Source organism: Protopterus annectens, chromosome 3.part1, assembly GCF_019279795.1.
Source record: "Protopterus annectens isolate FY-2018-M chromosome 3.part1, PAN1.0, whole genome shotgun sequence".
Taxonomy (NCBI): Eukaryota; Metazoa; Chordata; order Ceratodontiformes; family Protopteridae; genus Protopterus; species Protopterus annectens.
The window spans coordinates 823,865,210-823,937,298 of NC_056732.1; positions in this window are offsets into that span (position 1 = coordinate 823,865,210).

Here is a 72,089-nt window from a genome sequence, read left to right on the forward strand (position 1 = left end):
CCACTGCTAGAATAGACCATAACAAGGGAAGCTTAACCTTTTAACACTTTGAGGTACAGGTGTGTTGAATAATATAAGAGATTTAGAAATAATGAAATTATCTGTAAAAGAGCCTGCAAAAATTCATTAATTGATTTCCAGTATTCTTTCAATTTTATACAGTCATAAAACATATGAGCCCAGTCAGCATTAATTTCTACATTACATCTCTTACATAGATTATCTTTATTATTTATTTTATTCATCATCAAAGGTGTATAAAAAGATCTATGTAAAAATTTCCATGTATAAAGTCTCCAGACAATGGAAGACGTAGTTCTATAAGCAGATTCCAATATATATTGTTTATCTTGTTGATTTGGTGGGTCCCCATTAATAGAAGTGAAATAATTCCAGTATGAATCTACACTGTAAAAAGTTTCTTGTCTGATAACTTTATGTATGTATGAAAGTTTACCTTTATCAGAAACTTTATGTTGATAATTTAATATCAAGTAATCAATCAGTGTTGGAATAGATTCTTTAACAGTTATAGACATTAAATCTATTTTATTAATGAGATGTTGTCTAAAGGTCTGAACCTCTAACCAGCAAGTTTCTCTTAGATCAAATTCTTGTTTTAAGAAATCTAAATTTTTTAATTTATTATCAGATATCAACTGATACCAGTACTTTAGATCATTATCTATAGCTAAATGAGTTCCTTCAGAAGTAGATGACAAAAGCATACCCTGAGTATACATTATAGGAAATACAATAAAATTCCATTCCCTATACTTAGGGTGCATGAATATAAAGTTACGATAACTAATAATAATATTTAATGGGTAACAAACCATATGTCTAAGTGTAATAGGTGAAGTACAAAATTCCTTTAGTAACCATAACATGGAGTTATTTTCAATCATATTTTTATGTGTTAAGGAGATTTTCATGAAGTGTATACTAATTAGCTCCCAATAATCTTTCCATTTTGTGACATATGACTGATCTATTAATAAAGTAATAACTTTTACAATAGAAGAGATAGTATATAAATTAAAGTCTGGAAAAGAAATACCCCCTTGAGACCAGCTATTAGTATGTTTCTTTAATGCAATCCTAGGTCTATTAGGTGCCCATAAGAAATTTAACATTAGTGCGTTCAGTTTCTTGATAATTATTTTTGTAGGTGGAAGTATTATTGATTGTATTAAGTATAAAATCTTGGGGAATATTATCATTTTAATAATTGTAAGTCTCTCCTCCATAGTAAAAACATATTATTCCAGGTATTAAAAGATTTTGTATATTAAGAAAACAGGTATTATAATTATTATATATAATAGATTTAATATCTTTAGATAGTATTATACCTAAATAAGTTATCTGACCTGAATTGGGTACATATTTAGTAAAATCACTAATGAGAATATTTTTCGTGTATATATAGGTAGTATTTTAGTTTTTCTTCATTGAATATTAAACCAGAAATACTTTTAAAATTCATCATGTTATCAAATAGAGACTGTATAGAAGAATTAGATCCTGCTGATGTAATTAGAACATCATCTGCAAAAGTTGAATTTTGGATGTTGTATTTTCATCTATTTCAAAACCCTCTATGTCAGTACTGTTTCTGATCAAATTAGCCCAAGGCTCCATTACTAAAGTGAATAATAGTGGAGAAAGTGGACATCCTTGTTTTGTACCTTTAAGAATGGGCATTTTTTGTGAAACATATGTTCCTACCTTAATATAAGCCAACGTTCCTTTGTATAAATGTTCAATTAGATTTACAAATGCATCCGAGAAGTTTGTGCACTTCATTAAGGTAAACAGATAGTCCCAACTTACTGAATCAAATGCTGAACTTATATCAAGACTAATAAGTGTTAAATCTTTCTTTTTCTTATTTGCAAAATCTATTAATGTTAAAGTTCTTCTTATATTATCAAAAGTATTTCTATTTACAATGAAGCCTGTCTGATCTATATCTATAATGCGGAATGATTGTCTTCAATCTATCAGCAAAGATATTCATAAACATTTTATAATCAACATTAAGTAATGAGATGGGCGATATGAAGAACATCTAGTTGGATCTTTATTAGGTTTTAAAATTGGTGAAATAAATGTATATTGCCAAGATGGGGGGGGGTTATTAACTCAGTTTGGGCCAAAATAAAACCTTATATATTAATGAATATGTATTTTTAGAAAGGATTTTATATATCTCTGGTATAATACCATCATTACCCGGTGCTTTGTTTGATTTAAGCTTATTTATTTGTGTAATAACTTCTGTATATGAAATACTCTTGTCCAATAGTTTAATCTGTTGTTTATTAAGCTTTTTATTCATATTTGTGGTTATAAACTCCTTTATTTTATCTTTAGGTTCCATGTTAATATTATTATGGTTAATTTTGCGAAAGTGATTTCTAAATTCATCTAGTATTTCTGGTATACTAGAAACATTCTTTTTCATTAGAGAAAAGATTTCTTTGATATGGTTTTGTTTATTCAACCTTTCTGTTTTATTTTTAAGTCTATGTAAGTATTTGGGGCTTATTGAATAAGACAAAAACTTGTATTTCTCTAAAGTTATTTTAACTTTATGAGTTAAAATTTCTTTGTATTTCTCATTTAGTTTGTTTATTTCTTCAATAACTTTCTTGTCCATAATATTTTCTTTATTATTAAATGATTGGTATTATTGACTGTAAGTATCCAAGCCTGATGCAGAATGGGTAACTTAAGAGAATAAACTAGGGACAGTCTGTAAACTCAGGGACAGGTAAGTATTAGGGCGGAATGTCAGGGTGTGTGTGTGTGTGTGTGTGTGTGTGTGTGTGTGTGTGTGTGTGTGTGTGTGTGTGTGTGTGTGTGTATTTGTGTACTGTCAAGCAATGATGTACAGGTCTTAAAGTGCATTTTGTGTTTTCCATTCACAGGTGGCGAGGTGGGTCAGGATCCCTCCTGCAGGCAATCTGATGTTGGTGTCCATACAGACATTTAAAATGATGATAGGTGTGTTGAGGCACAGGCGGAGTTGTCAGATGCCGAAGCTGTGCCACCGTTTGACATCCCGCTGTTATCCACCCCATCCCTGCAGACAGTCACAGTGCCTATACATACCCCATCACCAGTGGCCAATGCAGAGGGACAGTTTGTGGTTGGTGGCATGGAACAGGACAGTGTGGTATCTATGGCATGTGTGTCTGGACACAGCAGCCATAGATGGATGTCCAGCAGGCTACCACAAAGGCAGATGTACAGGGTTGCTTGTTAGAGGGCTGCTGGTCATCGTGCCCCTGACAGAAGTGCCACATCTGGTACCACCAGATGCATGTTTCAGGCTGTCATGGAGGCACAGGCACGTATGGAATGGTACACCAGATAGGCTCTGAGGCTGCAGAGGGCTACTCATTCAGCTGTTACTGACATAAACCATGATCTTGCAGGTGCTCTCCATTATTATACAGAGGTCATGGATAGATGTTTGGGTGAGATGGTGGGACTCCTCAACCATGGATTGTACATGATCGAGCATGTAGTGCGAATGGTGCAACGGCCATGTGGACGTAGGCTAGCAACACCAACAGCTGTAGGTCAACATGGACGTGAAAGGACACCAAGCCACTCCCATAGTGGAAGTACCAGCCCCAACACTGCAGGGGGGCACTCTCCACACTACACCACAGCAGGCCACGTGCACATGGCCCTGGCCAGTACCTGGAGGGACCTGGTTCCAGTGGACATATGTCATCACCAGGGGAAAAGTACCATATCGTGGCTTGTAGCAGGATATGACCATGGAATTCCCTGGTAGGCACAGTTCTTGTGTCCATGGCTGGAGGTGGTGAACTGCACATCCTGCCATGTATGATCTGCAGCTATCCAACAAACAGCTGTATATGGTTGCCACATGGCAGAACTGGGTGCATGCATACTCACATGCAATGCAAACACAGCTATGGCAAACCCCATACCTATACACACCACATCACCATGGCCATATCAAAAATGAAAACCCCTGACTCACACACATGGTGTCAAACGTATGGCTCAGCTTAGGTCTCTGGCAAACAAACCAACAACACACCCTGTGCATATGATACCTGTGCCACATCCCTGTCATCCATAACATTGATGCAGGAACAGGCTAATATGGTTCTGATGCACACGGTGACTGTACTAAGGTGTACCAATGTACTGCTGTGTAACATGTTGTCAGCGGTAAAGTTTAATGCTTACATGTCAGGAAGTGTAGCTGTCCAGCCATGATGCATTATAGCTGTTATTAACACTGAGTGATTGTGGTCTCCATAATGTAATCTGTTTGTGTTGTAGGTGTCCATGTGTCAGCAGGAGGATAGTCTGCTGTCGTATCCTACAAGGGTATGACACTGTGGTGACACCTTGGCTGTGCCATATCCTGGGTACAGGTAAGCACATGTCACAGGTCTGTATAACAGTTACTGCATGTGCCACATGGCTGATATATCTGGGGCTGGTGTATACAGGTGAGTGCATGGTGGCTCCTGTTAGCATCCCTTCTGCAGTGGACAATGGTAAGTGTACTGGGTGATACACACCACATGTTTGTGTATAACACACACACAAAGGCTTTGGTGTTGATGCAATACACAGAGAATACTGTACACACAGATGTATGAACCTGTGCAAGGAACACATTGTAGCCTACGTAATTCCACCAAGCCAGAATAGGCACAACAAAACATTGGGGAATAAGCAGTCCACTAGTTTAATGTCATTGATGATGGTACTGGCAGGGTATATGTCCCCTTCCTCAATGTAGTGCAATCCTCAGCTCAGTAAACATATGTGTGCTGGTGTGGGTGGCACATCTCTACCCTTTGGAGGGTGAAAGTTGCTGTAGAATTGCAGATAGTGTGATGGACAACTACCTAACCTGTTAACATGAACTGTACAGTATTACAGCCAGCTAAGCTGGGGGATACACTCAACAGTAACTGCAATGATGGTGGCTGTGTCCACAACAGCCACAACCAGCTATATATACCAACCCCAGTATCGCTACACATCTATACAGTGGGGAAGAGGGCATTTACACATCTAACACTAGTTGTGATGAAATGTATGTCCACAGGATGATACTTGTGAAATGTTAACATATGCCAGGCAGTTCTCGGACAGATGACCTCCTGGGTTATATATATTCTGCAAACTGAAGTAGATTCCTTCACATACACACACACAATCTTACTTGGCAACACTGGGACTAGACCCCTACCTATGTATGTAATGCTACTGATGTGTGTGGCTTTCATTGCACACACCACACAGATTTTAGGATGAGGTGTGTTCCAGGTTATATGTTACATGAAGAACACCCCCAGGCATGTACAGTATGGTAATGCTGGATGTACTGGTTGTTTATGGACAATACATAGTGTGACATACTGTCATATACACATTGACAAACACATAACAGTCAGACACACATCTGAGAGAACTTGGTCTATCAGTGCTAACCACCTTGTCAGTGTGTCCATTGTGTTACAGTTAAGTTGCACACAGCACATGCATAACTGGGCTGGATAGTGTTATCAGTTACCTCTATGGTTGATGGTGACAGTAGTGCCCATGCAGTGGAACATGGGACATCTACTGGGGGGACCATGGTGTAAAGACAGTATACCCAGCACCCACACCCCACTGTGGATATTGTATGCACTGACACCCATGATAACGCTGTGACATACTCACAATCACACATTGACCAGGACTGCAATGCAACCCCTTGCCCACCCCAAGAGTCCTACTATATGGATATGCATCTAATGCACATCCACAGGCATAGTAGGGTGATGCATTGTCATGCCTCAACTATAGTCAGCAACATCACTATCCCTAATACTGTGTGGCAATGCATATTGTAATAGGAGAATGTGACCTCAGAATTCTGTACACTACTATATACACACATGCACACATACACACACTTGCCAGAACTCAGTGGGTATCCCATGCCTATTAATCCATTTGTACAACAGTGTTGTGCTGTTACTCCAAGACCTAGGTAGTCCTTAGGGAGAAGAGTGTAACAAGGTACATGTAATGTATGGTACAGCAGCAGCCACATCTAACTATAGCAATGGGGGGTGCAGTGGGTGTGAAGGGCCTCAGGGTATTCCCAACTACAGGTCTACAAACATACAGACACTGATATTCCCAGTAATGTACACATACACATTTGTCAGTACTGGGGTGCATCGGTGCAGGTGTTCACAGTTGTGTACCAGGCTACTGTCCATGGAGAGATGGGAGGTGTAGGGGATGTGTGTACAGTGGTATCATGCCATCTGCCATGTGCCAGCAGGCCATCTATCTACAGATACCACTGGGGTGATCCTCAGGGTGAGAGTGACATGCATCAGCCAATCATCTGGGTGCCTCTTGCAGAGGGCCAGTGAGGTGCTCCAGTTGACATGTATGCAACATGTATTACATAACATGGTCAGTGTCTGTCTTGGAGACCTGTACCCAAGCATGTTCTGTTGACTGTGGTAGTGTAGTTGAGGTATCTATGGCATGTGATGCATACAGGGTGTATATTCCTATCTGTGGCATTCATAACACAGTTGGGCAGACATGTCAGTGTAGTCAAGCATAGATTGCCTGTAAGTATCCAGGATGGATACCTGGCATCTGCACATCTGTACAGAGGACAGACAGTCATCACCTAGCCAACTAGCTGCTCATTAGGATGAATACGTTGACAGATAGACGTCTAGATAGGTAAGTCATTGCTACATGACAGCAGCCCTCACTGACGTGTGCTATACAACAGTAGTCTACAGTTATTTTCCACATGTCAGATCATTATCCAGTAGGAAATATTTAATGAGACACAGCTCACACACCAGGAACATGACATTGAGGACTCAGAGTCTATCTTTGCATGCAGGGGTGTTTGCTTCCAGTACTACAATTTGCAATCTACTCTTACTTGGGAAAGCACTGTCAACAGTAGTAACATAATGATATAGTACATGCCAGTGAGACTGCATATAACCTGGGATACTACCCATGTATGTAATACATTCCAAATGGAAAGGAGTGTTGTACAAGCCATATATACTCAAGTGTCCCAACCAGTAGACTCACACCGCTTGCTAATGTAATGACAGCACATAGACACATGTTATATACCTGGCATTAAATACACTTATTAAAGAAGTCATTACCCTGCTATGTTATCAGACCAGAATGTGAGCACTGGTTATTAGGGCTGAGCCATGCTTAGCAGGTTTCAGCATTCCTGCAATATTACAGCTAAGCACATTTGTGCACTGGTAAGTGAAGCCTACATGGTGTAAGCACCTGTACGTTTAACCATATGTTAACAGCGCTTAGCTTCATGCAAACCCATGCAAATGTGCTTAAAGCTGCTCAAAATTGCCTTAACCACTCTGTATCCAACAGCCCTTTTTCTGCCCAGCAACAAAATAAACAGCCCTTACAGGTCTTGAACCCAGGACCCTGTACACTATAGTCACAGCCATTAGCCACTAAGCTATGAAAGCTGTGAAGACAGCTGTTGTTTTTCCAATATATCTGTCAGTACACATACTGAATAGTATTGAACAATTGCTGTGACTTCTAAAATTGTGTAGTACGTGCTAGTGATATTACTGTTGAATCACATATGTTGTTATATCTAAACATACACATATAGATAAATATGGTGTGATACCTCTGGGAAGGTATACACAACAGTAATGTTTACACATAACAAGGATATGTATATGTGTATACACACACACACACACACACACACACACACACATATATATATATATATATATATATATACATATATATATATATATATATATATATATATATATATATATATATATATATATATATATATGGATCTCCTACTATTCACCAAAAGCACATTTCACTGAAAATCAAATTAGTGTGCACTTTTCACTGAAAGCACAATTCACAGAACACACAATTCACTGAAACACATTTCACCAAAAGTGAAATATGGCCTTTTCCCCACTGTAGTGTGACCCTGGAGTTAGTATATATAGTAAGGGGGGTGTGGGGGGCATTTTATGTATATATTATTGTCAGACAACAGTAATATATTGCAATTACATATATCCATGTATTATAATTGAAAATATTTAAAATATGGGGGCCTATGCCCCCCACAACCCCCAATGTGGAGGACAGTGCCCCACACAACCCCCTTACTATATATACTAAATCCAGGGTTGCACTACAGTGGGGAAAAGGCCATATATAACTTTCGGTGAAATGTGTTTCGGTGAATTGCATTTTTGGTGAATTGTGCTTTCGGTGAAAAGTGCACGGTGAAATGTGTTTCAGTGAAATGTGCTTTCGGTGAATAATAGGAAATCCATATATACATATTTAAATATATATGTACATGTACATACACATATATGTTCATATATATGTATTTATATACATCTGTATATTGCATTTTATATATATATATATATATATATATATATATATATATATATATATATATATATATATATATATATATGTAGCCATACATAGATCTCTCTGTATGTAAATATATATATATATATATATATATATATCATATATGTATATATATTTATGTCTTTCTCTCTCTCTCTCTCACACTATATTTATTTGTAGATATCTATAACTATATGTGCAGATATATATATATATATTTACATACACATATATGTTTAACATATGTCCAGAACATGGAGTGGAGTCATACCTCAGCACCAATAGTCTCAATCTCTTAGTGCAAGGGGATGTCATGTAAGTATTGCATATATAAATGTAGACTGTTGCTACTGTAACAGGGGTTGTCTTAGCAGAAATGTTGTGTGTGGGAGGTCACATCTGCTATTGACATGTATGCCATCACTTACTGACAGACATCCTAAGGTCATCATAGTGCAGTACCACATATATCACAGTAATGGTCCTGTGGAATGCAGCAGAGATATGACCAATAAATGTGGACAGTCTGACACACTCTGGTCAGTCCAGAGGTATACACAGAACCCCCTAGTCCAAGACATGTGGACCAAGCCTGACAATGTGGATGTTAACAGCTATGTAAATGGGTGTATCACGTAAATATTGGAATACATATGCCCACACAGTTTATGCATTCACACACTCCTGTCTGTCCTGACACATAATAACTAGTGGTGCAGAGGTCACATGCCCACATACTACCCACTAGTTAGTGACATACATCTGTACAGCATCCCACTGCTTTGTCAGAAATACACAACAGTTATGGTGGCCAGGCAGCAGTACATCTGACAAAAATCTTGACTTAACATCACACTGGGTAAGTACACTGAGCTGCTAGGCATGTCACTAAACACTGTGAAAACTACAGGCAGACTGCCACAACACTGGCCTACATTTCTTATGGGGGAACACGCATGTACCTACAAATATAGCAGGCTCTACAGGCATGTCACAGCACAGAGTAATAGTCACCTGTGTGAAAGTGCATACCCACAACCAATGTGAACACAGCCACAGCCACATATGGTAAGCGTGCGTAATATTACAGTATATGGACTGTCTGATCAACACCATCCTCATATGTGCCACTCACACACTAACCCTACATATACTGGGCCAATACACAGTGCAGTCCAATGCCTGACTGTGGTATGGGACATGTGTGTGTTGGCCCTACAAACATGTAAGCCGATAGGGTACCATACCCTGGAGCAGCATGTAACATGAGATAGAATGGGACCAAGAACAATGATATCTACCACAGTCTGTACACAGGTCAAGGTACATATTTGCAATACACACACTGACAATCACCATAAGTACACAGACCTCACTACTGTACACTCTGCGACAGAATGTCCAGGTTTTGTCCTCAAATATAACCCCTACTATACATAACATGTCTAGCAGCCTGATATCTCACTGGCTAGGTTCATGGGTTGGTACTAAGCTATTGACCTTAGGGTCTATACAAGCCTAGCCATAACAATTCCCTGGCTATTTCTTCCCACAGTATTTATTCCCTGGACCCATGTCTAGCAGGGTGACTGACATGATCCCCGGGGTGAATTTCCTATCTCCCATCCAATCATCAAGGTTCCTTTTGAAGAGGGCCAAAGAGGCACTCTGCTTGACATGTATGGGCAGTTTATTCCAGAGTCTGGGGAGTCTCTGGGTCAGGAACCCATCCCTCCAGCATGTTTTGTTCATTGTGATTACAAGGTTTGGATCCCTGGAGCGTGTGGCTCTGAGGGATTGGGATTTCTTTAAGTCTAGCATGTCCAATAGCTCTTGGTTTGACATGGCATTGTATGTTAAGCAGAGATAGCCTCTGAGTAGACAATATGTGACAGAGTATAGCTGGATGATTTGCAGATGGTCAGCATAGGGCATCTGCTTTAGGCCTGTGATTCTTTTAGTGAGGTATTTCTGCAGCCTTTCTAGCTGTTGTAGAAGTCTTGAGAGGTACATACCAAACAGGGCATTGTATTCTATACTGGGTCTACAGAGATATGACTACAGTGGGATAATGGCCTCCTTTTCTCTGGATGAAAAGCCCTTAGTGATGAGGTGTGCCACATAGGCAGATTTCCTGACTGTTGTGGCAATGTGGTTATCAAAGGTGAGGCCACTGTCCACCTGTGTCCCTAAGTCTCTTATCACACTTTCGGTGTTTAGTGTACTGCCACCTATGTGGTACTTCATGTGTACAAGTTACTTCCCAAAGGGGATAACTATACAGTTCTTGGCATTGAGCTTGAGCCCATGGCTTTGGCACCAAGCATCTCTTTCTGTAAGGCCCTTTTGTAGAATATCCACATCATTTGGGGATTCAGTATTGGTTCCCAGTTTGCAGTCATCTTTGACCTTTGTTAGAAAGAGTCCCTTAGTGTTGGCCTGTACTTCAGAGCAGTAGACGCCAAACAAGAACGGTCCCAGGACTGAACCCTGAGGTACTCCAAACATCACTTGTCTGGGGCTGGATTTGGAGTCACCTACTTTTACAGAGTGGGTTCTGTCAGTACAGCAGTTAGCAACCCATCAAGTGACCTAGAGATTCATGGCCAGCTTAGTACATTTATCTATAATTCCAGACTGGGGGATGGTGTTGAAGGCCTTGGCGAGGTCCGGATAGGCTGTGTGAATGGCCTTACCCTTGTCCACAGCTCTGGAGACTGATTCAAAGATGTCAATCAGGTTCAGGAGACATGATCGGCCCTTCACATACCCAACTTGGGTGGGGTCCAGTATTTGCAGATTGCCAATGTCTTTGTTTATAAGTTCCATGATAATACATTCCATGGCCTTGCAGATCAGGCTCGTCAGACTGCTGGGGTGGTACTTCCCAGGATCCAAGTTAGATCCCTCCTTGTGGACTGGGATACCTGTAGCTGTGCACCACTCTGTGGGCATGAAGCCTGAGGTGTGGTGTTGATTAAAAATGGCACATAGGTGAGGTGCCAGTTCATTTTGTAGTTCGTGTAGTACACAGCCCGGTATGTTGTCTAGTCCCATGGATGCTGTTTTCTTAGCTCTGGAGAGTGTGGTTTTTACCTGTGTGGCCATCATTACTGGAATCTGGCAATCTTTTGGTATTGAGATGGGCCCTTTATGGGGTGGGAGGGGGGTGCAGTTGGCACTGAATCAATCTGCCAGGATATTGGCAATATCCATGCGATCAGTATATTTAATGCCATTTTGTTATAGCTCAGAGCAGATCTGAGCATTGCCATTTAGATTCCTGACATAGCTATGGAACAGCTTGTGGTTGTCTTTGGAATCTTTGGCTATATTATGTTCGTAACTAGCTTTGGAGGATTTTATGAGGGATTGCAGCTTCTTACTGAGGCTGGTAAGGGAGTTTTTGCATCCTGGAATTTCCTCTTTCCTGCAACAGTTTCTTCCTTTTGTTGTAAAGTTTGTTTATGGAAGGGAACCACCACATTGGCTTCCTTTTCTTGGAGGGGAGCATCTTGGTTCTGTTTGGGATGGCACAATTCATGCACGAGTAGATGCACTCATACAGTGCCTTAGTGTAGAATTCAGCAGTCGACCTTTCAGTTTCTGTCTGCATGGGTGTCATGACATTACATGTGTAGCATGAACGTGGCTTTGGAGATGTTTTTTTATGGAGGTTTCCTTACTGGGGTGTGGGGAGGGATGGGGATGTGGATGTTAAGAGTGATTAGCTTGTGGGCAGACCTGACCACCGATTGGGTGACCATAGGTGTGGAGCATCGATTTCCCATGTTGGTAATGACCAGGTCTAGGATATTGGCATCCCTGGTGGGACTATGGGTTACTTGATCCAGGGCATTGGGAATTATGACTTCCAAGAACTGTTGGGCACAGGTGTTGGTACATGAGTAGTTTTCCCAGTTAATGGCAGGGTAGTTGAAATCACCTAGTATTAGGGTGTTTGGATGTATCTTAATATTCTCCAGTATGTTTAGAAAGGTGTAGTGGGAATCTTGGGGTATGGTGGGGGATCTGTAGCAAACTATACAATATGGATTGCAGTCTTACCTAGTGTTAGTTGCATCAGGAGAATTTCAGACACATTGTGTTGGGCAAGTAGGCTGGTGGTGTGAATATCCCTGGTGAATATGGACACTGCTCCACCTTTGGTGTTTTGGTCCTGGTTTGGTGTCCGACAGGTGTGCTAAGAGCTGTACCTGGTATTGCAGGGGTGCTCTCTGGAGCCTTGGATCGGGTCTCTGTTACTGCACAGATATCAATGTTTTCCATTTTTAGGAGTGCATAGTAACTGTAAATGGCCACAAGCATTGATCCCTACACACACAGAGTTTCATAGCTGCCATGCATGGGATTAGAACTCCTACCTAAGTAGTACATCACACTACAGCATTACTCATTTATAGGATGCACCACAGGGCTTACTGGGCTACTCCTTCCCTAATGGTGTATTTCAAAGTGAATGACATCAGCAACCCTGCTAAAGCAGGGCAATGGAAACTGTAGTGACTGTGAATGACCTCAAAAGCATTAACCCCTACACATGCAAACAAACACAAAGTTTCACAGTTGTCATGTGTGGGATTATAACTCCTACATAACTAGTACATCACACTACAGCATTATGCAATTATAGGACAGGCCACTGAGCTTATTGGGCTACTCTTTTCCCAAAGGTGTATTTCAAAGTGAATGACATCAACAAGCCTGCCAAAGTAGGGCAATGGAAATTGTAGTGACTGTGAATGGCCTCAAAAGCATTGATCCCTACAGAGACAAACACACACACAGAGTTTTACAGTTGCAATGTCTGGGATTAGAACTCCTAACTAACTAATACATCACACTACAGCATTATGCAGTTATAGCATGCACCACAGAGGTTACTGAGCTATTCTTTCCCCAAACATGGATTTCAAGGTGAATGACATCAGCAGGCCTATAGAATGTAGTGACTGTGAATGGCCAGAAAAGAATTGATCCCTACACACACACTCGCACACACACACACACACACACACACACACACACACACACACCCACACACACCCACACACACCCACACACACCCACACACACCCACACACACACACACACACACACACACACACACAGTCTCACAGTTGCCATGTCTGGGTTAAAACTGCTACCTAACTAGTGCATCACACTATAGCATTACACAGTTATAGCACACGTCACAGAGCTTAAATGGCTACTCTTTCACCAAAGGTGTATTTCAAGGTGAATTATATCAGCATGCTTGCCAAAGTAGGGCAATGGGGAGTGAAGTGTGTGTGTGCATGGGCCATAAACCATTCATCTGGAAGTAGACACACAACACTCAGGCACACACAAGTTTAAATTTAACAGGTACATGTATACAACTGCTAGATGAATAATGACTTGTACAATCATGTTACACAGTTATCACAAACACCACAGACACTATTGTGCTGAGGGATACCAGAGGAAAACGTCTATAGTGATTGACATTTGCTCATCATGTGGTTTTAGCCAGTTGGATGTGTGCTGGGTGGGACAGGCCTAATAATGGGAGGCTCTTTGTCACTGTCTCTGTCACTATCTTCCACACATCTATGTATGTGTAAGTCTGGCCTATTATAGTGTGTTGTCCTTGGATATATATATATATATATATATATATATATATATATATATGTGTGTGTTTGTATTCCTATCCAATGTGTGTGCAAAGCATGACTGGTGTGCAATGTGGAGTGTGTACACAAACATTTGTAACTATCAGATATGTATAGTCCACTGTTGTTGCCAGACATGGGCATCATTTTTCTAAGTGTGGGAGCATGCCCAGTATGACTTTCTGTATTGAATGTGTTAATCCATTCCAGGTAGGTTGTACGCCAGTGCAGGCTTTTGTGTTCTACACCTACAGCTAGCAACCTGTTTCTGCAGGATATCTGTAGATCGGTTGACAATATGGGGTCAAAATGGGCAAAGGATAGTGGGTTACTGTAGGTAATTGTGTCCGTGCTGCTTCTGCTACATGGTTTGGTGTTAGCAGAGATATTCAGACATATGTACTGTTTTATAAAACAATTCTGACCACAAACCACCGACTATGGTGAAAAAGACAACCAGGAAAACCAAATTTCTTTTCTTCTAGCACTTCGGTGTTTCTACCTTCAAGGAATATCAAATAGTACAATTGCAAACCAAACTTTCTTATATACTACATTCAATTAGCAGCACGTCTACTAATTACACAGCAGTTTATCTTAAAGCAGACACTTCCAATTTAATTCATTATTAAGACCATTAGGTATCATAGTTTTGCATTTTAAAATGAAAATGCTTTCTTTATATAATAATTTTTGTTTTAGTACATTTTCATCCATACTTAAACATTTTACAGTCTCTAAAACAGTACCCTGTAACAGGGACCCATTACTATTGTGAAACATCCTAAAATGTGCAGCAATTATTTTATCCTCTCTATTATTTTTAACATCTCTTATATGCTCCATGAATCTGACATGAAATTCTTTCTTAGTTAGTTGCTCAGTGGCTAAACAATTTAAGGGGCAGTGGTTTAAGTCTGCACATAAATGTGTAACCGAATGGTTACATATCTTATTGGAGAGAGACCAACTTAGCACAAAAAAACGTAAACAAGAACTGGCCATTTTATCCCAGACAATTAGTGATTCCATGAACTCTGCTAGTATTAATGCTTTTTTAGAAACAACTAATGAAAAGCTGTTCTCATTGGAAGCGGAGCTGATTGAACAGAAGAAATCTAAACTGACGCGGGACATCAATGAATATGAGGCAGGGCTTGCCTTCACATATTCAACCAATTGGAGAGCTGGCAAGCAAGGTAAACATCAACACGTGAGGTTTAAGAGCACGCCTTCCTCTTCATTTGTATCGTCAGGGGAAGAAAGCCGGTTCGACACAAGTGGCAAGTTTCCAGAGTTACCTCCACCACAGCAGCCTCAAGAACATATACAAACTTTTCAGAAACAAGGGGGATTATCATCTAACCAGCAGCAACATGGACAACAGGGACAAAAACGGACTAGAAATTTTGGGACACACGCCGGTAACCCAGAGAGAGGTTACCAGGTGGATTTTCAGCAGGGACCAAGAAATGGACAACAACATAACAAAAGGTTCAGAAAATAAGGTATCTACTGAACCGAATATAGTTTTGAATTTATCTCAATGTGAATTGACCCAAGAACAATTTTCTGTGTTAAGTTTGGGATTAAAATTTGTCCCGACTGTGTTGCCTCAAGGGCATATAGTCAAACAGGAAGTGTTTAAATTTCTAAGGAAAATACATCTGAAATACTATTTTTCTAGGGGTTCTATTAATGAAAATGCAGCATTTAATATTTTACTCCATGATGAGTCTGAGGATAGTTTATTTTCTTGTAATGAAGAGATGGGTGAAAGTTATTTAGATACTAGTGTTAATGTGGCTTCTAATGTTCATTGTAAAATTGATGTTTCACACATACCAGTGTTCAATAAGTTTATGCCACCTTTTGTCAATCAACGTATTACACAATTTGGTTCCATGATAGGATTTGGAAGTGAAAATATTTGTGATAAAGTAATATTAAATAAACATGAAGTGTCCTACAATTTAACTCTGAAAGAATGGCAAGCTTTGAAAATATTAAGTGAAAGAGAGGACATAGTAATTAAACCCTCAGACAAAGGGAATAAAATAGTTATCATGAATGTATTACAATACCTTAGTATGTGTATGGAACATCTAAATAATACTGAGGTTTATGAGAAATGTGATAAAAATAAATATGAGTAAGCTATGGTTGAATTTGAGAAAATTTTGGACAGAAGGGTTAGATTGGGTTTTTTTAAAGAAAAAGATGTTAAGGATAGGTTATTTAACCAAAGAAGTGAAATAGCTATTTTTTTCTGTCTGCCTAAAATACACAAAAGTTTAGTTAAACCTCCAGGAAGCACTATTATTTCTGCTTGCAATTATTTTTTACACAATATTAGTCTAATATTACATGAGTTATTATTACCCTATGTTCTCAAATCCCCTGTGTATATAAAGGATAGTGTAGATTTTTTATATAAAATTTCCCCGGTAATATGGAATAAAACCAGATATTGGTTGGTGATTGATGTCAAGAGCCTATATACCTCCATCCACCATAAGGATGGTTTAGAGGCGATAAAGTACTTTATGGGTGATAGTCCTTTATCTCATTTTGTCATCAATATGGTTGAGTTTTGCTGAAAAACAATTATTTTTACTTTGACAATGTATTATATAGACAGAAACAAGGTACAGCGATGGGGGCAGCTTTTGCCCCCATGTATGCAAACTTGTTTATGTCTTTTTTTAAAAAAAAGTTTCTATTTAATTTGGATTTTATGTAAAAATATGTGGATTTTTATTTTCGTTTTATTGATGATTTAATTTTTATATGTGAGGGGGGTGAAGAAGAGGTAGAGAGTTTTATAACAGATATACATAGGAATCCCTTTGGTCTTGCTTTTGAAGGACTTCAAAAAGGGAATAAAGTTGTATAACTCGATCTTATTTTGGAAGGCATGGAAGATGGGAGTATTTCGTCCAATATCCATAGGAAATTTGTGGATGGTAACAAATATTTACATGCCACCAGTTGTCACCCCTCCCCCAATGTGTTAGAAGCTTTACCATTTGGTGAATTGGTACGTGTTTCACGGTTGTGTAGTGACAAGAATGAACTAGTGAAAGAGATGGAAAGAACTAATCAAATGTTTCTATATAGGGGCTATGACCCAGATATTTTGGAGGAGGCTCACATTAAAATAACGAGAAAGTTAGATATGGAGGGTGATGTATATTTAAATAATAGAAGGAATAAACACCATAATAGTAGTTTTTTTGAAGAGAATAAGGGGAAATGAGATGCTATTTATTATGTAACAGTGTATAATATAAAAAGTGAAGAAATAAAAGCTTTAATAGAGTATTATTGGAAATATCTGTTGGGAGACAAAGCTTTGGCAAATATTCTTCCTTATAAACCATTTTTTTATTACAAAAGGGGTAGAAATTTAAAGGACATGGTGGTACATGGTAAATTTTCCATGCCAAAAATAGCAATACCAAGAACCATCTTGAGTCGAGGTACAACATGTTGCAATAGATGCAGTATTTGTAATAATATTGTTAATACATTTAAGAATATAAATGGGGTTAAATTTGAGCCTAGAGATACATACATGGGTAGAAGTAGAGGGGTAATATATGCATTAAAATGCCCATGTGAACTTTATTATATAGGGGAAACTAAGAGAGAATTTTGTGTCAGATTCATGGAGCATATAAGAGATGTTAAAAATAATAGAGAGGATAAAATAATTGCTGCACATTTTAGGATGTTTCACAATAGTAATGGGTCCCTGTTACAGGGTACTGTTTTAGAGACTGTAAAATGTTTAAGTATGGATGAAAATGTACTAAAACAAAAATTATTATATAAAGAAAGCATTTTCATTTTAAAATACAAAACTATGATACCTAATGGTCTTAATAATGAATTAAATTGGAAGTGTCTGCTTTAAGATAAACTGCTGTGTAATTAGTAGACATGTGCTGCTAATTGAATGTAGTATATAAGAAAGTTTGGTTTGCAGTTTTACTGTTTGATATTCCTTGAAGGTGGAAACACCGAAGCGCTAGAATAAAAGAAATTTGGTTTTCCTGGTTGTCTTTTTCACCATAGTAGGTGGTTTGTTGTCAGAGTTGTTTTATATTGTGGAGAAGAGGAGGATTTGTGGTTTATATGTACTGTTTTACACTGGGATGTTTTATGTCATCAGCTACTGCCAGGTATACATATTTGCTTGCAGTAATTTCCTGGGGAACACTGGGTGAATTAAGCTGTGTCCAGTATTGTGGTCTGCAGCCTACATATTCTTGCACAATCATGCCATTCTGGAGGGAAAGCTGCAGACACTTGCTGATGGGTCTGTGTAAATGGTTCAGCACCTTGGTACAGTGGTGCCTGAGGATCCCATGCTTGTACATCCATCACCGTGACGGTATGGCCATATCCTGCTGTGGCCATACTTCACAGCTCTACAGATTCACACAGGTTACCCAAAGGCAGGGCTCATATTTCTGGTCATTACCCCTTCACATTGTGGTTTACAAGCAGGTTTGTAGCCACCCATTCCTGTGTTTTCAGGCAGGGATAGTATGTGCACACGGCTGAGTTACAGACTTCACAAACTCCATGGCGTCCATGCTCCTAACCCCCCTCTCTTATTCTGTCCTCCTCTAAACATTATGCAAACATTATCTGGTAAGTTCCCTATAGTTATCACTTCATCCCAGCAGTATTTTGGGGTTGGTCCACAGTTCATGCAGTAGGACATGGTGGACATGTTACTAGGATTTGTCGACATGGCCTTGCATTTGGGTTCTGTGGACTGTTGTTATGTTGTTATTTGGGAGTCCATGAGATAACATATATTGGCAGTACAGGTGAGACACAGGCCTTTGACAGAGGACTGTAGGGCATTTGGTAGTGATGCAGGCCATCTGTAGCAGGCTATTGCATTGTGTCACTCCTACAGTCCTAAGCTGCAAGCCACTATATTCCCCTGGGGTGACAGGGTAGGTGTGCAAGTTATTAATGTCAATAGTTTCTGTCATTATTGATCCAGTGGTGTGGATGCTGGCAGGGTGATGCTTACAGCTACTGACACACCTGCATGGGACACCTCTTCAACATTTTGCATTCTGTGGCTATTTCCATACAGAGGAGGGGGTCATATTGTACTCATTCCCAACAGCAGGGATAAGACCTGTGAGGTACCTGTGGCTGATGGTGGGGTGAGCTGGGTACATGTGTGCTATGGAAAGCTACTTACAGCTGATTCACATATATAAGTGGGGCATTCCACTTATGCTGGCTTGTGCAGGGACATCAGCAGTTTCTCAATACTTCATACCTGTGACCTTTGGTCTGCCAGTGTTTGGTCAGACGACATTGGTATTCCATACTACAAACCCAACTAATGTGCTGCTAACCTGTATGTACAATTCCAAAGGTGTGTCCATTTGACAGTAACATTTTATACACTGTCTGTCTAGGGTACTTCCACCTGTTTACTGTTTGTATGTCTGGGCCCACATTCATGCCATGTCCATCTTTCAGATGTTGACAGATATTACATCTACAAAACTACTATGGCTTACTGCTGGAATGTGCCTTGGGATGCATTGTGTTTGGCACTGTAGTTGTGAGAACTTCGCCCTGTCATCGGCAGTACTGGCCAATGGCTACCAGGACTAAACCCACCATGCCTACATGCTGACCACTCTCGCACAATATACAACACACACCAACCTAACACACACATCCTTGCATATTGTACACGTGCTACAATCTATCTTGCTACTTTGGCCAACTCAGGTAATCTGTGCTCCATTGTTATTATACCTACACATACATGTTACTACATTTCTACATAGGATTGTGGGGGGGGGGGGGCACACCTGACAACTGTACCCATTTGGTATGACTGTAGAGGTATTTCAGGTACTCCATATCATTCTGTATTCTGATGCAGACTAGAGGCATATCAGTGTACTACAGTTCTGAGGTTTTATTCACCTACAATTCAGTTTCAGACGTCTTACCCTTCAGAACTAACATCCCACTGCTTGACCTGTTGTAGTCTGTCTGTGTAGGTCTGGAGGGGGGCTGTTCTCCATAGCCATCAATCAGAGGCCTTAGCACAGCCTTTTTTTGTGTTTGTCTATGCCTGTCCTGCTGGCTGAGACTGTTGTTGGGTATGTTAGCCTCACTGTCTGGCATGTGTGTGTCTTATGGACACACATTTGGCCCACCACATTTCTGGCAGTGGGTTTTGTCACCTTGCCTAGTACTGGCTACTATGGTGACACCAGTATTTGTTACAGATTTCATGCTGCCAATATAGGTGTCTACTATCTGCTGGCATCCCGTTCAGCCACCCGATTCCCTTGCATGCTCACGTCCATACCATAGATACAAGTAACAACATATACTACTCCGTTCAGCAATTGATAGAGAGAGTGACTTAGCTTATGGCTGTGCCAGTATTGAGGATGGTGATGGAGGGCTGACTATGCTGGATGCACATAGTACACTCCCTATACATGGTTAAGCACAGGTAGTGTCATGTTTGTCATCCCTTTTACTATATGTATGAGTCAGAGAGAGGTGTCATTCCCTAGGTTCCTACTGTGTCAGTGTATGTACTATGCATAGCCTCTTTGCCAAGGCCTGGGCATACTGGGCATGCCTCCTTCTGCCTACTGGGACAGGCTCAGGTTGTTCCTCCTCTGAGTCACTCTGTGCCTGTACAGGCCTTGGCAATGGTGGGTGGCTGTTTGACCCAGCCGCGTGCTGTTCCTGCTGCAGCTGTTTCCATAGGATCATATTGTGTAGCATGGCACATACAATGAAAATTTGGGTACATGTAGCTGGTGAGTACCGCAAGGCTGCACCGGATATGTCCAGGCACCAAAACTATGACTTGAGTATCCCAAACACATGGTCTATTATGATTCTGGTCTGTGCGTGTGTTTCATTATGGAGTTCTTGTTCGGGTGTGTGTGCATTTCTGATGGGTGTCATCAGCCACGGCTCCAGTGCGTAACCAGCATACCCGACTAGGTGGCCATATGGGATGTTTCCATTGGCAAATCTCTGGTACAGCTGCATCATATGCCAGATGTGGGAGTCGTGATAGCTTCCAGGGCAGCCAGCACACACATTCATTATAATGCTCTGGGCATCACACATGACCTGGCAGTTGATGGAGAGGAAGCCCTTGCGGTTGATGTAGACGCTACTTCGCTCACTGGGTGGTGCTTTGATGTGTATGTGTGTGCAGTTTATAGCACCCACTACCTCAGGGTATTCTGTTATTTGGTGGAAGAGATGCATATTGCTGGTCAACGCCTCACGGGTGTTGAGGAAATATATGTGCTTACTGGCATGTGCTGACATGGCATCCAGGAACTGGTGGAGTACCCTGGATGCTGATGCCTGTGACATCCCCATGATATCCCCAATTGGCCTTTGGAAGGTACCTGTGGCTAGTATTCTTAAGCCTACACATACCTTGGTATCCACTGGGATGGGTTCCCCTCTGTTGGTTCTGTGTGTGAGGTGTGGCCGGCACAGCTCAACAATTAGCTGTAGGAGGTCCCTGTCCACCCTATAGTGCTCCACTATATCCAGCTTATGTAGCCCCTGGTAGGTTACTCTGGGTCTGTACACTCTTCTTCTCCTCACTGTGGGTTGGTTGTCAGCATTCTCATCCTCACCACCCTCAGCCTCTTCCACATGTTGATTTATGAGAGCAAATGCAACTCCTATCATTTTGTTGTTTTTGTTAGGTAAATTTTCCCCATTTGTGTACACTGGTGGTGTAGATTTTGTGGGAAAAACCAGAGGGAAAGGTGTTTGCATAGTTTATAGTAGTGCGCTGGGCGCGGCTGCTGCCTGTGTAATTGGCTGAGTCTGATACATTTCACCTGCCAGCTATTCTAGTTCTCCTTGATTACCTTCCTACTGCTGTTTTCACTTCCTGTTGCCTTCCTGTTTAAGCCCAGAGGCATGACACGCAAACATAGTGCTCAGATGTGCAGGGAGCTGCTATTTCCTGGTTTTTGGTTTAAAACCTGGTGCGTGGCACGCACACCCATTTAGGCAATGTAAAGTGTGCTTGGCAGCTTCAGACACACCCCCTTCCTTAGCTCTGCTAAGCTTAGGGCAAACCCGAGCCACAGGGCTCCAATAAGCTTACAGTATGCCTGACACACCCCTCTATGATGTCAGCTAGCTCTTAGGCTTGCACCATGGTCTTCCTGCACCTACACAGTTGGGTGCAGGCTAGCCATGAGGGGAAATCTGTGATTCAGTATCATTCCCCTCATTTGCATAAGATTGCCTGCTAATGCCTAGTTACAAGTCCCACACTGAGCCTTTCCCCTTAGCAACCTCTATTCACTGACCTAGTTGTCTATAATGGCAACATTGTGATTTGGCAGGGAAAGCATTTTTCAGGGTTTTTCATTTATTTTCATGATGATTCTATTTGTGCGTTGCTGCCCTATGCTTAAATAGCCGAAATCAGCCAAAAAAAAATAAATGTTTTTTTTTTTGCAACTGTTTTCCATGCCAATGGCCATATATTTGGCCATTGGCATGCTTTACACATTATATATATCCTTTATTTGGAGCTGCCATGGCTCCGTTTTGTAGTTTGCAGAAATGTACTCGGTTACTAACCGAGTACATTTCTGCAGGTTACACTAGTCCTGCACGGACAGCTGCCAGCTTCCTGGATTGCAAATTCACCTCATTTGCATGGTTTTCACCTACAAATGGGGTAATTTGCATACAGGAACTGTGTCCATGCAGAAATATTGCAGGAGCACTCGTAGACGTCCTGGGAGCTTGTTCTTCGATCTCTTAGCAGCCATATTGCCTCCAGCAGCTCCTGCACTATTCCTGCACACCGTGCAGAGCTTGCTGAATCCTGGGGTCAGACAGTTAAATTGTAGTAAATAGGGTAATAAATCAGCAATTACTGGCAACTGTAATGAGTACCATTAGAGCACTTCACAGTGGGTGACACATACATTCAACTTACCCTAAATCTTCCTCTGATGCCTTTGCCAAAGCAGCAGTGGGTTTTTCTCCAATAACATATCCTGACATTGAAAGATCTGGTGGACAATGTTCAGCTGTAGCGGTACTGTTGCATGGAGAGGGAATAGGTGTGGAGAACTTCACTGGCGGAGATGGTGAGCTGCTCTTCCGTGGTGTTGGAAGCCGCATGCACTGCATCACATAGTCTTTGTTCCCACAGTGCTTTGTTTGTCAGCCTATGTAAGCACAATGGTTTTCAGCCATGTTACATGTTTAGAGAGTAAGTGCAACAATGGTGTAAGTTCATCGTAGGACTTTGGGTGATAGTACTACAGTACTTGTATACATCTTCATGAAGCATTGCTTCAGTTTTTTTCTACTGTTAAGTGGCTTCATCACATAACTAAAACTGCAGGCAGCATTTATTTCCTTTAATTTCTTATTTAATGCATTGTGTCACCATTAGCAGGTCTGTAATTGCACTGTCAACAAGTAACACATTACAAGCTTACATTCTGGAATGCATCAACCAGGCTGAAATACACATTATGGGTGTGTTGACCTCTGTCTTTTGTCACACTACCTTAGCATACTCTTGTGGATGGTGCACTGGAGAAGACAATAATTAACTGATGGAGAAGAAAATGAGTTGCAGTGTGACATTAGACATACTGTCACACTGTAATTTCCATGACAACAACACAACAACAGTGGATATCTCAGTAATGCATTTCACAGTGTATTGTTCCAGCAGTGTACTACAGGGTATACATAGTTGAGAGACTCTTTCTACACATTTGCTGCATGTAGGAGTACAGTGTTATCAGTCTTATAATCTTGATATTCACTGAATTCTAAATTGTACATTCACAAAGGAAATATGCATTCTGACAATTTTGAACAGCTGCTTATGTAAACAAACATTTACAACATACATTTGGTACAGTATAATATTCTGTGATGTGCCCACGGTAGTGGTGCTGCGGTAGCGCTGTCGCCTCACAGCAAGACGTTGTCATGTTCAATTCTCAGCTAGAGCGTCTTCTGTGTGGAGACATGCGTGAATGGGTGTGGCTTCATTGAAGGTTGTGCGTCAGGGCTGGTAACTCGGCACATAAAAATCCACTACCAAATAGCGGACCGGAGTTCCGCTGTGGCGACCTCTAACCGGGATAAGCTGAAAGACACACAACATAATATTCTGTGATGTATCCTTGTGGAACTACTGGCAGTGTTACTTGGTAAGCAGCTGGCCATGTCACATTCATTTAATGCTAGAGTTTAACAGTTGGATTACACTACATGCTCAAGAGAAGGTGTCATGGCTGGAAAGTGATGTTCCCATTGAGACAATGTCATGCACAGTAGTTTCTTATGTGTTGAATACTGAGCAACCTACAGGTGCACCAGCAATGGCATCAATGACAGTAAATGCTGATGGACATCAAATGGTCATTGTTCACTAGCAATGAACAGCAGTTATCAATTAGTATCTTTTTTTTGTGCATTACAGCCTGGCATGACAGTGTGGGATTCAGACATAACGTTCAAAGATTCCTTCAGTGGAGTACATGATTGCCAAACTTGTAAGACAGCAGGTGAGTCGTCCTGAATGAAAAATGATATATCAAGCATTTGGTCATATTATTACTTTTACATTATGGTGGGATGGAAACTAGCTTAGCACTGTAATGGCATACGAGGTATCAAATATACAAGAGGCACATACACATTAACATGCAAGCTATGGAATTATACCTCTCTAATAGCACTTACCTCTCCAAAGTTGTTAGTGTGCTGTCACCTTAGCACAACCGTATGACCATGACTACTTTTTCCTGTCCTGTGTGTGTTAATAACTGTGACTGTGAGAGTTACTGTGTGTGCGAGGCAAAGTGTGAGTGTGTATAAGGCAAAGTGTAAGTGTGTGTGAGGCAAAGTGGGAGAATGTGTGAGGCAAAGTGGGAGTATGCATGAGCTAAAGTGGGAGTGTGGGTAGACTGAGAATTTTTGTCACTCTAAGTTAGAATATATGTTAACAGTAAGCATGCCTCTCAGCTGTCCACTTTTGTGAACAACTTCCAGATTTCTGACTCATACATTATATGTCCCTCATAAAATGCATGGCTTTCTGAAAAATATTTGATAAATTAACTCAATATGTAATAAAAGACATCAGATTTTGCACAGTTCAGGAATTTCAGACAATGACAAATTACGGTAACAGTAGCTGTCAATATGTTTATGTGAAGTTTCAGACATAAGAAGAAAAACGTTTACTAAGAAAGATAAAAAAGTAGGAAAACTCAACTTTCACAATTTCCGCAACAACACTGTCAGAGAAGTACTTCTCATCAACATTCACCCAATGCTAACACCACTTCAATGGTATAACAACTCAACACAAGCATAATGTGAGAATGCTAGCTAAATGACCTCAGACATGCAAGAAAAAAAGCTCAAAAAAGTACATGTAGAAATCACCATCATCATCTTTTATTTGTCTTATTTACAGCTGTGCTTTTACTGGAAAACAAACTGCAAAAGTATGTAGTGATCCTGGAAATAAGAGACTTCTGTTTTGTTCCCAAGTGAGTTTTCATAACTGTTTATAAAAAATCATAGCAAGGTATTCATTCAGTATGAACTGCTACAGACAGAAGTCCAAGGATGATTTTCAGAATAACAGCATGGATGTGCTATTCAAAGTGATTTAGTCATATTAATTGTTTCATTTTTTTGTCTGCTAAATAATATCTGAATAGATGGTTTCTCGAGCGTCTTGCTAATGGTAGCTGCCAAATAATTTCACAGCATGTAACAGTATTACAGTAACAGAAAAAAATGAAAATATATGGCAATAGATCACAGTACCCAAACAATTCAATCTCTACAGTGCTTCACACAGAAAACAGTACTTTCCTGCTGTTCACACAACTCCTGTATGCCTATCATGATGTCACTGAGGGGGTATTACAAAGGTGGTTCTAACCTTGCACGATACAGAAAGTAGGAATGTAAACATTCAGCCCAAGGTGATAAAGACCTCCAATTTATAAGATTTTAAGAACTATATCACCCTACAAATGATATGCATGGCCATCAGAGCTATAGAGCTATAAAAAAAAAATGAAAAAAAATTACATGACCAAATTGATAGCTTAAACCCACAAGAGGTACAAATTCACCACAAAAAAAATCACATTTCCTATGCAAAGTATGAGCTTTGCAGCATTATAAATCATTATAAAAGGACACAAGAGCAATGCTAACAGCAACGGGATCATTGGTTATAACTCCCACAAGGTCTCTACTGCCAAAACTATAAAGCTCTCCTATCGTTTTCAAAGTCTTTGGGTTAAAATTTTAGGTAATGATATTCCCTTTGCCAGTATATGGGTTTTTTCTCATTTGCCTGTCATGGTTGAAAAAAAAAATTGCAAAGTCTTGCATTCTTTTTATTTATTTATTTATTTTGTCATGGAGTTTGGTTTCTAGAAGAAAAAAAAGTTAAAAGGCCCTAAAAATCAACCTAATATGTTCTTCTAAGGTTCCTATCTTTACCTCATGTTCAAATATTGGATGATTGCATCTTTGAGAAAAATTTTAAAGGGCTGTCACAGCTTATCAGTTTGCGTTCTATATTTATTCATGCTAATAAACTTCTGTCATGTTTGCAAACAGTAGATAGCTCATGTTGCTTAATAGATGCAAGGAATTGAGCTTCTGAGAGCAAATAGGAGGAGTACCTAAATCTTGAATATTCACTCTAACATTGGCATGATTAGAGAGCAAGAACACCACCACCTTTGTGAAGTATATTGCCTGAAATGAGTTAGACCTGATAAAGCAGATGCTCCACTCTGCTTGTAGTGCACTAAGAGGGAGCAGTAAAAGACAAGACAGATTCTATGGGACGTAGGACTCTCCAAACATAAAATATATTATGCACTTTGATATAGCCCAGAAATGCCATACTTATTTTATGGAGTAGTGGTCTTCTCACCAGGTAATGTTCTAAGATCAGGTCTAAAGGCATTTTAATGTCACTGCCCAAAAACAGGTGGAGGCTCTTCCTCTTAATATGTCAGCCGATGTAAAGAAACCCTGCTAAGGTCTGGTAATCTTTATTTGGCCCATGAATATTACCCAAGATCCATGCCTCTTGTAAGATTTAATTCTTAATATCACCCACCTGTCCTGTGATTTCATACAGTAGTCTATAACAGCCCAGTAAAGAGAATGAAGGAAATGGCAAAAAGGAGTTAGAACTTTCCTGTTAACTGTACCATGGTAGCTTACCAAATGCCATCCCTTCCAACATCTGAAAAAGGAGTCAGCCATCTTAGTTTTCAGCTTGGTATTCTGAAGCATAATGACACCGGCTCAAGATTTACTAAAATAATCTGTAAATTTTGTGCTCATGCAAAAAAATAGGCCCTTACATTCTATATCAGACATCAGGTTTCAGCAAGTTCCTTCCTACATCTCCCCTGAATGAAAAACGTGTCCCCTTTAGTAACATTCAAATCATGAACTTCTAGAACTGAACAGAAGTCATTACACAGATAATGCTGTTACAACACTTTCTCAACTTCTCAACAGTAAACTGTAGCTACAAACAAATATGTAATTAACCTTTAAGGATAGGAATTGTGGAGGTAAGAGTCTAACCCCAAGTAAAGTAAAACGAAAGAAACCACCTAGACAGATCAAGCTTCTATTAGGGTCCAGGAGGAATCTTAGAAGTCCTGATCAGATCTTAATTTCTTTAGTACACCACTGGAGCTTTGCCAAGCCTTGTCCTTTCCCCTATCAGCTGTAAATAACATATATATTAAGAAATGCTACTTGCATCAACAGCTTCAAACAAATCCTCTAACTTCTCCCCTGTGATTAGTTGCTTTCCCCAGGAATAACTCTTTGCAGCATCAAGACCAAAAGTTGAATGGATAGGTCTGGAGTCTGCCTGAGGAATTCAAAGAAAACTAACAGCAGGCCATATGTTGCTGTGGTTGAACAGTACTTTGGAAATGTACAACCTGAAATGGCCCTAAAAGCAAAGATACCAATGAGCATGGTAAGGTGCCCAGAGAAAAGGAGTTGAAAAAGTTCAAAACAAATCATGTTGAAATACAGACTGTACATTTTTTACAATTTCTCTCTTTTTCATGTGAAAAATTAACCTGCAGTTGTAAACAGCATATCATGTTTATAAAAATGCAAACATTAATAGTAAACTTTGATCACATGCACATTATATATATGAAACAAGTCTTCAGACAGCCATCCTCATGTAGATATGTAGGCCTTTGCATGGTTCAAAATTTGGGAACCTGGCAGGGTTACCTGAGAGAACTGGTCCAGGACTCAAGTGTTATTGTTCCCAATTGTGATGAAAGACACTGCCTTATCAGCCTTCAGTCTCTCAATTATCAAGTCCATCATTGCCAGGTTTCTAGGACTGCGGCTGGTGTATCAAAATATGGAACCAAAACAGTTGAAGCTTTAAGCTATTTTCTTTTAGAGACATTTCTGATATCATGGGGTAGACAGACCTGCTATCCTGTTCTTGGGGTGAGGACCATTAGCTTTCATAGGTTGGTCTGCCTTCTTGGAGGAGAAATAAGACCTTATATTGGCAAGAGTCTCTACAACTGCTTTGGTATCACTTGGTATATCAAAAGATGTCCATTATCCAAAGTATGAAACAGTGAGTTTGACTGGGAACCTAAGCTGTCACTGCATTCCCAGGTCTACAACGTCCTGATCACGAGTAATTAGCTTTGGGCTTATTATAGAGAGCATTGCTTAACTGGGGTCAAGCTTAACACTCGTACCAGAAATTCTGAAGTTATTGCCTATCAATCTTACCTTTCTGAAAAATGAATTACAATTGCTATAGTCCAGGAGATGAAATATAAAGATTGAAAAGGTAGTTCTTTAGTTAACCTTGTGAGTCAATTCTGTATGTTGGGGGTGTTAAGATGAATGACCCGTGTCTGTTCTTTTCTTTTTAAAAAATGCCACTGGATTGGTCCCTCATTTAGCTTCAGACTGTCCTAGAATGTAAAGTTTATTACATCTACTCCTACTCTCCAAGTTATCTACCTTTAGTTCCAGACAGCAAGCAGACTGTTGGAGATAGCCCACAAACAGGGTGTGCAAAAACATACGACTCAGCCGAAAACTGAGAAAAACACAAAGTCGATGTAGTCAGCTGAAGCAGATGATAAAACACTTTATTGCAACAAAGAGTTAATCACTTTTGTCCATCCACTAGGACTTCTTCAGAACTGTTGAAACAAATGCAACTCACCCCTTATATAGTCCCCTAATTAAAACATAATTAAAATAATAGAATAATAATAGGATAATTGGAAGCAATAAGTTCCTCAAGTCAAAAACACCATATGAGTTTACAAATAATTCTAAATAAACATAAATATTTTCCATAAATCTCACCATCCTTGGGTTCTTTGATACAAATCTTCAAAGGGAAACATAGTTATTTCCCTGCAACCAGTACTGAAAATAACGGCAGCCAAATTATGAAGTAGAATTTTCATTCTGCAGGTACACAATATATTATGCACATTCACATATATTTTTATATACTTTTAATATTTTTATATTTGCCTTTTGAAGATTTTTATCAAAGAACCCAAGGATGGTGAGATTTATGTAACATATTTATGTTTATTTAGAATTATTTGTAAGCTCAATCATTTTTTTTCTGATTTGAGGAACTTATTGCTTCCAATTATCCTTTGTGTTTTTCTCAGACTGTTGGAGATGACTAATCCTATTAGAGTGAGACTGAAGGGTGTCCTACTAATCTGGAAGTTCTGGATATTGGAGATATTGGATATGTATTATTATTTTTAATCTCTCATATCACACAGTGCAGCTGTGTTCTTAGGACTTGTTGGATTAAAGCTAAGAGAGCAGAAACAAAGTGTTTGATGTTCTTCTGGGAGGAATTCCCAATAGGTCTGGTATCCATACTTCAATATATCCCACTGCTGGCTACAGTGTTCCATGGAAGATAGAATAAAGGAGATCTCACACAATAATGTGTTACAGATTGGCTCTTCATGTCTTTTCAGCTGCTAGGTGCTATCCCCTGGCACTATTAAGTGTTACTTAATCAGGACATTAGTTTTTCAAAAAAGTAATACTAAATTCCCCTCTGGGATATCTCAATTGATCAAAGAGAACATATTGTTCATGTGATTTCTCAAACACATCCTAGCATTCTGAAATTACAGCAATTAGCAAACAATGACCTTCAGCCTGGTCATGTGATAAACTACAAAAAATAGAAAAAATATCAGGTTTATATTTTCTGTGGGGGCATAAATTCACAATTACTTATGCACAAGACAGATATTCCTTGAGACAAATCATTTCCCAATCAGGGGAAGATATAAGTAAAACAGCACATACCCTAATAATGCTCTCCTTCTGATATCAAGACAGAGAAGCTGTTTGACAAATATTAAAGTGAAATGTCAGAAGATAAGAAACTGAATGATATGCACTGACAAATAGTTCTCAGAACAAAATATCGCAGCATATCATCTCAAAATTGTCTCTGCACTGAGGAGATCACAGCCAAGTAAACAAGGGCGAAGATACTCAACCATAGACTTTTCCTTTCAGGTAACTGCTATATCTTTTTCGATGATTGCTTCTTCTCTAGACCTATACTTGGACACACCTTTAAGAATAAAAATATAATTTTAGTGAAGTCAATAAGTCAGGCCTAGGATTACATTAATAATTTAAAGTAAATGTTGGAGAGTGCATTTCTCCTGTTGTCAACAACTGTCAAAAAAGAAAATGACTATTTAGCATACTAGGCCCTAAAACATAGACAAAGTAAATGATGACTATGTTATACAAGAATAGCATGCTGAAATGCAGTAGAAAGCATGATGGCATTCCAAATTAAAAGCTGAATTATATTATTGTCCAGTAGAAAAACAAGTACATGAAATATGTGTCAGTATCCAAATACTGAAGCATATGAATACTTTCAGAAATGCAAAGAAGTGGTGAAAAAAAAAAACTTTTTTATTTTAAGTTGTATCTGCTTTCCACACTTCTGTGATATACAGGAGGAAGACGTATTCTCACAACCAGTACCTAATTAAGTTTGTTGATGAGTTTACATACCTGTGAAATGCTGGCAAATAAGCATGTCCTATATAGACAGTGTCAGTTCCATGTATGAAAAAAAGTAAAAAAGAAAAGAAAAGAAAATACTTCATATAAAAGTGATTAAAACTGAACAAACAAATCAATGAAAAAACGATGAAAACAAACAAATAAACAATGCAAAGGGGAAAACTGGATATATACAGACCCCAATTTTATTATCATTAATAAAATAATAATTGAGGTCTGTAGATATCCAGTTTTCCACTTTGTATTGTTTTTTTTTTTTGTTTGTTTTCACCATATAAAAGTGAGACATGTTATGGCTATTCTGCCAAGACCTCATATTTATCAGTCTGCAGAAGACAGAAGTACAGAACAGCATCACAATGATGTTACCTGTGCCTAGACTATATCACAACACTATATATATATGGGAAGGAGAGAAAATTTTTTAGGGGGGGGGGTAGTTATTTCCGAGGATTAAGGCTATGAGCCATGAATTCTCTGGGGCTAGGAACTTATCTGGTGATTTATCAATTTTTTCACATGGTCCTAACTCCAGCTGCTTGGCAGCTTGGAATTTATGGATATAATTTGTTTTCGAAGGTATATAGTTATTTCTAACTCTGCCATCTTTAACAGATGAGTTGTGGTCCTCCTGAGATAACACAGGACTCTTATTTAGTCATTTACCAGTACTTTTGTAAACTGCATGCCTTTTACTTCATGTCATCACCTATTCCATCACTTATTTTCTAACTGCTTCTCTAACATGAAATATAGTTCAATTGTCCCACTAGGCAATCATAGGTGGATTCATTTGTTTTGCATTTTTATAAACATTATCTTTAGCTGTTATATTTTTTGTATGTATTTCCCAATACTTATCATGTCCTGTACTACTCCTTTGAATAATAAGCTATAAATGTTAGCTGGTATTTTCCAAAAGGAACACCTGAATGACATCTGCTGTTTTTTTATTAACCAGTCTCTTGTTCTAATGTCATGCTGATTAAAGGTCTTGTAACAGTAATACATGCCTGGATAGTTTACTATTATACCTGGGCATTAGGCTGACTCTACAAATCTGTTTTTTTTTTTTTTTTTTATATAGTAATGGTGTAACAGTTCTAAAGTTAAAACATTAAGTTTTTTTTTATATAATTATGCATGTACTGTAAAACAGAGGGAGAGTGATAGAAACTAAAAAGATACATAGCTAGATATACAACATGAAAATGCTAAAACTGTGTATGTACATCTGTACATCTGTGTGCACTTGTGCGTGTGTGTGTGTGTATTTGCAAGTTGCATTATAGTAGTAGCAGTGTACTTAAAATCTGCATATCACTTCTGTGTTTATGACACAAGTTTTCATTTCATCAGCTTTTTTGCACTTCCACAGACCGGAAGTAAGTGTGTCATACACCACTGTGAATTCTGGATCTTTGCTCAGGGAATGCTATACCTTGGTTAGACTTAGAAATGCAGAAACGTGCTTGCTAAAAATGGGAGATCAAAAACTATATTTCACTAGATTTCATAAAAACTCAAGTCAGAAGTAACACTTTAAACATTGTATTACTTTTTAGTCTGTATCATAACTTGTACAACTGATAATCTCCCATCGTAAGCTATGAAAAATCATATTATTGTACTGTATCCTGCTTATGCTCAGCTTCTAGATTTCTTCTTAAATACATTTGTTAGTCTTTTACTTTGAAATCTCTACTAATGTTCATCTATGTAAAAATGAATATATGTATGCTATTTGCTATTTTTTTTCAGTATGATCTAAATGGTTTCTAAACCTGATATATCCTCTGTCATGAAAATTCTCTAAATGGTTGTACAATAGTGTGTTGCTTAAACTTCAGCTATCGAATTCTACGCTTCTATCTTAATTCACCTTTGTACCTTTGTATTGACATATTGAGGAGCATTTCTCCCTGAGTCTGCTGCTGAAAAGAGTTTTTTTTTCCAAGTTGGACTTTCTCTTTGGCTTATAAAAAGCAAACACAATTCCTTTACACATAATACATTTTAGAAGTGTATCCTACTTAGCCATCTCCTTCAGAGTTCATAATGTCCACCTTAAGATTTTCTTTCTTAAAGCCACTCATAAATATAAAGTGTTTGAATGTCAACCCTGTTTTCGTAAACGTGAATTGCTTGTTTCCTTACAGGAAGGGTTATGTGCTTGGCATGCCACTGCCTCTGGGTGTTGCAACAGATGAAAGCTGCAGCTTTTGCAATGGCATGCAAATTATATCTTGTTTACAGTTAAGGGAAGTAAAATTAATTCAAAAGGGGTCAGTCATTTTGAAAATGATGAGTGATGAGCAGCTCTGTTCAGATATGTATTCAGTGTTCAAGGTAGCATAGAATAGACTTGGGTTTTTAAACCTGTATGAGATATGATAAAATAATAAAAATTCTACTTTACAAAATGACATTAAGTGACATAATATGCAGCATGTCATGAAACTATAGGAGTAAGAGTCACACTGGAGCATTGCAAACCATGGCAATACCTAGCCTTTGTTTGATTTGTGAAACCTGCTATGCATAGTTGTTTTGAGTATATTAAGTTTTTGTTGCAATATATTAATGTTGCCTTTGCTAAGGAAAAAAGAAGGTTACATCTGGAAACATTTCACATCAAGAAATAATGACTAATCTTTGGAGAGATATGATGAAATTCTAAATTACTGTTACTACACCTCAAAAATCTTAAAATATTTCTAGACTAAAACTGTAATGCTTTATAAGAAATGCATATCTGCATATCAGATTTCTGGAGGGCAGAACATTTAAGAATTTATTGGTCCTGATTTTTGAAAAGTCTTAATTGGCCATAACATAGCATTATGCACTCTCACATTATTCTCATATCTCAGTGTCATCCAGTATCTTATCACACTACCTTAGAGTAAGCAAAAATACAAAATGTAATTATGTCCAAAAAAGTGAAATTCAGTGCTGCAGGTATAAGATGGAACCTGTTTTACTATAGTACTGTTTAATATGCTTTTGCTTCTTAAACATTCTTGTATTAATTTCAATCATCAAACTGAGATGTGTAGCACTTTCCTTAAAGTTATGTTTAAACATTCTGTGCACACCTACATATAGCTATGACAAAACATAGGTTATATGTGTTTTGTCATTTGTTAATGGGATCTAGTTTTTACATCAACCTCTGTTTAATCTAAACCTGTTCATCTGTGTGAATGTGAGAATACTGACCAGTAAGGGTAAGAAAGTTTCTCTTTGCCTCCACTGTTGCATGGTCTCAGAGTTTCTATATTTACAGATGCCGGGATTTTGAGAGCACAGTCCCTTATAGGAGGTGCTGGGACCATTTGCAAATCAAACCCTACACCTTTTGTCTGTAAGGTAAACACCTGGGAAACATATACTGCCTCAGACTTGCAGGCACAATGATTCCTAGACTTTATTAACACAAAAACCCTTTACCAGAAAGTGTGCACACACACACCAGAACTTCAAACTTACTAGACCTGTACTTATCAATATGGCAGAGGACTGCAGATTCTCCCCAGTGTCACATCCTCACTGATGAGGTCAGACCGCAAAGCCATCTCCTTTGAAAAAAAAAAAACAACTCGGTAAGCCCAGCAAACCCTATAAAATTTAGGAGTGATTCCAAAGCAAACTACATCATATTAAGTGATGTTTTGCCAAATTTCACTGCCCTTCCCAACCCCAAGTTCACAGCAACCCACATCGGATTTTTCACAGAGACCCTGTACAACCATATAAATGGCTGTATAGAGGCTGCTGTACCTACTAGAGGTAAGCCCAAAGCAAACTATAAAAATAAACCACACAAGTGGAATCCTAATCTTAATAGGGTATATAACAAAACAAAAAAGTAATGGCTAAAATCAGGATGGCAACTCCCAAAACAATAGGAGCTCTCTAATTAAACTTAACAGAAAACTAAGATGAATAATTAAGCCCAACAAGTCTGAGATCAAGATAGCATCACAGGCTAAAGAAAATGACAGGGCCTTCTACAGCTATGTCCAGAACCTCAAAGACAGCATACATCAGTATGCCAAACTAGTGGTCAGTGGTGCCACCTTCACTGAGCAGAGCAACATAGTGTATTTGCTGGTTGACAGATTCAGCTCAAACTTCACCCCCACTCCTCCCAACCTACCTCTCCCCATGAAATACTTATTAGCATAACTTTCCCAACTATTAACAGGGAGCAGGTCCTGGCATCACCACTCACTATGGCCAAAAACACAGCCTCAGTGGGCCCCAACAATATCTCAGGATGCCTGTTAAATAGCTTGAAACATGAACTATCAGGACCACTTGAGTCATTTTTCAACTATAGCCTCAAAACAGGCTTTGTATCACTACAATGGAAGACTGCAATGATTATTCCACTTCACAAGGGTGGGCCTTCAACAGACAAAGTACAGATCTATTAGTCTATCTAGTCTAATATGTACAGCTATGGAACAGATTATCATGGAAATGATCAACAAAGACAGAGGCAACCTTTAGACACTAGTCCCAACCTAGTATGGCTTTGTCAAGGGAAGGTCACCAAGGCAATGGATGAGAGGAAAATAGTACATACCAACTACCAAGATCTGGCAAAGGCATTCAATACAGTACCCACTCAGGTATAATTAAAAACTCATCAACCTAAGAATAAACCCCTATATAATAACTTGCTGGACTGCTAGCTGGCACAAAGATAGGACCCAGGAAGTCCAGACTGATGGATAATGCCACCTCCACTAAGACCCCTCCTATTTGGCATCTACTTCTTGGAAGTAAAGGCTAATGTCAAGGGCCTTTGCCTAACCAAGTTCATAGATGACTGCAGATTGGGAGCTATCACGGAATCCCTCCATGACACAAACATCTTTGGGTCTAACACAAACAACTGGTGGAAAAGTTGTAGATTAAAACTCAATGCCAAGAAATGCATTATAATGCCTGTTGGGAAAACTGTCACACAGGCTAACTCCTCCATTGATAAGACACCCCTAAGAGTTGAGCTGGTAGTAAGGGACCTGGAACATATGCAGACAGTAATCTAGCCTTTGACCACCATTTGAAAAAGGCAGCAAGAAAATAATTCTATGTCAGTCAACTTATAAGTAAGGGTATAGCATCTAGAACAATGGACGTCATTGTACAACTATACTTGGCCCTCATCAGATCCATCATTGAGTATAATGCCCCTTTTGATATGTGTCTGATCAGATACAAGCGGAAATTGGAACATCCACAAAGGTTCCTTACAAAAAGATTACATGGAAAAAACACAATGCCCTTTGCAGATCAACTCACAGCCCTATCTCCATACTTGGTCTCCTGCAGACTACTGGAAGTAATCTTTGCCAGGCATACATGGCATCCCTGGACCCCACTTTGAAGAACCTTTTGCACATCCACAAAACAAACAGCATCAGAGCTACTAAACCTAAACAAATCTAAATTTTTATTTGTGACATAAATTTGATATGTTGGGCAGATATGTATATCAAAGAATTCCCATTGTCTGCAATAGGCTCCCCATCCCTATGAAAGAAAAGTTCCTCCCTAACCCTATTTAAGTGCAACTTGGACCACTGTATGGGAAATCAAAAATTCACCTCTGCTCTGGCTCTCCTGTCTCTGATGGACAGAAGCAGTCAGTAAATCATGTCATAACCAGCAATCACTCCCTATATAAATGTCTAAGACATATAACCTCTGGGACACATTTGCATTGCACAGCTAGGCTTATAAAGGCCTTATTGGTCACTAGCCTAGGATACACATATGAACATAGTGACTTTATACAGTGGTAGTACATAGATACCTGATCAGTTAATGCACTAACTGAGGTTGTTATGAATATGGGAAAAGAAAGCCTAACTGCAGGCATATTCTGTCCATAGCATAACTGTTGCAATTGCCATATCTTAAATAATTTATAGAAAGTAAACAGGCTGTGAAATTGTGCTGCAAGTTTGTACACTTTTGGTGCAGTAGGTCTACATTAATAAGGCCCATTTAGCATGGTAATCATGTGGCTTGCAGCAACAGAAGCAATAGGTGATAGAAGATAATTTGGATAAATTATGCTTACTTACAGAGAAGAGTCCGGAGAGCTATAGGAGGGAAATAAGAAGTAGGAGGTGTTGAGCGCATGTGTTAATTTATATAGACAATCTTAACCAAGACAGAGAAAACAACTATTTGTGTAACATGTATGAGCTGTTTTCTGACTGCAGAATAGTCAGTTTTGACTACTATATGCTCAAGTTTATATGGTTTTATCTCCCATTTTGTGTTTAGGTTAGTTCTTAAGAGGTAGCATCAGAGTGGTCAATTGTCTTGTGGAATAGTTTTTTAGTGAATACTAGTTTGACAAACCTGAATAAACAAATAGCATCCACAGGAAATTTTTAAATCTTACTGTCAGCCAGCAAATTCTCAGACTTAGTTATATTAGCATGGTACTGCAGGGAGAAAAGTCTCATAATAGCGAGTTATGGGGACTCCATACTAAGGATCTGTAGGAAGAATCTCTGCCCGCATCCAAAATCACTTTCATTCAGTATTGACTCACACTAGATAGTCATAGTGGGCTGAAAAAGGACTCTTAACAGCTGAATCATACCATACTGTCAGTCATATTAGAGGTAATTTTGAAAACTGTGCTGTTCTGCATGGTGTCCTGGGTACATAAAGGAATGAATATATACTAGGACATTTTATGAGAGACATTGGGTACAAAATACAAGCCCAATATCTCTACCCATTACTAGAACTAAGGATCTAAATTTTTACCAGCAGATAGATAAAACACATTGGAGGGACAGGTTTATAACTAAGTGCCTCCCAAACCTCTGGAATAAACTTCCCCCACATGTTAAAGAACTGCAGATATAACTTCCCCCACATGTTAAAGAACTGCAGATATAACTTCCCCCACATGTTAAAGAATTGCAATGTTAAATATAATCAGGATGACTGGATATCCATTATTACTCCATTTTTGAAAGGAAGGCATAATGGGTCATGACAGTCATTGGCCTTAGAATATCTATCAATCTATGTATCTAAAAAATTGACCTTATGGGGGCAGAGCCTGAATGCCTAATTGAAAGCAGCAGTATTTTAGAGCTCCATATAACTAGTTAAATAAGACAGGAAAAATATTCTTTTTTTTTCTTCAAAGTATAAAATCTCATAAAGGTCTAATTTACATAATTAGAAACTTTGGTGAAGTTTTATAAATACTTTCCTGTCAAAAAGCTTGGAGATATAGTCACTTGTTAAAATAAGTAACTCAAGGAATTCTCACCAGAATTCTGCCTTAAAGAAGGAACTACTTCAGATGGCATCTACCCTGCAGGAGTTGTCTTTGAAGATGGATGATTTTATAGAGAAACTAGAAAATCTTAAAAAAAGCAGTCAAAAACAGGCTGACACCCTCAAGGAAATGCTACAATAACACCAGACAAGGATAGCAGGAATAGAGGTTTCTCTAAATGACTTAGAAAGCAGACTTAAGGAAGAGGAAACACAGAAAGAACTGCTTCTTAAACAAAACACTTGGTTGGTTAATAAAGTAGATGACTTGGAAAATAGGGAGAGGAGAAATAACATCAGGATTTTCAGATTACCTGAAAACACAGAAAGTGAGGATATTATTTCCTTTTTATCAAGCTGGATCCCTGACTTTTTTAAATTTAAAAGAAGGACTTTCCTTTGGCATTGAAAGGGCACACATAGCTCTTGGGAAACCTGCCACTAACTCAAACTCTCCTCCTAGGTCAATAATTATCAAATTTCTTTCATACCTAGACGAGGAACTGATTTTAAGATCTGCTTGGAGGAAGGCACCTCTAAAATGTAAACAGAGCCTGATAAGATTTTATTTCCTTTTTATCAAGCTGGATCCCTGACTTTTTTAAATTTAAAAGAAGGACTTTCTTTTGGCATTGAAAGGGCACACATAGCTCTTGGGAAACCTGCCACTAACTCAAACTCTCCTCCTAGGTCAATAATTATCAAATTTCTTTCATACCTAGACGAGGAACTGATTTTAAGATCTGCTTGGAGGAAGGCACCTCTAAAATGTAAACAGAGCCTGATAAGATTTGATAACGACTATTCATCTAGAATAATGGAACAAAGGAAAAAAGTGTGGCCAATGATAAAGTTTCTGAAACAAAATAACATCAAGGCACAACTTGCATATCCAGCTAAGATAAGAATACTGTATGCCAATGAGATGAGGACTTTTATTGACTTAGAGGAAGCCTCTTCATTTATTAAAACTAATAATGTGATTACTTTATCAGAATATATGGATTGGATGTCACCTTCTCTCAAGAGAACCAAATAAACAAATGTTTGGACAGATGTCAAAAAGAAGAAGCAAAAGACTTAAAAATTACTTTAAAGGACCAATTTTACTGCTTGGAATTTTAAAACAAAGGTAACTAATGACAGGAATCTTTATCTATATTTTTTGAAAATAGATGACACATGAGAGTTTTCACAGTACCTCAGGTATATAAAACAGGGTGCTTTTCTTTCACAGAAGGAGGGTTATATAGCAGATAAAATATTTATACTGTAAATCAACATACATAGTATATGTGTATTTTCTCTTAATTTTCTCTTTTCTTTCTCTCTCCTCTCTTTTCTCATTATTATTTTAACTGCATCTTGTCTCTTTTTCTAAATTTTCTCCTATTTATTATGCTAATATAGTCTGTATATATTTAATGACTCACTATCTGTACATAAATAAATAGTCTAAAATAATCTAGTTTTAAGGTACACTAATTGGAATAGCGAACTTAATTAATTATTATTACAATATTTATTAGATTAATGATAGTCACTGCTATGCTTATTGCAATGGGGGACATGTCCGTGATTAACACTGAAATGTTCCATTCATGTACATATGTCCTTTGAATTATTTCCTTTTAGTATTCACAAATATATAAAAAAAAAAAAAAAAGAGGGAAAAATGTACTGTTGGTTAACAGAAGTGAAGCTTTCTTCACATTCTATTTGCATTGGCATAGCAACAGTAAACAATTGCTGCAGTTTCTAAGGACACTGTGAACCTGCGAAGTGCATTTAGCCCCACAGATAACAAATAATAAGAAAAAGTAATGTTGTTTAGTTATTAAAATGAAAAACAACCTAAGCAAGGTAAAATAAATACATAATAGGACTATTTGTAAATATTTTATGATTTATCCTCATAGGATTATTCCTGGAAACACAACTGAAATGTTCCCAAACTACATGTGCATTTAAATGTAGCTGCTTGATTAAAAAGTATTACTCAGTTTAACATGCTGATTTCACAAGCTGTCTCCACTGTAATAGTTACATTTTATATGTTACTAGAAATTGTCAGTCTCTAGTGCACATGAAAAGATACATATTACTTCTTGCAATATGTTATCTTTGCAGTTATCTCACACTCTGTAAAAACTCACTTGGTAACTGATAGCTATTCATTTAAAATATCAGTTTAAATATTAAATGTGCCCTTGAAATGCTATTGACATTTTGACAAAATATAATCTGAACTGTAAAATGAATGACTTGAAAGAAGTGAGGTAATGCATAGATTTCAAAGACAGTTCTTGACACTACAGTAAAAGTAAAAATATATATTCACAAGGAAGTATTGAAGTGTTTTAGTCTTCCAGTTAAAATAGCTTACTGTCAACATTATGCAAAATCAGAAAGTTTGAAGAGCTAGAAAATTGCTATTCTTTGTCTTTATAATGATGATTAGGGGTCCACCTGAGATGGTCGACAGACCATATGATCGACACTCATTTGGTCGACAGTTCATTTGGTCGACAAGCATGTTATGTGGGGGGCTTTGCCCCAACACCCCCCCCTAACTATATATATCAACTCCAGGGTCGCACAACACTGGGGAGGGGGGCAAATCTGCTTGTCGACCAAATGAACTGTCGACCAAATGAGTGTCGATCATATGGCCTGTCGACCATCTCAGGTAGACCCATTATTAGACAGATGTTAGACTCTGCTTTGTTTAATGAATTGTAGCATATGTTTATGAAGAAAAGTGGACTCAATTACTCACATCGGACTACACATTTCTGGAAACTCAACTGAAATGTCCCCAAATTACTTGTGAATTTAAATGAAACTGCCTGATTAATAAGCATAATTTACTTTAACAACCTGAATCCATAAGCTATCTGCTCTACATATGCTACATTATATACGTCACTTGCATATGACAGTCTCTAGAGCACACGAAAAAATACATATTATTTTTGCAACATGCTATATTTGCACTAACCATACATTCTAAACTAATTCAATTGGCAACTGACAAGTTATTTATTTGAAACATCAGTCTAAATATTAATTGTGCCCTTGAAATATTGTTGCCGTTTTGACAAAACAAAACCTGAATTGCAAATGATTTGAAGAAGTGAAGTATTGTACAGATTTCAAAGACAGCTATTGAAACTACAATATAAGTAGAAATGTATACATGCAAGGAAAAATTGAAATGCTTTATACTTTTAGTTAAAATAGCTTATTGTTAACTTTTTGCATTATCAGAAAATTTAGAGAGCTAGGAAATTATTTCTAATTTGTCTTTATAATGTTTACTAAAGTGATGTTAGTCACTGCATTGTTTAATGGATTGTGAGTCGTGTATAATACAGACTACTGAATGCTATTTCTGTTTACCTATGTTTGCTGAATTTCTTTTATTAGTACTGATTTAAAACAAGGGAACAAAAGGGAATGGAAATCTCTGTTTTTGGTCAAGGGAGGAAAGGCTTAAGAGTATTCTAACTGCCCCAAGAACTCCCTAAGGTGCTCTAACTACTATTTGATTAATACTTACCTAAGGTAAGTCTTGATTACCATATAGGTACCTTCACATTCATTCTAGACCTGATGTGATTACCCATTCTGGAAGCAGAAGGTGCCCTATGCAGAACGGGAATTGTCAGGATGATCATAGTTCCTTCTTAGACTCTGCTTTGTAAATCTATAAATATGTAAAAGCACTGCATACTAGAATGTAGGGTGCCTCTAATCAGAGTCAGACTACCACTGATAAGCCATGTCTTTTCATAAGTGTAAGTTGAAGTTGGTGAGCTGAAGAGTGGGAAAGTAAAGGAAGACAGTACACCTACAGTAAATTCATATTTCATTGGTAATCACTCATTGTCTCCTACAGAGTCCTTTTAGTCAAATTATTTTAGTAATAATCTATCTGTTGTTGGCTTATTTAGTGTATGCTCCTCTGCTGCATGTAATTTATCCAAAATGACATATCTGACATGTTTGGGAGCTCTTAAGGATAATTAAATATTGGATATTTTCTGAGTCAACATAATAATTGTTTACACTACTAATATTTCATCCTGATATATAAAATACTATCGAACATAACAGAATAATATAGAATTTTATATCTCTTTTAAGAAAATTCTCCATATAATAATTTAACATATGGAGCTCAGTTGATATTGTTGGTTAAAGGTATGAGTGATAATCCAATAGATCTATCTTTATCTATTGGATTAGGAATGACTTTCATTCCATGTTTAATGGGAAATTCATATTTACTTATATTTGATACTTTAGAATTAATGTTTTATAGAAGTACTTTTTAAAATCCTGACCAGAATTTTACCCTACTTGTATTTAAAGAAGAAAGAACATTAAATTACACTCCCAAGTTTACACACATAAAATAACATTCAATGTTATCAGAGAATATGGTATAACTACTATAATCAAAATAAAAAAAGAAGCAAAAAGTTTCTTCCAACAGTCTTAGCTCAATCCTCCTATAGTACAAAGACAAAAGTAGTATCAATTCTCTGGAAGAAAAACATAATAACTCCAAAAGTTATTATAAATATGAAGACAAAGAAGGTCTACTAGCATTTGTTATAATTAAATTTAATAACAAAATATGGACCTTAGCTAATCTATATTGGTTCCCAGGAATTGGAGCAGGAACGGTTAAAAAACACCTAGATTTTATTTCCAACAATTATAAAAGAAATCTTATACTGGGAGGAGACTTTAATTGTACCTTAGAAGCTTCTGAAACCACCAAGAAGTATTTTCACATAGCAACTATTTCAAAATCCTTAAAAAGATGGATTGATTCATTTCATTTAATAGACAGTTTTAAAGTAAAAGATGATAAATCCTTATTATTTTCCCATAAAGACCATAGATTTGGAACACAAACCAAAATAGACAAATTATTTGTAGTTCAAGATTTACAAACAAAAAATCCTCAACTTCTCAATAGTTCCATGTCCCTTCTCAGATCATGACTCTCTGATAATGAAGCTCCAAATAGAGTTTAAACCTTTAATCCTCTCAACTAGAATTCCATCATATATCATGAAAATTAAAGAATTCAGACAATGGATATTGTCAGAACTACAATTATTTCTTGAAATTAATAATACAACAGGAATCAGTAGAGCCATGGTTTGGGACTCATTAAAAGCGTATTTATTTGGCAAGATCTTAGCTGGTACAAAAACAAAGTTAGAGAGTGGGAAACTGAATCATTAGACTTGCAAACCAGACTCTTGACAGCAAGATCTAAAAAAAAAAATCAGAATTGTCCAGAAGTCAAAAAAGAAATAGAGGAATTAAATAAAAAATATAATGAAATTCTAACACACAAAACTTGTCTAGCCTTGGAAAAATTAAAAATATACTCATTAGCCACCTCCCCCAGATATCTACATAACTTATCTACAAGAATTAAAATACAATCTAAAGCAAATAACATTTGTAGTATATACCATGAAAAGAAAGGGAAAAACATATCAGATATAGGAGACATCCTTGAAGCATTTCAGTTCCATTATATGGAACACTTCAAAAAAGAAGATTTAGATACCAACGAAATAAACTTAGATACAAACCTTATCAATATAAAAAAAATCCCGAACACTTAAAACTAGATCTACAAAAACCTATATCCTACAAAGAAATTGTTGACAAGATAAAATAAAGTAAATCTAACAAAGCTCCAGGGATAGATGGTATAATTACAGAAATTTACAAACTCTTCCCTTCAACAGTAATCTCCCTTTTTCATAAAACTTTGCTAGAAGTCCAGTCAGAAGCAAAAATACCACTCTCATGGAAATATTCTCTCATAACACCAATTCTAAAAGACAATAAACCATCATACCTTTGCACCTCATACAGACCTATATCATTACTGAATAATGATTATAAAATATGTATGTCAATCCTAGCTAACAGAATGAAAATCTCACTTTCAAAGACAATTAATAATGATCAAAATGGATTTTTATACAACAGGCACACACATGATGATATTAAAAGGATACTTACTCTTATAGATTATGTGAATAAAGAAAATAGAGAAACACTTGTAATTGGATTAAACATAGAAAAAGCCTTTGATTCCCTCAACTGGGAATATCTATTTAAAACTTTAGCATTATTTTAATTTCCTCCTCCCTTCATCTTATTACTAAAAAATATATATATTAATAACTTTGCCTACATTAAATTGGGTCCTTTCACCTCAGAATCTATCCATATAACGAAAGGTACTAAACAAGGATGCCCCCTTTCTCCTATTTTATTTGCTTTGGCTATAGAATTACTTGCAGAAATAATACGTAATAATCCAAGAATAAAAGGAATAGAAGTCTATGACCAGTATATATCTAAAATAATGTTTTTTACTGATGATATTTTATTAACTCTATCAAACTCCAGAGAGTCATTAGGAGAGCTAGAAGAACTAATGGAGAAATTTTATAAGATTTCAGGTCTACACTTTAATAGATCAAAATCAAAATTTCTACTGTTAAATAAGAAAAAAGAACTACAAGTTACAGATAAATCCATTATAGGAAAACGAGAACTTACACTAAATTATTTAGGAATAGTTTTATGCAAAAATATAAACAAAACAATATTAATAAATTATAAAAACATTATTGAAACAATAAATATATATATAGAAAAGTGGAACAAAATTATATTAACTTTTGAAGACAGATTGCAATTAATAAAAATGGTCTTATTGCCAATAATACTATATGTAGCATTAGCAATACAGTTGATTCCTGAAAGATGCATTCTTAAAGAAATAAACTCATGTTTAATAAAATTGTTATGGTATCCCAAAAAGAATAGAGTAGCTCTAACTCATCACATTAGACCCTGGAAACAAAGAGGATTGAACTTCCCAGAAATAGAAACATATATAAAAGCATCTGTGCTTAAAACTACAGTAGACTGGATAAACCCACATTATTTTGCCAAATGGAAAGAATTAGCAACGGCTATATTAACAAATGAATTTAATCTGTTAAAAAAATGTTAACAGTAGACAAATCAAACAAACCCTGGTACACACTATGCATACGTATACAATATAATATAACAAAACCTTCTAAAACAACACTGATTAATCATTACATCAGTTCCTTTAGGAAACATATCAATGCAAACATAGATCTAAAACTTTGGTTTGGCCTTTTAACCCCATTTACCATCACTAAGAACTTTCCTCACAAAATATATAGGGAAACAATAACCTCCTGGAAACAAAATGGATTCTTATGCTGGCTTCAATGTATAAATAAATTAAATGTTTTAGATATACATATGATAAAAACTGCTTACAATATTCCAACACAGGACTGGTTAACCTTACAAAGCATTCTAATGTACACTCAAGATTTATGCAGATTAATAATTCCTCATTTAAAGATATTCCAAATCTAATAAGTTTTCTATATGAATTTATATATAATAGTTGTGAAAAGAAACATTCCATTTCAAATCTATATAAAGAGTTAATAACATATAAAACAATTCCCAGACCATCATACTGGTGGTTTTTAACAAAAGGTCAGTCATTGCAGTTACCAGAAGAAATTAAAACTAACATCTTACTATCAGTTAATTACACCTCTAACACACAGTACTGGAAAATATTTAACCGGAAATGCTTACAAAGAGCATTTTTAACACCAGATAGAATTAAAAAGATCAGTACTACTACAAATGGTTTTTGATGGAGGTGTGAAAAGTCAAATAAAGCAGACTGGATTCATATTTTTTATGAATGTAATAAAATTAAATCATATTGGAATGGAATCAATCATTTTTTACAAGCTTTATTTAATGAATCCTTTACCTTAACTAAAGTATTGATTATACTAAATGTAAATTAAGGTCCCTACCCGAATAAGACAAATATGTATTTGTTATGGACAATACTTGCTATATCTAGGAAATGCGTAACCAGAAGGTAGAATTCAAATACACCCCTGACCTTGGACGAATTCTACACTTTACTGAAGACAACTGCATCGATGGAAATAAAAATCAAAGAACTACAACTCTATCCCAGGCCATTGGTAAATAATAGGTTCATAAGTTCATAGGTTCATACTAGGCTATCTGCCCTAGGGCATTTATAAGCCTAGCCAGAGTGTGTTTGGCTTTCGCCACCCATTTTAAATTAATTTTGCTATGCCCTTTTTCGAGGTTAGTATACTGTGCCTCTGTCTAACAGTGACACAGAAGTGATACCCGGGGTAAACCTACGATCTCCCATCCACTCATTAAGAATCCCCTTGAAGAGAGTCAATGAGGGACTCTGCCTAACCTGGACTGGGATTTTATTCCAGAGTGAAGGGAGCCCCTGGGTTATGAATCTGTCCCTCCAGCATGTCCTATTTATTTCAGTGCTGAGGTTCAAGTCTCTCGAGCATGTGGCTCAATGGGATTTGGATTTTCTGAGGTGCAGCATGTCCATTAATTCCAGGTTGGACATGGCTTTATATGTCAGGCACAGATCACCTCTGAGCATGGGGTATGCCACTGAGTAGAGCTGGAGTTTCTTTAACCGGGCAGCATAAGGCATCTGTTTGAGCCCTTTGATCCTCTTGGTAAGGTACTTTTGGGGTCTTTCCAGTTGCTGCAGGTGTCTGGTAAGGTACATCCCAAAAGGGGCATTGTACTCAATTATGGGCCTAATGAGGGATGAGTAAAGAGGCATGATGACCTCCCTTGATATAGATGTGAATCCCTTCATGATTAGGTGGGCTATATAAAATGTTTTTCTAACCACTTTGGCCACGTGGTTGTCAAATGAGAGATTGCTATCAACTTGGGTCCCCAGGTCCATAATTACTTCTTCTGTACTTTATGGATTACCACCTATGTGGTAATTTGTGGGCACTTTGTTTTTGCCAAAAGGGATGACTATACACTTTTTGGTGTTTAGCTTGAGGCCATGGCTCTGGCATCAGTTGTCTGTTTCTATGAGGCCCTTTTGGAGGATGCTTGTGTCGGCTGGAGAGTCAATTATGGCACCCAGTTTGCAGTCATCTGCGAACTTGGTCAGCCATAGTCCTTCCGTGTTGGCCTGTGCCTCTGAGAAATATATACCGAACAAGAGAGGTCCCAGGACTGAGCCTTGTGGGACGCCACTTGTAACTGGTTTGGAGTCTGACATGGCTCCAGCAATTCTAACCATGTGGGTTCTGCCCTTGAGCCAATTTGCAACCCATCTAGTGACATAGGGGTTTATATTTAAGCTGGTGAGCTTATCTATAATGCCTGAGTGGGGTATTGTATTGAAGTCTTTTGCGAGGTCCAGGTAGGCTGTGTGGACCACCTTCCCCTCGTCAATGGCCTTGGTGGCTGTTTCGAAGAAATCAACGAGGTTTAAGAGGCAGGATCTGCCCTTAACAAAGCCAAACTGGGTAGGATCCAGTGTCTGTAGGTCCTCAATATCTTTATTTATGAGGTCCATGATGATCCTTTCCATAACTTTGCAGACTAAGCTAGTCAGGCTTATGGGGTGATACTTTCCAGGATCCGTTGAGACACCACCTTTGTGGAGAGGGACCACTGTTACTGTATGCCACTCTTTGGGTATATATCCTGTAGTAAGGCTGAGATTGAACAGTAGTTTTATGTTTGGGTGTAGCTCTTCTTGGTGTTCATGTAGGACGCAGCCCGGGACACCGTCTGGTCCCATTGATGCTGTGTTTTTTGCTTTGGAGAGGGTGGCTCTTACCTGAGCATCTGAGATGTCAGGGGGCAGCACTCTGCTGGGATATATATTTGTCCTTTTGGTGGGGGGGGGGTTCTGCTGAACCTGTCAGCTAGCATGTTGGCAATGTCTGTGGGTTCGGTGTATTTTTTGTCACTTTGGACTAATTCTGAGCATATCTGGGAATTCCCACCCAGGTTACTAACATAACCAAAGAAAGCCTTGTGATTATCCTTAGTGTCCTGTGCAATTTTTCTCTCGAAGCTGGCCTTAGACGATTTTATGAGTGCCCGTAGTTTTTTGCTAATACTGATCAGAGATGCCTTCCCTTTTTGGGATATTTCTCTATCATGTAGTAGCTTCCTCCTTCTATTGTATAGTTTGTTTATGGCTGGGGTCCACCAGACAGGACGTCTGCCTTTGGAGGATTGGGCCTTGGTTTTATTTGGGATTGCATGATCCATGCATTCCTGAAGGTGTTCATAGAATGCATTTATAAAGGATTCTGCGGTCTGGGCCATATTTTCCACAGGCCCGGGGGCTTCGAAGGATTCCACCTCGGTTTTGAGGCATGTGAAATTTGCTTTAGAGAAGTTTTTCACTGTGGTTTTCTGGGCAGGGGGTGGGGTCGGGATGTGAATATCCAGTGAGATTAGTTTATGGTCTGATCTTACCAGTGAGGGATACACTTCTGGTCTGGTGCATAAAGTCCCCATGTTGGTGATGATCAGGTCCAGTATGTTTTCCCCTCTTGTGGGAGTGGTAACAAGTTGTTCCATAGCATTTGAGTTTATAAATTCTAGGAACCTTTGGGCTAGGGTGTTGGAGCTAGAGTAATGCTCCCAGTCTGTTTGGGTAGTTGAAGTCGCCCAATATAACGGTGTTTGGAGAGACCTTCATATTTTCCAGTATTCTCAGGAAGGCCGAGTGGGGTTCCTGGGTTTGGGAGGGTGGTCTGTAGCAGGCTATAAACTGGAAGGCAGTTTTACCCACTGTTAGTTGCACATGGATAGTCTCTGATGCTTTGTGCTGTGCCACCAACCTGGAGGTGTGGATATCTTTGACGAATATTGATACTCCCCCTCCTTTTGTGGTTCGGTCCAAGTTTTGTGGCCAAAAAGCATGGTATGAGGTATAACCTGGTTGTGCTGGGGTACTCTCGGGAGCCTTAAACCAGGTTTCTGTTAATGCACAGATAGGTTCATAGGTTCATAGGTTCATACTAGACTATCTGCCCTAGGGCATTTATAAGCCTAGCCAGAGTGTGTTTGGCTTTCGCCACCCATTTTAAATTAATTTTGCTATGCCTTTTTTTGAGGTTAGTATACTGTGCCTCTGTCTAACAGTGACACAGAAGTGATAGCCAGGGTAAACCTATGATCTCCCATCCACTCATCAAGATTCTTCTTGAAGAGAGTCAATGTGGGACTCTGCCTAACCTGGACTGGGATTTTATTCCAGAGTGAAGGGAGCCTCTGGGTTATGAATCTGTCCCTCCAGCATGTCCTATTTATTTCAGTGCTGAGTTTCAAGTCTCTCGAGCTCGTAGCTCGATGGGATTTGGATTTTCTGAGGTGCAGCATGTCCATTAATTCCGGGTTGGACATGGCTTTATACGTCAGGCACAGATCGCCTCTGAGCAGGCGGTATGCCACTGAGTAGAGCTGGAGTTTCTTTAACCGGGCAGCATATGGCATCTGTTTGAGCCCTTTGATCCTCTTGGTGAGGTACTTTTGGGGTCTTTCCAGTTGCTGCAGGTGTCTGGTAAGGTACATCCCAAAAGGGGCATTGTACTCAATTATGGGCCTGATGAGGGATGAGTAAAGAGGCATGATGACCTCCCCTGATCTAGATGTGAATCCCTTCATGATTAGGTGGGCTATATAAAATGTTTTTCTAACCACTTTGGCCACATGGTTGTCAAATGAGAGATTGCTATCAACTTGGGTCCCCAGGTCCCTAATGACTTCTTCTGTACTTAATGGATTACCACCTATGTGGTAATTTGTGTGCACTTTGTTTTTGCCAAAGGGGATGACTATACACTTTTTGGCGTTTAGCTTGAGGCCATGGCTCTGGCACCAGTTGTCTGTTTCTATGAGGCCCTTTTGGAGGATGCTTGTGTCGGCTGGAGAGTTGATTATGGTGCCCAGTCTGCAGTCATCTGCGAACTTGGTCAGCCACAGTCCTTCCGTGTTGGCCTGTACTGCCGAGAAATATATACCGAACAAGAGAGGTCCCAGGACTGAGCCTTGTGGGACACCACTTGTAACTGGTTTGGAGTCTGACATGGCTCCAGCAATTCTAACCATGTGGGTTCTGTCCTTGAGCCAGTTTGCAACCCATATAGTGACATAGGGGTTTATATTTAAGCTAGTGAGCTTATCTATAATGCCCGAGTGGGGTATTGTATCGAAGGCTTTTGCGAGATCCAGGTAGGCTGTGTGGACCACCTTCCCCTCGTCAATGGCCTTGGTGACTGTTTCAAAGAAATTGACCAGGTTTAAGAGGCAGGATCTGCCCTTAACAAAGCCAAACTGGGTAGGATCCAGTGTCTGTAGGTCCCCAATATCTTTATTTATGAGGTCCATGATGATCCTTTCCATAGCTTTGCAGACCAAGCCAGTCAGGCTTATGGGGCGATAGTTTCCAGGATCCGTTGAGGCACCACCTTTGTGGAGAGGGACCACTGTTGCTGTACGCCACTCTTTGGGTACATATCCTGTAGTAAGGCTAAGATTGAACAGTAGTTTTATGTTTGGGTTTAGCTCTTCTTGGAGTTCATGTAGGACGCAGCCCGGGACACCATCTGGTCCCATTGATGCTGTGTTTTTTGCTTTGGAGAGGGCAGCTCTTACCTGAGCATCTGAGATGTCAGGGGGGCAGCACTCTGTTGGGATAGATATTTGCCCTTTTGGTGGGGGGAGAAGTTTGCACTGAACCTGTCAGCTAGGATGTTGGCAATGTCTGTGGGCTCGGTGTATTTTTTGTCATTTTGGACTAATTCTGAGCATATCTGGGAATTCCCACTCAGGTTCCTAACATAACTAAATAAAGCCTTGTGATTATCCTTAGTGTCCTGTGCAATTTTTCTCTCGAAGCTGGCCTTAGACGATTTTATGAGTGCCCGTAGTTTTTTGCTAATACTGATCAGAGATGCCTTCCCTTTTTGGGATTTTGCTCTATCATGTAGTAGCTTCCTCCTTCTATTGTATAGTTTGTTTATGGCTGGGGTCCACCAGACAGGACGTCTGCCTTTGGAGGATTGGGTCTTGGTTTTATTTGGGATTGCATGATCCATGCATTCCTGAAGGTGTTCATAGAATGCGTTTATAAAGGATTCTGCGGTCTGGGCCGTATTTTCCACAGGCCCGGGGGCTTTGAAGGATTTCGCCTCAGTTTTGAGGCGTGTGAAATTTGCTTTAGAGAAGTTTTTCACTGTGGTTTTCTGGGCAGGGGGTGGGGTCGGGATGTGAATATCCAGTGAGATTAGTTTATGGTCTGATCTTACCAGTGATGGATACACTTCTGGTCTGGAGCATAGTGTCCCCATGTTGGTGATGATCAGGTCCAGTATTGTTTCCCCTCTTGTGGGAGTGGTAACAAGTTGTTCCATAGCATTTGAGTTTATAAATTCTAGGAACCTTTGGGCTAGGGTGTTGGAGCTAGAGTAATGCTCCCAGTCTATGTTTGGGTAGTTGAAGTCGCCCAATATAATTGTGTTTGGAGAGACCTTCATATTTTCCAGTATTCTCAGGAAGGCCGAGTAGGGTTCCTGTCTTTGGGAAGGTGGTCTGTAGCAGGCTATAAACTGGAAGGCAGTTTTACCCACAGTTAGTTGCACATGGATAGTCTCTGATGCTTCGTGCTGTGCCACCAACCTGGAGGTGTGGGTATCTTTGACGAACATTGATACTCCCCCTCCTTTTGTGGTTCGGTCCAAGTTTTGGGGCCGAAAAGCATGGTATGAGGTATAACCTGGTAGTGCTGGGGTGCTCTCAGGAGCCTTGAACCAGGTTTCTGTTACTGCACAGATATCGATGTTCTCCATGCTAAGGAGAGTTTTGAGTGCGTGCATCTTGAGGTTTAGACTTCTGGCGTTGAGTAGCATTACTCTTAGTTTCTTATCCCTTGTGATACCTATGGAGGTGGGTTTGTCTTTTGAGCCTTGCCTAAAAAGGCACTATGGGGGTAGCAAGAGCCTTTGCCAATATCTGAAAGCCCAGGGGTGACAGGTGCAAGCCGTCCCTAGCGAAGCATCGTGGCTTGTCGAGCATGTCATCCCAGGCTGACAGGCATTGCATCCACTTTGAATGACACCAACACTTAAGCCAATTGTTGAAATTGATCATCTTGTCTTCATATTGTGGCATCATTCTTGGTGAGGGTAAGATGCTACTCAAGGTCAGGGTCATACCGGCCTGGGCTACATACTCGGAGAGCTCCTCTATGTCTCTTTTCATGTAGTCCAGGGAGGTACATCTCAGGTCATTCATACCAGCATGGACAATGACTGAGTCATATTTGTACTTGCCTTGGAGTGACCTGAGTGCTTGTGTTATGTGACAGATCCTAGCACCCGACAGGCAGCTCACCGTGACCTTCTCCTTGTTCAGCCTGGTGAGCGGGACGTCAGTGTGCCTGATGATAGAGTCACCTATTACAAGTGTATCAGGTGTGTTGTTTAGCCTTAAGGGCTGTGACTGTTCGGCACACTGGCTTTGTGAGCTATGTGTTACACATGTTTTGTTTTGGGGTAGCGGTTGCTTGGGTGTCTGATTTGCAGGTCTCTGCTGCTTAGGCAGATTTTTATTTAGAGCCTCTGAGTATGTTTTTGTGTGTTTATGTGTTTGGTTTGTTGTCGTGGTAGGTCTATGTGAGACTGGAATTGTAGTGAGTGTGGTTTCCTTCTCCTCCTGACTGGTTACGCCAGTACTGAGTTGAGAGAGATTAGCCTCCAGTTTGGCTATATGGTTGCATCTCTCATATGTGTTGGAATTTGTTGGGAGGAGGAGAGGGTTGTCTGTGTACATGAGGCAGTTGTAACATTGCCTCAAGATTCCCAGATTCACCAGCTGGACCGGAGATTGACAACTGACCTTTGGACATGCTAGAATAGTATTGGGAATTCCTTTATAAATGAAAAAAAGGGCCAATGGGGAACAATGTACTCAAGGGGAGTTTGTGAGGGTGTAGTGCTTTTAATTTTTTAGAGCTGACTTATATTGCTTTAGTGAGCAAGTGCCAGGTAACTTAAATGCAATGTGTTACAGGTAACTTAAATGCAAAAACGACAAACAGTAACTTTCTTTCAAGTGAAACAAGGAAATATGTACAGTAAGCAATGCAGATATCACTAGGGATCCACAGAAGTGCTAAAAGGCCGTGTTTTAGGTGGAATTAGCGTTTCAGGGAAATAAACAAACAACAAGCATACAAATAAAGCTAGATTCAGCAGGCCTGGATCTAGTCTATGCTACAGCAAACAAGGTGTACCAATTTTAGTAAGAAACAGTTAGAATATGCAGGCACTATAAGCCTTTAACCAGAAATTCCCTGCTCAGAAGGGCAGAGTCCAGCCTCTCCTCCCACAAGAGTGCAGACCGCAATCCTTCTTAACGTAAAATAACTGGCCTGAAGCCCAAGTGCTTAAACCAGAACTAATACACTTTTAGAATAACAGACAGTGAGCTCTCAATCAGCAGTTCCCAACTTAGAAGGATGTAAGCTACCTGTCCTGCCACCACAGTGCAGGCCACAAGCCTTCCTAATGTAAAACAACTGGTCTGAAGCCCAAGTGCTTAATCCAAAAGACTTAGAAATGATAGCTACACTTTAATCAAGTTACTACCAGCAGTAATAAATACAACTGAATACTTTAAAGAATGCCTGGATTAGTGCTCAAGTTATACAAACAAAGCTAGATTCAGCAGGTCTGGATCTAGTCTATGCTATAGAAAACAAGGTGTACCAATTTCAGTAAGAAGCAGTTCAAATATGCAGGCACTATAAGCTTTAACCAGAAATTCCCAGCTCAGAAGGACAGAGTCCAGCCTCTCCTCCCACAAGAGTGCATAACACGAACCCTCTTAATGTAAAATAACTGGCCTCAAGCCCAAGTGCTTAAACCAGAATTAATACACTTTTAGAATAACAGACACTGAGCCCTCAATCAACAGTTCCCAACTTAGAAGGATGTAAGCTACCTGTTCTGCCACTACAGTGCAGACCACAAACCTTCTTAATGTAAAACTGGTCTGAAGCCCAGGTGCTTAAACTAAAAGGCTTAGAATGAGTTACACCAAGCAATAATAAATACAATTGAGTACTTTTAAGGTGACGCAAAAGCAAAATAAAGTAGAAAAAAACACAAATACAGTAAAAGCAGATAATTTTTTTTTTTTTTTTTTGGAAAGAGAGAAAGGAAAGAGAAAAAGGAGTAGCAGAAACTAAGCTGATTGGCCTTCTCAAATGCTCTCCCTGTACTGGGTAGAATGCGATAATGACACTAGACTGGGAGGAGGGTCCCAGATCAAATTTACGCTAGAGGCGGGCAACTGCAAAGCCACCAACTATAAAAACACTATACCAACAGGTAGAGAGGGTGGGAAACAAACTGCAGAAATGTATCTCACAGCTGAAAAGCAGCAGTGAGCCTTTACATGAAAGTTTTGAACAGCTAAAGGAGCCTCTAGAAAAAAGAGTTTAACTGAAACAAGTTATCAGAAATAAACAACCCAACAGATGCTTAATAAAAGTGGACAATTTCCAGTTAATACCTCACACACAGTGAAACTAGCTAGAAAAATACACAGTACACAAAGTGCTATAAACAACAAAGAAATAAAGAACAAAATAAACAAAAAACAGGATACTTAATGTTATATATTATAGCTCCGAGTTTGCTGAGTGTCCTTCCTTCGATTAGCTCACTGTAAAATGGCTGAACACTCACAACTGAGCTTCTTAGGTAACAGAAAGTTGAAACCTGAGACAGCTTTTAAGAAAGAAATCTCAAAAGAACCAATGAGGTGCTTAGTCTAAGCTGTAGTCCAGGAGACCTCAGTCAGCCAATGACCTCAAACAATTCTCTCTCTCACTGAAATGCCTGATGGCGTTGGCTAAAACAAGATGTCCCTGAATTATGTGCTCAGACACACAGCCTCCACAAACACTAGGCCCAAATACAAGCCTGAATATGGAAATGCTACAAATATCCCCACTACTTAGAACAAACTGCAGAAATGTTACTCACAGCTGAAAAGCAGCAGTGAGCCTTTAAATGAAAGTTTTAAACAGCTAAAGGAGCCACTAGAAAAAAGAGTTTAACTGCAACAAGTTATCATAAACAAACAACCCAACAGCTGCTTAATAAGAGTGGACAATTTTCAGTTAATACCTCACACACAGTGAAATTAGCTTAAAAAATACACAGTACACAAAGTGCTATAAATAACAAAGAAATAAAGAACAAAATAAACAAAAAACAGGATACTTAATGTTATATATTATAGCTCCGAGTTTGCTGAGTGTCCTTCCTTCGATTAGCTCACTTTAAAATGGCTGAACACTCACAACTGAGCTTCTTAGGTAACAGAAAGTTGAAACCTGAGAGAGCTTTTAAGAAAGAAATCTCAAAAGAACCAATGAGGTGCTTAGTCTAAGCTGTAGTCCAGGAGACCTCAGTCAGCCAATGACCTCAAACAATTCTCTCTCACTGAAATGCCTGATGGCATTGGCTAAAACAAGATGTCCCTGAATTATGTGCTCAGACACACAGCCTCCACAAACACTAGGCCCAAATACAAGCCTGAATATGGAAATGCTACAAATATCCCCACTACTTAGAACATACTGCAGAAATGTTACTCACAGCTGAAAATCAGCAGTGAGCCTTTAAATGAAAGTTTTAAACAGCTAAAGGAGCCACTAGAAAAAAGAGTTTAACTGCAACAAGTTATCATAAACAAACAACCCAACAGCTGCTTAATAAGAGTGGACAATTTCCAGTTAATACCTCACACACAGTGAAATTAGCTAGAAAAAATACACAGTACACAAAGTGCTATAAACAACAAAGAAATAAAGAACAAAATAAACAAAAAACAGGATACTTAATGTTATATATTATAGCTCTGAGTTTGCTGAGTGTCCTTCCTTCGATTAGCTCACTGTAAAATCATTAGTACTAGGCTAACTGCCCTTGCAAGCCATTTTAAGCTTAGCCAATTATCCATTGTGAGACTCAAACCCTGCACCTTATGTTTGTAAGGCAAACACCTTACCCATTAGGCCACCTTCATTCTCCATGCTAAGCATTGTGGCTTGTCGAGCATGTCATCCCAGGCTGACAGGCATTGGATCCCCTTTGAATGACACCAATACTTAAGCCAATTGTTGAAATTGATCCTCTTGTCTTCATATTGTGGCATCATTCTTGGTGAGGGTAAGATGCTACTCAAGGTCAGGGTCATACCGGCCAGGGCTACATGCTCAGAGAGCTCCTCGATGTCTCTTTTCATGTAGTCCAGGGAGGTACATCTCAGGTCATTCACACCAGCATGGACAATGACTGAGTCATATTTGTACTTGCCTTGGAGTGACTTGAGTGCTTGTGTTATGTGGCGGATCCTAGCGTCCGACAGGCAGCTCACCGTGACCTTCTCCTTGTTCAGCCTAGTGAGCGGGACGTCAGTGTGCCTGACGATAGAGTCATCTATTCCAAGTGTATCAGGTGTATTGTTTAGTCTTAAGAGCTGTGACTGTTCGGCACACTGGCTTTGTGAGCTATGTGTTGCACGTGTTTTGCTTTGGGGTAGCGGTTGCTTGGGTGTCTGCTTTGGAGGTCTCTGCTGCTTAGGCAGATTTTTATTTAGAGCCTCTGAGTATGTTTTTGTGTGTTTATGTGTTTGGCTTGCTGTCGTGGTAGGTTTGAGTTGAGAGAGCTTAGCCTCCTGTTTGGCTATATGGTTGCATCTCTCACATGTGTTGGAATTTGTTAGGAGGAGGAGAGGGTTGTCTGTGTACATAAGGCAGTTGTAACATTGCCTCAAGATTCCCAGATTCACCAGCTAGACCGGAGAGGAGATTGACAACTGACCTTTGGACATGCTAGAATAGTATTGGGAATTCCTTTATAATTGAAAAAAGGGCCAATGGGGAACAAGGTACTCAAGGGGAGTTTGTGAGGGTATAGTGCTTTTAATTTTTTTAGTGCTGACTTATATAATTGCTTTAGTGAGCAAGTGCCAGGTAACTTAAATGCAATGTGTTACAGGTAACTTAAATGCAAAAACAACAAACAGTAACTTTCTTTCAAGTGAAACAAGGAAATAAGTACAGTAAGTAATGCAGATATCACTAGGGATCCACAGAAGCACTGAAAAGCCGCATTTTAGGTGGAATTAGCTTTTCAGGGAAATAACAAGCAAACAAACAACAAGCATACAAACAAAGCTAGATTCAACAGGCCTGGATCTAGTCTATGCTACAGCAAACAAGGTGTACCAATTACAGTAAGAAGCAGTTCAAATATGCAGGCACTATAAGCCTTTAACCAGAAATTCCCAGCTCAGAAGGGCAGAGTCCAGCCTCTCCTCCCACAAGAGTGCAGACCATGAACCCTCTTAATGTAAAATAACTGGCCTGAAGCCCAAGTGCTTAAACCAGAACTAATACACTTTTAGAATAACAGACACTGAGCCCTCAATCAGCAGTTCCCAACTTAGAAGGATGTAAGCTACCTGTCCTGCCACCACAGTGCAGGCCACAAACCTTCCTAATGTAAAACAACTGGTCTGAAGCTCAAGTGCTTAATCCAAAAGACTTAGAATGATAGCTACACTTTAATCAAGTTACTACCAAGCAGTAATAAATACAATTGAATACTTTAAAGAATGCCTGGATTAGTGCTCAAGTTATACAGACAAAGCTAGATTCAGCAGGCCTGGATCTAGTCTATGCTACAGCAAACAAGGTGTACCAACTTCAGTAAGAAGCAGTTCAAATATGCAGGCACTATAAGCCTTTAACCAGAAATTCCCAGCTCAGAAGGGCAGAGTCCAGCCTCTCCTCCCACAAGAGTGCAGACCACGAACCCTCTTAATGTAAAATAACTGGCCTGAAGCCCAAGTGCTTAAACCAGAATTAATACACTTTTAGAATAACTGACACTGAGCCCTCAATCAGCAGTTCCCAACTTAGAAAGATGTAAGCTACCTGTTCTGCCACTACAGTGCAGACCACAAACCTTCCTAATGTAAAACAACTGGTCTGAAGCCCAAGTGCTTAAACTAAAAGGCTTAGAATGAGTTACACCAAGCAGTAATAAATAAAACTGAGTAATTTTAAGATGATGCAAAAGCAAAATAAAGTAAGAAGAAACACAAATACAGTAAAAGCAGATAATTTTTTTTTTTTTTTTTTTTTTAGTGGAAAGAGAGAAAGGAGTAGCAGAAACTAAGCTGATTTGCCTTCTCAAATGTTCTCCCTGTACTGGGTAGAATGAGGTAATGACACTAGACTGGGAGGAGGGTCCCAGATCAAATTTACACTAGGGGCGGGCAACTGCAAAGCCACCAACTATAAAAACACTATACCAACAGGTAGAGAGGGTGGGAAACAAACTGCAGAAATGTATCTCACAGCTGAAAAGCAGCAGTGAGCCTTTACATGAAAGTTTTAAACAGCTAAAGGAGCCTCTAGAAAAAAGAGTTTAACTGAAACAAGTTATCAGAAATAAACAACCCAACAGATGCTTAATAAAAGTGGACAATTTCCAGTTAATACCTCACACACAGTGAAACTAGCTAGAAAAATACACAGTACACAAAGTGCTATAAATAACAAAGAAATAAAGAACAAAATAAACAAAAAACAGGATACTTAATGTTATATATTATAGCTCCGAGTTTTCTCAGTGTCCTTCCTTTGATCAGTTCAGTGTGAAATGGCAATCCTTGGAAGAAAGTTATATCTCTGTTGGACACTCTGCAATAATCAATATTGTATCTCTGATAACTGATCTGTTAATTCTATATTTAATAACATACAGTGTATATAATTGAAAGTCAGGCTATTGTAAATATTGTATATAGTTGTTTAAAATGATATTTTAAAATATTATGTAAATGTTATTTTAATTGAAAATAAAAAAATATTTGAGGAAAAAAATTGACCTTACAATTAGTGCTGCAACAACACCTGTCACAATGTAACACAAGTGGGTACAGGTATTGAAAAATAATTGCCATCCGCATCAGCAAGATTAGGTGAAAGCAGAGTAAGCAGAGGTGCTATCTAGTGATTGTGAAACAGAACCACTTCCTGGTAGTTAATATTGTGAATTACAGCAGTGAATTGAAGTCATGGAGAGTACTGAAGTTGGAGTTTTGAAGTGGGAGGGAATTCTGCATAACTAGAGTAGCAGAACTAATTATTCTGTTGTAAGACCTGAAAGAACACAGTTAGAGTTCTTGTGAGTAAGTCTGGGTATTCCTACTTCAATGGCTCAGTTGTAAAAAAAGTTACACAATAATGCTCATACAGCACTGTTCAAAAGGATTAGATCCTGTTACAAAGATTCCTACAAATCAGTTGGTCACGCTGTGTGAAGATGGTAATGATGGGCTGCTGAAGAAGTAAAACTGGAGTAAATAGGAATCCGCCAGCATGAGTTTGGCTATACAGGTGGGCGCAGTGGTTAGAAAATGCAAAGCTTTTTATCAGTTTTCCAAATAATCTGGGCCACATGTTCAGAATAATTCAGATACTTTTCCAGACAGAATCCAAGGTACATAATTTTTCATTCAGGAATACCTCTGTGATAGAACCATTGGCTATCCTGGTTTAGAATTTTATTTTATTTTTTATTTATTCTTTTTGAACAGGTTAGTCCCACTAGGCTAGTAGCCCCTTTTCAGAGAATATCTGAGGTGGTATTTTTAGGGAAAATTTGGCCAAGGCAAAGGGGAATTACCCTACTCTTTTCATGTATGTGGTTGCTGTTCTTGGTAGCACATCCTGTCTTCCGGTTCGGGCACGTAAGAGGCTCAGAGAAGCAGTTTTATGAAAGTGAACCACAAAGTGGTAAGGGTGTGCCCTGGAGTGACTTAAAGGAGAAAATTCAACAGGAGGAAGAAATGGTCATGAAAAGTAAATCGTATGCAGAGATGGTAAAGTCGGGAGAGGGCGAATTTTCCTTTAATTGGTAATTGTGAAAAAAGATGTTTTTCATGTGAGAAAATTGCACATGATACAATGGAGTCTGAAGTGAGTTATGAATGTAATAAAAATGGTCATTTATTGGGGATGATTGTGAAGAAAAAGAGAAAAGAGAGAGACTGATGTTGTGAAAGTATTAACAGAGAAAGATCAAAAGAATGTAGATGGACAAAAATACATAGGAGTAATGGGACTGCAAATAGAGACTATGAATAATGAAATAGTATAAAAAGTGAGTATGTAGAAATAATTTAATATGGGAAAATGGTTTCAGTGATAGTGATGATATTAAATGGAGTATAGCAAAGCAAAAAAGAAGTTCAATTGGTAAAAGAGTATGCAAGAGGAAAAGGTAAAATATACAAGGATTTTAAAAAGAAAAAAGAAAGGGAAAGGCTGAAAAGATATTATTCAAGGTTTAATCACATGTAAAGTTTTAGAGTAAATATGAATAGTTTTAAAACATTGGAGAGAAGAATAGATGTTTTGAAGTGGTGTAAAAAGCAAAATAGTGATGTTATTATATTACAAGACATTAGATTTTTGTCTCAGAAAGATATCAAACTGAAGTGTGGTGGGAAAAAATGTGATATGAAATTTTGGTAGGAAGACTTGTTCTGGAATACTTATATTATATACAGATACAATTAAAGTGTTAGATATTATATTGGTTATAACTGGGAGAGTTACTGTTATTGCTATAAGATGGAGGTACATGATATTAGAATTATTGCAATATATGCATATGTAAAAAAGGAGAGAGAAGAGATATTTAAAAATATAACAATGTGTGACAGTTAATATAGAGACTATTGTTGCAGGGGGCTTTAATTGTAACTTAAGACTACAGGAAAAAAGGTTTACGATGTGAGATTGATATGGGACATTATAAGATATGGGCAGTTAAAATTTTGGAATTCAGACACTTGAGCATATAGTAGAGAAGATAAAACAACTGAAATAGACTATTCTTTAGTGTCACAAAGTTTAATAATACTAAAACAAGGAGTGCTACTGACAGGATTTTCAGATCATAGGGCAATTTGGAGTATCATAAAAGGAAATTCTGAGTATATAAGAACAGGAAAAGACTTAAAAAGAATAAATGAAGTGAAGTGGGATGTTACCGGGAGAGGGGATGTTATGAGATTACAGAAAGAACATGTAGAGATGACAAATTTTATAAAGATTGGTCAGAATGGTGGTTAAACTGAAATATAAAAAGTGTTATGTGGCATGGGAGAAAGAAAAAATATATATGAGCAAAATAAAGTATAAGAAGTTGAGTAACAACACAATTGATTGTTTAGAGAAGAACAGAGGAAAATTCTTTATCAAGAAATAGGAATTATATGAATAGAATAAGAAGAAAATAGATCATTTATTGTATAAACAAAAATATTTTTGCAAAATTAAAAAGAAATTGCACCATATTTAAATAAAATAATTGAAGAGAATAACAGTATAATGAGACAAATGAAAGCTATAACAGGTGCAATACATAATACACATAAGGATATTATGAATGTAGTAACAGAACATGTTAAGGTATTATTATTCAAAGAGTAGAAGATAAAGATATGGAAGGAATGCTAAGTGCATTGTCATACAAGAATAATAAGGATTTAGAAAAGGAAATAAAATTAGATACATTACAGGTGTAAAAAGTAATGAATTTAGATTCAGCGGCAAGACCAGATGGATTAGAATATAGGATGTATGAAAATTTGACCATAGAACAAAAAATGGTTTGTAAAGGTATGTAATGAATGACTAAATAAAGGTTTTATGTATAATGAGTTATGTAGGAGTATTATTAGATTTATATTAAAAAGGTGAGAGGTCAGATATAAGGAACTGGAGGCCAATTGTTTTAAATAATGCAGATTACAAGATTTTTATGTAAATTATAAAATAAAAGAATGGAAGAAAAAGTGGGTAAAGTTGTAAATGAAAATGTGTTTAGTATCAAAGGTGAATGGTTCAGGATTTATTATTAATAGAGAGTTAGTGGACGATATAGTGTTTAGAAATGTTAAAGTGAAATTGATAGCAGGAGATTTAAGTAAAGCCTTTGATTTGAATCAGCATGCAATATTATGGAATATATTTGATGTATATAACATAAGTAAAAAAGTGTGTTAATATTGCTGTGAATTTGAAGCTTGTGAGCATGTTTTTAGAGTGTAAAAGGTCAAAAATGTTATGGAAAAAGATTATATATATGAATTACATAGAAGGATTTAAAGATCTGAAGAATTTAAACATGGATATGATTGAATTTGGGTATTACAGAAACAAAAATAAGAAAGAAGTTGAATGAATTGATAAAGGATATGTGCTATATTATGGTTAATTTGAAACCAGAGAGTTAAGGAAATCATGTGTAATGAAAAATAGAACTTGGCAATAATGTTGAAAAAATAAAGTTTTGGTTGTGGAAATTGGAGTGGGGGTCTAAAAAGCAATAATTATGTGTTTTATATGATAAAGCTCAGGTAAAAGGTGGATTTGATGAATGATTTGTAATGGTTGTGCACACACACACACACACACACACACACATATATATATATATATATATATATATATATATATATATATATATGGGTTCCTATGACTTCATCGAACGATGAAATCACCGACACTCACCTCTTTGACACCAATCCATCGACGTCCATATCATCGACAATTCCGGTAAGCGATCTTCCCCCTCACAGGACCCATGGTAGCGCTTTCAAGGTAAAGTACGTAAACCCTGATCGTTGTAACACAGGAAGAAGCGCTACCATGGGTCCTGTGAGGGGGAAGATCGCTTACCGGAATTGTCGATGATATGGACGTCGATGGATTGGTGTCGAAGAGGTGAGTGTCGGTGATTTCATCGTTCGATGAAGTCATAGGAACCCATATATATATATATATATATATATATATATATATATATATATATATATATATAGTAAATAATTGAAAAAAATATGTTTATTTAAGGTAAATACGTAGGAATGTAAATAACTTTTGATTGAGTACATATCTATGGATTGTGTAAATAAAGGACTTTTACACTTTTTGATAGGTGCCATGGGATCTTTCACATCTACCTGAGCTATTACCAACTCAAGCAGATGGGGCTCCTCAGTTTAACATCTCATTTGTAGAGCAGCACACTCAGGAATACAGCACCCCACCATGCCGCACTACAGAGTAATGTGGATCTGCCTACCCTTCCCACTAAGGTGCATGGCCTTAGCCTTGCATAGATAAAGAAAGACTTTCCGGAATGAAGCCAGTGTTTCACCCTGATAAGGTTGGCCTGTGGGACAGTACAGATGGAAGATGCATCCGTGCTTCTGACACAGAGTTGGTGTATCATTCCCATATTACTTCTGAAATGCCACAGTGCTTCTCAAGTCATTTGTATATATGGAAAATAGGAGCAGTCCAAACACAGATTCCTCCATTGGTGCTTTCAGAATTCATGAGAACAGTTTTAACCTGTTACCGACATCTGTAAGACAACTGTTTAGTCATTTTTCAGAAACTTTCTTGATTCATGTCAAAGCATTTAACAGGTCCAGGAATATAGAACTATTTGCCTACCAACCACAATATTCATTCTGCAGAGGACTTAGACAGTGACTTTAAAATGCACCACAGTTTGTCCTGAACACATGATGTTTGTCATCAAGGTAACCCTGGTAGTTCAGACAGGAGGCAATGTGTCAATGTGCAACCTCCTCCACTAATTTGGCCAGGGAGAGAATGGATATGGTTTGGTAGTTAGAGACTACAGTTTTGCCTTACATAGTGAATGTTGAGAATAAAAAAAAAATCATCCCTCAACAGGCTGTATGCTTTCTTTTTTTCAGAGATATAGTGATTCTCCAGCATACTGCATGACCAACAGTAGAAGCAGAAAATATGGTGTCTCATATGCTGACAAAAAGGATCTGTTCTTGTTTTCTAAAAGTTGTTTATGTCATCTGTGCTGGCGAGATAATTGAATAGGCTGAAAAGAAGTAATATTCACTAGAATGAGTCAAAGATCTCATCCCTGCACTACCCTAAAGCACTAAGTGATAAAGCCTTACAGAACCACTTGCTCATGTTAATGGGTTTGTTCATGCTAGTCAGCAGAAGGGTAGATCATCATGGTCTGGATAGGGAATGCACATACCCTGGTGAAACTATTTATTGACCAGTGAGAAAAGTGATTCTTATCCAAGGCAGTATATCTTGACTTTGCATTGTTTGCCTCTAAGCTCTCTGTATTTTTCCCAGACCTGGGTACCTTCCACTATATAGTCCTTTCAAGCTGTACCTCATTGCATCACAGCTGCTATTATGTCAGATGTGATCCATTCATCTTTTTGTCAAGGCCTACAGTGAGAATCCTATTAAAATATTGGATTATTTAATAAAAAGTGGATACTTTTAGTAAGGGAATGTCACTTGCCACCAGCAATAGTAAAGTTAAGAAATTCTCTACACTGGAAGGTTAAAATCTAGAAGTGAAGTGGCTGTTTGGGAGATTTTCTCTAACTCTCCAATACTTCTCCGTTTGGAAGATGAGTGTGATTAAGTGGTTGAAGAAGATGGCAAGAACTTTTAAGTGTGTCCACTTAAAGGATTATATGGCTATAGGCATCTAGTGGTCCCTGTGATAATTTGCTCAGTATTGTTTCTATTTTCCTACGGTAAGCCTGAGAAGGTGATCACACAAACCAACATACTTGATAACAGTGACTCTTGTGTATTTCAGAACAGTTGTAATAATCAACTTCTTTATGATGTTTTCCTGTGTTTTAGGGCACTTAACCCATCTTACATGATAGCTGTTGCCTGTAAGTATTGGTGAAGTGTGGTAATCCATTTATTTTTGGATGTTTTGCTGCATTTTAGAACTATGTCTGGTAAAGCATACCTATGACTTGATAATGCCTTTTATACACAGGTACAGTGGTGCTGCCATCTGTGATAAGGCAAACCAAGTACGTTTTGATATCTCTATTAGTGTCTTATCAGGGTAGCTGTTCTGAGACCCAGTCTCTGAGGAGAGTACAAAGTCTTGTGCTAGTTCCTGTGTATGGCAGAACATCACAACTTTAGGTTCTTATCTCCACTGAGTTTGATGTCAATAAGGAATTCTTACGCCTTAGCTAAATAAAGTGATACAGCTGTGTATTAAACATAAGTGTGATGCGAGATTTTATATATAAGGCAACTGTACCAGTGAATACACCCTTGATGTTATTTCTAAAAGCCTTTTATCCATGGATTACAGCTTTCAGAGTGAAAAAGTTTCAGTATAACTATGTTTTTATGGTTGCTAGTAATAAGTTGTGTCCTTAGTATATATTCTGCTTAAAACAGAGGATCTATGTGACATTATACATTAGATATACGTCCTTATGACTGGCCCCCCAAAAAGATTCACAGATACGCCTAGAGAGGGTACACATAGCAGCACCCCATTCTACTTATACCGAAGTAGGATAGAAAACATGGAACTTGAGAATACTATGTTGAAGAGAAAGATGGTGATGAAATGTTATACCAGTCAATATTATCAACTGTCAGTGTTTGAAGAGTACAATATGATCATATTTAATTACAGCAAAGAATGGGACAATTATTAATCTGCAGGCATCTTCAAGGTATAATAGAGAAGCAGTTCCTCACAGACTATTTACAACATGTGTGCTTTCGGGAAGGAAGGCAGAGCATTACATCGTGGGTGCACTGTGGTTATCAGCAGGTGTGCTGCAACATATGACTGCAGCTGAGATTATGCTGAAGGGAGGGTGAAGCTCCTACGCATATTAGGTCTAGCTGCTTCAGATCTAATTTCAAGAGTTGCATTCCTTATACAGAAGCCTTTGTAAAGCAAGCACTTGCAGAAACAAATACAGTTTAAAGGACAGAGTTATATTATAAAACTAGACTGAACTCATTACATCTCCAAGTGCATCTGCAGTTAACTCCTAATGACACCTCTAGGTGTCAAATATTGCTTGTTTATATTTGCATCAATAATTCCAAAATCATGCTATATACAAGGTTTTAAAAGATTTCATCTTAAAGCTTACACAATGTCAAACTCAACTGCATTAATATTTCACCTCTGTCTAGTACAGGTAAATAGATATTCCCTAGGATTCATCAAGCATTCTGTGGCTGTCTAGGACAGCAGCGAGCCCTGCATATTCATGAGGGCATGCTGCTGTCTACACTAGATGGCCAGGAAACAAGAACGAGCCCAGGGGGCATGTCCAAGTAGTGCACGGACACTAAATACGCCCCCTGCGCTCAGAAAGTGCTCTAATATTATGCCAGTATCTCAGTGTCCGAGGACACTGAAATGTAAAATAGATCATTTCAGTGTCTGGGGACACTGAAATATAAATGGCAAGAGGAAACCAATGTAGGGGGTGTGTCACAGCTTCTGTGACACACCCCCTGTATTGCTAAAGCACCGTACAAAAGCAAAACCAAAACAAAAGCAGGAAATGTGTGCAAATGCAGATTCTTACAGAATGCCAGATGTTAGCCTCATATCTGTGGTCCATTCTCCATAAATGTATGATTTTCTGACAAATTAGTGTAAAATCATTAAAGTCTGAAGTAAGAAAATAATGAGAGACAGTTGAGTCTCAGACAAAATACCATTCAGAATATTCATACCAATGCAAAGACCCTGTTATTCTATCAACATTCTAAGTTGGTAAGAGCAATATCTAAAATCTGTCCCTATTTGTCCCCCCATCAGGTCATGCTTTGTCCAGATGTCCTGCCCTAAGAGGCAGAAAGCAATGTGCATACCATAAAGGAAAATAAAAATAGAACACCACATCAACTTTTTTTTCCGTTCCCAATAAAGTTTAAGCATAGTTGAGCAGGTGTGCGCACCGCACAGCTATGAATACCCGAGTGTAAACATTTAAAGGAGCTAAATAGAAATATACAACCAAAATAGTAAATTGGAGTAGTGTAGTGTTTAGATCTTTTGCTTAAAATTAAGGCATTCACAGTTCAAGCCTCAATACAGTCCATTCATTTTCATATGTGAAAGAGGACTAAAATATATCACTTTATAAATAGGTAGTGAATAATATATATTTGTTGACCAGAGTAGTGTAGCCGTTCCAAATGTGAAGTGTCAGTGTTATGCAGATGTGAAACCCACATATAACCACATGTGTCCCATACAGTATAGCCACAAAAGAATGTAAAGTAAAGAAAGCACATATGGGGGATGTCATGGAAGGGAAACATACATATCATAAGATGGCATTAAGAAGCAATTGATCCCACAATCCTGATAGTCCATAAAATGAAAGCTGAACATCACTTAATCATGTTCAGCTATGCTTATTCAGAGTAAACAGTGCCTAAACTGTTATGTTTACCAATAATTCTCACAGCTAAGTGGATATGCACACTTGTAAACAGTGCTTAGTATCTACCTCTGTAAGCAATGCTTATCTCAGCTAAGTGGGTTTGCCCGTCGCTTAGCTCAGCTCAGCATATTCAAAATAGACCAATCATGGCAAAGGGCAGGAATCCAGCCCTACTTAAACTCCACAGGAGGGAATACAACCATAACCAGTTGTATCTAATCACTGCAGGCACTATGGCTGCTGTTGGAGAAGGTGTGCACTTTCGGGCGCAGTGTTGGAACATTCAGGAGTACAGGGTAATGGTTGGACTCCTTGTAAAAAACCATGAAGGGCAACTGCTGCAGGACCAGTACCAGGACTCCCATTACAAAGTGGGGGCCTGTGACAGTCTCACTCATGACCTCACCAGTGCAACTGGCATCCCTCAAACTGGTGAGCAGGTCTGGCATCACTATGCTGACTTGAAGCGAAGGAAGAATGACCTCTTGGAGCAGTGGGTGCAAGTTGTTCAGGTGTGGAATGTCCCAACAGTGTGTAAGTACCACTATCAATTCTCATGTATCAGAGTCCAGCCTAAGTATGACATGGAAAGGTATGCATAAATGTTTCTCTATCTCCTGTACAGCTGCAGAAGAGAGGGCTGAAAACTTGGAAGACCATGCCAGCAGGCTGCCAAGGCTGTGTTGCAAGGCTGGTGAGTACTAATCTAGCTAGCAGTAGTCAGGACAAATAAATAGAATGCAGTAGAATATCACCTGCCAGTAGTTAGTAATGTGTACTGTTTGTACTGAATAAACAAGACATTAGCAGAGTAATACTGATGTACAGGATATATATCAGCAAAAGTGTAGCAGTACCTGTCAATAAAACTCTAAACATCAGACTTTTGTGTGTTCTTTGGTATATGGCAGTTTGAATGTAGATGTGTAATGTTGATATTAACAGATTAGCTATAAGAAATGTTCCATGCACCAGGATCTGGTCCCTGAATAGTAATGCTGTGTTAACCATTGTTTTCCATACTGTAATATGTCAAGGTCTGACTACAGATTATAACAAGCATCTGCCATGCATGAATATCAGAATTACAAAGGAGATTGTCCAAACAACACACTGAAAACAGTCAGAAAACAACAGCAGTTCCTCAGTAGCTCATTGTGATGAAATACAACCTCGTGTTCTACTTTTGCACAAACCGACATGGTTTGAATCCCGGGAGTGGTATTAAACTGTGTGCAAATCTCATCCACGAATATGTGTAGAAACAGTCAGGTATTGTTAACAGAAATTCTCTCCACAGGTCTGCCAGGCAAGAAAAGGTATAAATGAGCTGTAAGAAGCCTGTAATTACACACTGTGTACAACTCCCACTGCCCAACCCTAAGGCTGCAAATGACAGCAAGAGAAGTACATACATCAAGTAGTCCCCTCCAAGAAATGTCGTTCAAGGGTTACATTGTCACAGCTAGTGGTCACTGCAGAAAACACCCAGGGTGACCAATAGAAATCAAGGTGGATTATGGCACTAGCGCACACACACACACACACACACACACACACACACACACATACACATACACACACACACACACACACACACACACAGTTATGACTGCACATATATAACCTTGACTATGTGAATATGTGTAGAAACAGTCAAGTAGTGTTAACAAATATTTCCTCCACAGGGCTGTCAGGTAAGAAAAGGTATATATGAGCTGTAAGATGCCTGCAATTATGCACTGTGTACAAACATACCACTGCCCAACCCAAGGCCATAGGTTGATGTAAACTGAGGCAATACCTGTAGAGTAATGATTAGAGCAATGATCATTAAAGTTGTGAGCACTTCAAGAATATACAGTTGTTAATTGACATAGCACTCTCTCCCTCACCTTATCTGCACCAATAATCTAAACACATAAATCAATGGGTGTGTTTTTCACCAAACCTATTGTTGGGACATGAGTCTTGTTGTTCTACAAATATTGAAATGTTTTTCTATCAATGTTCCTTGTTCAAATACTATCATTGGTGGCCTGTTGCTATCCTTGCAACCTGCATGCTGTTATAATGCCTACTGTGATTCCATATATGGATGTGTTCTGTTTGCTATGCAACTGTTCCAAATCTATTGCTTTGGGTTAATGGGAATACTCATGCATGCTGTCATAACCAATCCTGGAATGTGTTTTGCAAGACTAACCAACAAATGTTCTACAACTGTAACACCATAGCACATCTGGGAAGGCCAGTCCCAGTGGATCCACCTCTTCTGCCTCATCTGGCTGTAGGACTGGGCCCCAGCACATCTGGGACCCACCCTGGGACCTCCTCATCCACTGGTCCTGCACCACCTTTGGTTGGAACTGCCTCAGGGGATGGGGCTCATCCCCACCCTGGGTGCAGGTGCAGACAGGATACTGTCACCCAAAGCAAGGTCCAGGGTCTGGTATGTAGTGAGCTCCACAAGGAATTTGGAGATAGGCTACACCAGCTTGAGGGCCATGTGGCACATCTAGAGGGTCAGCCTTCCCCTCCTGCTCTGCCCCCAGCACAAACACCTTCGGGGCCATGAAGGTGGAGTGATGACTGCCCATGGGTGGGGACCTCAGTCCCACTCTATCCATTTGAGGGCTCGTGGGCATCCAGTTACCAACCACCCCTCCCTGTCCAAGGTGTTTACCCCCAACTGTGTCATATACCGCCCCTGTCTGCTGTCTTGTCTGTCTACCTACCCAACCTACCTCCCCAAATATACCTACTATCCTTCCCCAAAATCCCACTCTCACTTTAAAAAAAGCAGCATTCTATTCCCACAAAAAAAGTCACCCATACATAGTTGTCCATTTCACACACGTGCCCACTGGACACATGTAATCTGGTCTAATTGGCTTCACAACACATTACTGTTGTTCTCACCTCTCTCTCAAAGGTTTGAGTGTCCAAATTTATCTCCAATTCTGTATATATGCACAGCTGTTGCTGTAGAAGAAATGGACAGCTATGGACCTTCCCTACACCAGTCCTGCACATCTCTAGCTATCTTTAATATTGTTTTTCCCTCTTCATGCCCCCTTTTTTATCACTTTCCTGTCACCCCCTTTTTCTTTTCTTTTAAAGAAATTAGTGGGGGGGGGGGTAAGCGGAATAAGCGTGTTTGTGCTGTGCTAATCAAAGCTAACTTAAATTAAGCAGTTATTGTGTGCAAGCATGGTTAACTGTAAGCTAGCATCGCTTAGCTCCATGCAAACCGGCTTACAACTGCTTAAAAGTGACTTAATCACTCTGTATCCAATAGCCCTTGTTCTGCCCAGCAACAAGACAACCAGCCTTTGAAAGACTTGAACCCAGGACTCTAAACACCATAACCACAGTAATTGACCACTAAGCCATCTAAACTACAGGTATATGTGATGTTTTTTCAAACATATCATTCAATACAGTCATTCAACAGTAGGGAAAAGATCCTGTAGAATTAGTCACATTTTGTATATACATATACAAATGTATATGTGTATGGAGATGCATACACATATTGACAAATAAATACATAATACAAGTAGAGATATACATATAAACTATATACATTTAGAAATAAAAAAGTAAATGAATACATATATATATATATATATATATATATATATATATATATATATATATATATATATATATATATATATATATATATATATATATATATATATATATATATATATATATATATATATATATATATATATATATATATTTATATATATATATATATATATATATATATATATATATATATATATATATATATATATATATATATATATATATATATATATATATATATATATATATATATATATACATATATATATATATATATATATATATATATATATATATATATATATATATATATATATATATATATATAGACATATTTATATATATATATATATATATATATATATGTTTACATATATATATATATATTGGTGT